General features: G+C 43.8%; 2 long non-coding RNA genes across 3 annotated transcripts; one reads left to right on the forward strand and one right to left on the reverse strand.

The window, feature by feature from the left end:
- Window positions 1-3,368: 3,368 nt before the first annotated feature.
- On the forward strand, window positions 3,369-5,712 carry LOC114486526 (uncharacterized). Of its 2 annotated transcripts, none has more exons than XR_003680385.1 (3): window positions 3,369-3,449; window positions 4,289-4,389; window positions 5,038-5,712. It is a non-coding gene; the product is annotated as an uncharacterized lncRNA (long non-coding RNA). The 2 variants fall into 2 exon arrangements; XR_003680384.1 differs by lacking the exon at window positions 3,369-3,449 and adding an exon at window positions 3,622-4,044.
- A 4,258-nt stretch (window positions 5,713-9,970) lies between these two features.
- LOC114486527 (uncharacterized) lies at window positions 9,971-27,609 on the reverse strand. The gene is made up of 3 exons (XR_003680386.1): window positions 27,535-27,609; window positions 26,086-26,258; window positions 9,971-10,420 (listed from the first exon to the last, which is right to left on the reverse strand). It is a non-coding gene; the product is annotated as an uncharacterized lncRNA (long non-coding RNA).
- Window positions 27,610-72,089: the final 44,480 nt, after the last annotated feature.

Consider the following 72,089-nt stretch of genomic DNA (forward strand, 5'->3'; position numbering starts at 1 on the left):
TCTAGGACAATTTTGAATATAAGTGGTGAGAATGGATATCCTTACCTTGTTCCCAAATTTTTGGGAAATTATTCAGTCACTTATCGAGTGTGATGTTAGCTGTATGCTTTTTGTAGATGCCATTTATCAGATTGAGGAGTCTATTCTTAGTTTTCTGAGAATAGATAGATAAATGATAGATAGATAGATAGATAGATAGATAGGTAGATAGATAGATAGATCATGAACAGACTTTGAATTTCGTCAGATGCTTTTTCTGTATCTGTTGAAGTAGTCATGTATTATAGTTTTTCTTCTTTAATCTGTTTATGTGGTAAATTACAGTGAACAGTTTTTAAAGTGTTGACGGTATCTGCATTCCTGGAATAAACCCCACTTGATCATAATGTATTATCCTTTTTATGTATTGCTGTGTTCAATTTTTCTAATATTCAGTTGACAAATTTACATTTATATTCATGAGGGATATTGGTTTGTAGTTTTCTTTGCATGCAGTATCTTTATCTGGTTTTGGTATCAGAGTAATGCTAGCCTCATAAATGAGCTAAGAAATGGTTGCTTCTCTCCTATTTTCTGAAAAAGCTTGTGTAATATTTGCACTATTTTTTGCCAAAATCATCTGGTGGGATTTTGCAGTAAAGCCATCTTAGGCTTGATTTTTCTTTATAGAAAGGCTTTTAACTATAAATTTCTTTAACAAGATATAAGATGATTCAGGTTATCTATGGCTTCTTAAGTATACCTTTTAAGAAATTTGCTCTTTCATCCAAGTTGTTGAATTTATGGACATAAAGTTTTTCATAGTATTCCCTTACTAGCCTTCTAATGTCTGTATGATTTGTAGTGATGTTCCCTATTTCATTCCTTATGTTGGTATTTGAGATTTTTTTTTCTTAATCAATCAGGGCAGAAGCTTATCAGCCTTATTGATCTTAAAGAACCAACTTTTTGTCTCCTTGCCTGTCTATATTGTTTTTCTGCTTGCAATGCTATTGATTTCTGCTCATATTTTTATTATTTCTTTCTCTGCTTATTTTAGGTTTAGTTTGTTCTTCTTTTCATCGTTTCTTAAAGTGAAAGTTTAGATTGATTTGATTGATTTTTAGACCTTCTTTTCTAATTAGATATTTATAGCTATGTATTCCTTTTAAGCACTGTTTCAACTCTACCTCACATATTTTGATATGCTGTGTTTTCATTCCATTCAAAAATTTTTCTAATTTTCCTTGTGACTTTGACCATAGCTTAAATAGAAATATATTATTTAATTTCTAAATATTTGTGACTTTTCCAGATAATCTTTTTGTGGTTGATTTCTAGTTTAGCTCTATTGAACTAGAAATCTGATCAAAGAACATACTTTGTATTATTTCAATTCATTGAAATTTGTTCAGATTTTTTTATAATCCAAAATATGATCTATCCTGTGAATGTTCCATGTGCACTTGAAAAGAGAATATATATTATGCTATTGCTAGGTGGAGTGTTCTATGAATGTCGGGTAAGTTAAGCTGGTTGATAGTGTTCAATCTTCTATCTCCTTACTGATTTTCTGTCCACTTGTTCTACCTAGGAAATAGGAAAGCTGAAATCTTCAATTATAATTTTGGATTTATGTCTTCTCTTATTATTTCTATCAGGTTTCACTTCATGTATTTTGAAGCACTGTTGCTAGGTACACATCTCTTTAGGACTGTCACGCTTTCTTGATGAATCAACCCCTTTATTATTATGTTACATCCTTTCATAATCTTGGTAATATTCCTTGTTCTAAAGTCTACTCTGTTTGATATTAATATAGTCACTTTAGCTTTCTCTTGATTAACGTTTACATGGTATGTCCTCTTCTGTCCTTTCACTTTTAACCTCCCTAAATCTTCATATTTAAAGTGGATTTCTTGTAAAAAGCGTCTAGTTTGGATACTGCTTTTTTATACAATTCAACAATTTCTGTCTTTAATTGATGTATTTAGTCATTTACATTTAATGCAATTATTAATATATTTGGACTTAAATCTATCATTTTGATACTTTTTAAAATTTGCTCCATATGTTGTCTCTTCATGGGAGGTAAGTGAATACAGTCACTGGGCTTAGAGAGTCTATTTTTGATTGGTTCCTAATTTAATTTGATTTCCTAGAACTAATTTGCAATAGCGACTGGCAGTCAGCCCTTGGAAAGGGTGCTTCTAAATTTAAAATTCAATTTTACTTCATTTCCAAAAATGCTCATTGGGCCCTTTCTAAGTGCCAGGTAATATGCTAGGGCCTGGGGATGGAGATGCAAACAAGAAATATGGTGGCCTTGCCTACAGTCCAGCAAAATGTCAGAATTAAGTTTATCTACTGATTTCCCTCATAATACATTGACTCTAAAGCACTTTCTGGGATTCCAACCCATGCCCTCCACTTGGCCAAACATCTGGGGCTACCTCATAGGTCTCTGGTAGTGGCAGGGTTTACAGAAAACTGGAGCTGCTGGGCTGGCAGTGCTCATGCTGGTGGTGTGGGTAGGACTGGCCACTTCATCTCAGGCTCAGCAGCATCAGTGCCCTGGCCAGGCAAGCTCTGCAGCCTGATTGGGGATATTGTTCCGAATGCACAGGCCCTGTAGTGCCTCAACAACTCTGTGAGCTCAACGTTATCCCTTTTATATGTTTCTCTTCTGCTTAAGTCAGCCAGAATCTGTTTCTGTTGCTTGCAACTCAGAATCCTGACTGAGACACATGGTTAGCCATCTGCCCTCTGAAAGTGTTCTGTTCTGTTTCAAATCACATGTAGAAAAATACTCGGAAAAAAATTGTATTATGTTCTATATGACTGACATATTTTATCGAATTAAGACAGTCCTCTTAACCAATGGTTCTCAGCTGCGGTACTGGATCATACGGTACCAGCATCAACTGTAGGTCATGCCTCTATGAGTCTGTTACAAATAAAGAAATGAAGTTTGGGGATTTTATTTTATTTTTTGTATCAAATTAGAACAGATTTAATGGCACCACTGTCACTCACTTGCATTCATATATGTTTTCTTGAGTTGGAGAAAAAGAGTAGGTGCCAGAAATATTTTCAGAAACTACGGTTCATTCTATTTGGGCTGCAGCTTGAGAAGTATCTTAGGTGTAGGTGACAGCCACATTAAACTACAAGTGTGGGGAAAACTGAACAGCCCCATCTCTCAGAGGCTGTATTTGCAGAACTGGGTCCACTCAGGATGCACATGCTCCAGCAGGTGCCCACTGCCAACTTTGGTGGCCACGGTATCAACCCATCCGTCAGCAGCCTTTCATATTAAGTTACAGAACACACATCACAAGGGCTGGATTTAACTCGAGGACAAGGAAATGTTTTAAATTCTAGAGCTGCTCCAAGCCATAGGAGACCGGTCATGTTGTGTAACCTTTTTTGACTCTTTCTAGGCGTGTTCCAGGCACAGCTGTTGCAAGGTACGCTATTATAATTTGCCCAGCCTTGGGCACCTGTTGTAGGCAATTTGAAATAAAAACAAGTCAGTGGGGAACATGATAAGATATCTGAGAACACATTTCATTCACTCGGAATACCCCCGCAGACTATTCCATTTCAGTAAACTCTGCAACCATTCTTCTTTGTCGTTATTTGCCAAGAGAAGAGGAAAAGAATAACACATCTCTTTTTATAAGAAACAAATCAGCGTTCCGCTGGTCCAGGGGCTACAGACAGAGACTCCTTTTGCTTATTCTCCTGCAGCCTTTCTCCCCTCTCTTGTCTGAGCTAGTATTTCCTCCACCCTTTCAATTTGTCACAGTTGCCTTTCCCAAAAGAGCTTTCGTTTTCTCTTGTATCCCTGGTCTGCACTTCCTGGCCCCTTGCTTTTTTATGAGAGGACATTGAGGCCCTGGCAGACCAGGGAAGGGAAACAAATGAATGTCACGGGCCCCTCAGGGCGGAACTGTCTGGCTCCATGAACAGAGAGGAGGCCTGGTATCAGCGTCCACCTAGGGAGCCCTGAGACCTGGAGCTCACCCCCGCTCCTCACACTTTGAAATTGTCTCCTTGATGGTAAGATTGCTTAGGACTGCTTTGAGAAAGCTTGGAGGTCAGCGACGTCTACCGGGATCGGGAAGGGAGATTTGGAAATCTCAAGAAAGTTCAGCCTTACTGTGTACTTCTGACCCCGCTAGAGTCTTCCTGATTCCAAAGTCGGTGCCCAGACTGCTTTTTGATATTTTTGTTTCTGTTCTGACAATGCGAGTGCTATACCTAAATTCTTTATCAGCTAACATCGTATTTTACAACCTGTTAGGAGACCGGGATGTAGGGGCAAACAAAACCCGGAGCAGGACACGGAAAGAAGAGATTCGAGACAAGCAGACAGCATCTAACAGAACGGGGCCCGGGGAAGGAGTGAGTAGTCTGTCAAGGAAGAAAGAGAACTGGGTTTTGATCTGGACACGCCAAGGTTCAGTCCCAGCGGCTCTGCTTGCTACGTACATGGTCTTGGGGGGGTCACTCTGGTCCTCTGAGCTTCGGTTTTCTCATCTGTAGAATGTGGATCATAATGACTTCCTTGCTGTGCAGGTGTATGGATTTAAATAAATAATGTGTACAAGGTGCCTAACACAATGCCTGACTATTCATAGCTGCTCTATAAATTATAGCAAATATGTTCAAGACATATAATTCTGGCCAATGGGAGGAGTGATTCTAACTGGAATTGTTCACCTCCTTGCGCACCAATGTCTGCCTACTGTTAAGGTATCATTTGATAAGCCTTTGCCCTAATCCTACAGTCTAAGTAGGTCAGCTCTGGGGCCTGCCTTGAGCAGATTGTTCCTGAGGATCTGCTCATCGTTATCACGACACCACAGCGACGTCTTTTAATGGAAAATGCAGACAAGCGAAGATGAGGAGGAGGAGGGGGCCCTTGGGACCTCACCGCCACAAACCCTGCATCCCGGGGGCCCACGACAGGCAGCGACGGCGCCTTCTCTCCACAGGCTGCCCTCGGTTTCACCTCTCCCTGCTCTGATTTTTCCCTCTGTTTCTCTTCAGGGAAGATGTTTGGCCTCTGAGCACCGCTTCTTCCCAAGGGAGGAAATCTCCTCCCAGCACCTGAACTCCTGCTCAGGATCTCAACGCGCACAGCTGCCACTCACTTCATCAGAGCTTCCAGAGCACGAAGGAGAGAAAGGACAGCTGGACAGTGGCCAGCCCAGGCACAGAGGGAGGCCCCCGCCTTCAGCGCAGGCTGAGAGCTGGAATCCTTGAAACGACCAGGAGCTGCAAATGGGACCGAGCGAAACAGAAAAGACAAATTTTATGTCTTCACCAACCTGTGTCTCTATAAGTCTCCTTATGCCCAAGCGTCTGGAAAATGGAAAGGATTTACTGACATGACTTGTGGGGTTAGTATGGAAACATAAACCTGCAAAAATAGCGGTAGAATTATAAAGAAAAAATTCCTTCAGGAATGATGATTAGTCATCTTGTTTGAAAATTTTCCGTTGAGAAGGTTCAGTCTCTCTTTTCTTCTTGTTGCTTTTTCTTTTCATAGCTTCATTTACATAGAATTGAGGCACAATAAATTGCACACATTTAAAGTGTAAATTTGATGAGATTTGACATATGTATACACTCGTAAAACTCTCACCACCGTCAAGATTCTCAATGGATCCATCACCCCTGGAAGTTTCCTTGTACACCTTGTACTTTGTCCTTCCCACGCATCATCTCTAGACAACCACCATATTTTTGGTCATAGATTCGTTTGCATTTTATAAAAATGGAATCATGTGTTATATACATCCATTTTTTTGGTCTGGCTTCTTTTACTCACCAAAATTATTTTGAAATTCATCCATTTATTTGCATGCATCAATACCATAGTTTTGGTGCTATTGTTGAGTAAAATTCTACTGGCTAGATATACCACTTTTTAAAAATTGACCATTTCAAAACTCTTTCTTTTTTAAAAATTTATTTTCTTGGAGTATAGTTGATTTACAATGTTGTGTTAATTTCTGCTGTACAGCAAAGCGATTCAGTTATACATACATATACACTCTTTTTCATATTCTTTCCCATTATGATTTATCACAGGATATTGAATATAGTTCCCTGTGCCGTACAGTAGGACCTTGTTGTTTATCCATTCTATATATAATAGTTTGCATCTGCTAATCCCAAACTCCCAATTTATCCCTCTCCCTTGGCAACCACAAGTCTGTTCTCTATGTCTGTGAGTCTGTTTCATAGATAAGTTCATTTGTATCATAGTTTAGATTCCACATATAAGTGATATCATACGGTATTTGTCTTTCTCTTTCTGACTCACTTCACTTAGTGTAATAATCTCTAGGTCCATCCGTGTTGCTGCAAATGTCATAATTTCATCAAACCTCTGTTTCTTTTTCAACATTGCTCCCACTTGCTCTTCAGTGAATGAGATGGTGGACTTTCATTCACAAGAGTTCTTCACCCCTTTCACCCTTTTATATATGAAATGACTCCCTTCAATGTGTTTTATTTCAGTGGCAAAGAAGTGGGCTTCCTGTGTTCATCCAGGATATGTCAGCAACTGAACCATGAGCCAGGTTTCCAGGAAGCAAAGCAATGAGTGGGGACTTGTAGGGACTTTCAAATGTGGAGGACGGGTACAGAGCCTGCCTCAGCCTAGAGATCTTGGAAAGAATAGAAGTGGTCAGATTGGGGATGGTGCTCATAAAATATTGCCTAAAGACAAACAAACAAACGAACAGGTAAATTTGTCAGAGCTTTTCCTGAGTGTTTTTTTTAAAAATGTTTCTTAAATTCCTACTATTCATGAAATTCAAGGATTTTCATTTTAACCTTTCTGCTGTTCATTCATACTTTCCATTAGGGTTTCAGAAAAACATTAAAATTTATTTTATTTAGAACGCAATGCAATAAAAAGGAATAAAGCAAGCAAGAATACAATCTGAGAATTCAAATATCTTCTGGTTTGGTCCAGGCTCCTTAGTACGCACTTTTCTTTGTTTTCTTCATTTAAACATTAACATTTTATTTAAATCAAATTAGCCCCACATGGCCCCTCTCCTTACTTAGATTGTATATGGATGTTTCCTCTCCAGCTGACATGAAATGGATTTGTTCCTTTTTCCTGCAGACAAAAACTATGACGTGTAAGTTCAGTGGAAGCCTAGTTTTTTATGACTGTTCTTTTGTGATGACAGAGGGTCAGGTGTGTGCAGAAGGGAGGGTTAGGAAACCATGAGCATAGACAATGCTGGAACATTCAGCTTTAGGAGAGACAGGGCGATTGGATAAAGAAGTTGTCTTCCTCAGCCAGAAAGCCAATGACAGAGAAGAGGGAGCTGTTGAGACAGAATCCTCCAAGCTAGACACCGGGAAGACACTTCAGGTCTTTCTTTTAATTCAATTAGAAGACAAGCCCTGGGAACCCTCCTACACTGTTGGTGGGAATGTAAGTTGGTGCAGCCACTATGGAAAAATGGAATTACCATATGATTCAGCAATCCTACTCCTGGGCATTTATCCAGACAAAACTATAATTTAAAAAGATACATGCACCCCTATGTTCAAGGCAGCACTATTCACAATAGCCAAGACATGGAAACAACCTAAATATCCATCAACAGATGAATGGATAAAGAAGATGTGGTATATATATATACAATGGAATACTACCTAGCCATAAAAAAAGAACAAAATAATGCCATTTGCAGCAACATGGATGCAACTAGAGATTATCATACTAAGTGAAGTAAGTCACAAAGAGAAAGACAAATACCATATGATATCATTTATATGTGGAATCTAAAATATGGCACAAATGAACCTATCTGTGAAATAGAAACAGACTCACGAACATAGAGAACAGACTTGTGGTTGCCAAGGGGAGGGTGTTGGGGGAGGGATGGACTGGGAGTTTGGGATTAGCAGTTGTAAGCTATTATATATAGAATAGATAAACAACAAGGTCCTACTGTATAGCACCAGGAACTATATTCAATATTCTATGATAAACTAGAGTGGAAAAGAATATTTATAAAAGAAAGTATATATATGTATAACTGAGACACGTTGTTGTACAACAGAAAATTAACACAACATTGTAAATCAACTATACTTCAATCTTTAAAAATTTTTAAAAAAAGAATCCAAGCCCTGTTGGCTTTGTATCCTTAGCCTCTTCCTGCCCTGTCTTGTTTTCTCTCTCCAATGCTGCTTTGACTTGACAGCCATCACCTGTCGGCCGTGTCCCACCTGATGGCAACAGCAGAGGTGCTCATCTGGTGTCCTACTGGACCAAGTCCAAGTCCTAAACTTGGAGTGCCAGCCTCACCTGACCGCTGCCTGTATCTGCAGCCTCTCATCCAGCTGCACCAACTCTCCAACCATGTCAAACCCCTTGCAGTTTTCTGTAAGAGCTTTCTGAGAAAAATGAATTCCCAGGCCACTGTTCTGATTCAGTGGGTCCAAGATGAGACCAACAACTGTAGTTCAAGGTGCTCCCCAGGTGATGGGGATGATGGGATGGTCAACTAGGTTTTGGAGCCCCTAGACTGCATCATCCTTTGGGGATTACCTAAGTCAATATATGTGAAACACCTTGTAAACTGTCACTCTCCATGCAGATGTCAGGCAGTGTGACTGAGGAGAGGAACCGTGCTGAAGAGTGGGCCGCAGCCCTGAGGTTACTGCAGGCAGGAGCTCTCCCTTCCCTCCCCAGCAAAACTGGGGCAGGATCAGCAAAACTAACTCTCCACATAAACAGCCCCAAGGCCGGCCCAGGAAAAGTTCTCAATACTCCTAGTTTGTCCAACAGATTTTTTTTTCAGTAGCAAAATTATGTTATCAAATGAGTCATATAAGAAACCCAAATCCTAGCAGACACTGCTAGTAAGAGTCTCAACAGCATTTCTGTCCTACGTTCATGCTGGCCGGGCCCCGGTTTGGTTCATGGTCCATGATTCAGGAAAGGCCAATGATGGTGGGCCTTCCCCTTGCCGTGACTGGTTTAGACAGGTTCTAGGCAATGAAATGCCAGGGGATACCTGTTCAGGGGCTTCTGGGGAAAATTACTCGCTCTTAAGAGGAGACTCTTTGCCCCTTCCACCCATTGGATATTTCCATGTGTACATGGGATGCTTAAAACTATGCCAACTATCTTGCCATTTTGAGGGGAGTTAGCCCAAAGTCAACACTCCGAGGAAGGCAGAACAGAAGATGAGAGGAACCTGGGTCCTCCACAATATTGCTGAGCCATGAAATCCACCAACCCTGGAATTTCTTTTTATGTAAGATGACAAATCCTCTTATTGTTTTAAGCCATTTTGAGTTGGGTTTTCTGTAATTTGCAACGGCAAGCATTCTGAAATACTAATGCGGAAAACAGATGAAAATGGTCAAATTATTATTAAACATTTATTTTACAGGCTTTAATTCATAACTTTTATTTATTAGAAGTCAATCAGGGAGATAATGGAGAACTGTTGCGACGCATAATTTAAAATGGGGAGTTAGGGTCATAAATCAAAGTCATACCAGTCTAAGCATCCAATTTATTTTAGCATTTTGTTTCGATTGTATAATCCTGAGGAAAGACTGATTCCCACAAATGAGGAGCTGCAAATGTTAACAGGTTTTGAAAAAAACTGTTTGCTTTGCAAACTCAAGACACTTTTCAGTTACCAGTGATAGCGGGAAAAGCTTTATTCCAATATCTGGGCTCAGACACATGAAGTTACGTTGGCAGGCACAAGGTTATGTGGTGATTGTTAAAAGCTGGTATAGAATATATTATTTGTTTACAATTTAAAACATACGGTATTTAAAATTTTTCAATAAAACATTTGCAAAATTCCTCAAAGACCTTCATAGAATCTTAAGTTCCTTAGAACACACTTTGAAAACTTCTGTCCTAAGAGTAATTAAATTATGCTAATTATGTATAATTAACTTAAAATCCAGGTTTCAAATGTGGTAGACAAGATCATTCCCTCCTGTTCTAATTCCAATTTCCAAGAGCTCAAGGCCAGACCCTGTATAATGTCATTCAAGTCTGGCAATAAGACAAACACTCCAAGAACATAATAGGAGATGCGCTCCCAGGAGATTATGATTCACTGAGGAAAAGGGCTGCGTGTGGGGCCAGACCACAGAGAGGGCCTCTTTTCACTGACCTCCTCCTACCCTCATGACCATCCCCAGCAGCAGAACCACACTGAGAAGAGACTGACAATCCACACTGAGGCCAGACAAGAGAAAGCAGAAGCTGGACAGAGTAACTGTGGGGTTGCTGGGGCAAATGAGTCAAGGACCAGAATGAAAGAGAGAAGAAGTAAGGAAGCTGGACCAGGGAATATTGTCTTTGATGGCTGTGCATTTGGCTTCATGATGTATCTCTGGAACCCAGGATGAAGGCCTCCATCTGGGAAAAAAGATGAACAAAATGAGGAAAACCACTAATCTCCAATACCCACTGTGATGGTTTTAAAATATGTCCATGAATTCTTTGTTCTCTCTCCCTTTAAAAGGTGGAATCTAATTCCCCTTGTCCTTCACTGTGGGCTGTATTTAGTGACTTACTTCTAACAAACAGAATGTGGTGGAAGTGATGGTATAAGACAACTAAGATTAAGACATAAAAGGCATGGTGGCTTTCTCCTTGTTCTAGCTCTTGGGTCACCCACTCCAGAGGAAGCCAGCTGCCATGTCAAGAGGACGCTCAAGCAGCCTTGTGGGAGGTCCACGTGGTGAGGAACTGAGGCCTCCTGCCTATAGCCATGCAAGGGAGTCATCTTGCCAGGGGATCCTGCAGCCTCAGCCAACATCTTGGCTACAACCTCAAGAAAGACTGTAAGCCAGACCACCCGTCTAAGCTGCTTCCACATTCCTGACCCACAGGAACTATGAGATAATAAATGCTGGTTGTTTTAAGTCACTAAGTACGGGGTAATTTGTTATGCAGTAACAGGTAAGTAACACACCATGAATATCAGATGTGACTGAAAGTTCAACTAAAGGACTCATGGAACCCACGCTGGGGGTTCATGTGTGAGCTGGCTGGCAGGACCATTTTCTTATAGAAGCCAACCCCCCGCCTCCATAATAAGTTGTGGTGTGGCAATCAGAAGCCTACAGTGGAATCACACGAGAGCCTTTAAAAGCTGTACTGTTGGGGTCCCTCCCCCAGAGATTCTGCTTTAATAGTTCAGGGAGTGGCCTGGGCTTTGGGAGGCTTAAAATGTCTCAGGCGTGCAAGGTGGTGCCAAGGTAAGAGTCTCAGGTGTGGTGTGAACTGTTCCCTCAGCCAGTGCCCCGCCACCTCTGGTTTGCACCCCCCTACCCACCCTTCGTTCAAGTTCCCCCGCCCCCTTCGTTCAACTTCAGACATCTCATCTCTCACGTGGTCATGTTTCCCTTGACAGGGTTTGGACAAAGTTTGATGAGTTCTTCTTTGAAAGGTGCCTAGGACATTAAAAGAACTAACCATTAAGGTTGTTTTTGTAGTGGAATGTTTTCTTCAATAAAGTAAGAACACAGGCAATAAAGAAAATAGGGAGGGAGAGAGCAGATTGAAAGACCCAGCATTCCTTTTAGCACTGGGCATTTTTCAGTGTCAGACGAATCAATAATCAGCAGATACTCGGTATGCAAAATGAGAAGTCGATCTTGGGTGACAGAGCCCGGAGCTTATGGGACAAGGCGAGAAGGAATCGTGTTTTTTAGGAGTGGAAGCATAACTCCTGCTGAGGTGCTAGTACAGGGTTCCCACCACCAGCACCACCCCCAGAGGGATGATAAATCTGAAGACCCTCTCTTTTCCCTACTCAGTAAGAACTTATGTCATTTTAGAGCCCTGGAGACAAGTTGAAGAGGGACAGAAAAGGTACTGAGATGATCCTTTTCCCAAGCCCTAAGCTCCCCATCTTTCCAGCCTGATGTTAAGGATCCAGAACTGAGTCACAGCATACAGATGTGCAGTGCACAGCATATACAATTGTACAGGGCGGCCTGCCAGCACTCTTTCCATAGTGCCACCTCAAGGTGCCATTGTTCTCATTCAGCAAACCCCTTTTAAGTGTCTGCTATGTGCCAGGCACTGCGCTAGGCATAGGACAAATCCAGAGAAACAAAATTTGCCCTTCAGAGTCCACAGTCTAGTGGAGAAGACAGGGACCTGGAGATAAACATCCAGTGCTAATAAAGTTATATACAAAGTACTAGAGAGGCAAAGAAAGAAGATTTAATGTTACCAAAAAACGTTAGAAAACTTCAAAGAGGAGGTGACAGTTGGGGCAGAATCTTGAAGGAAGAAGAGTAGTAACTCACTAGGCCAACAAGAACATTCTAGACATAAAGCACCGTCGAGGCCAAGATATGGAGACATGAGGCAGGGTGACGTTTGCACAGCAGTTTGGCTTCACTTCTACCCTAGATCACCCCACCACACCTAGAGTCCCCGTAGTTCCTCTTCCCCTAGATCTCCCCACCACACCTAGAGTCCCCGTAGTTCCTCTTCCCCTAGATCTCCCCACCACACCTAGAGTCCCTGTAGTTCCTCTTCACTCACTGCCTTTCGGGCAACTCAGCCTCCCAGGCTTTCCTTCTCAAGGTCTTTTCTCTCCAAATCTGTGAAGTCAAAGAAGTGATTCCTTAAGTACATGCAAAGCTGGGAGCAGGGGGTGGGGAGGGAGTCCCAGAAGAGAAAGGCTGTTTGCTTGCCTGAATATATCCAATGGTGTGGAGGAGCAGTAAGCTCTCAACTTCTACTTCAGACTTCCTCTGACTACATTCACTCATTCCATTAACAAATATCAGGTATCTTTTACCTCCCAGGGGCTGTGGGAAGAGATACATGGATAAACCAGGCCCACAGGAAGCTTCTTGGCATGTTCCCTGGCATGTTTTACATCTGCTCCATCTTCCTGGACCCAGAACAGTGACTGGCTCTGCTGAGTCTGCAAAGTGGAAAAACCATTCCTTCCCAATCCAGGAGCAAACCCCACCTTCTCTACCAGCTCTAAAACTTCAAGAGCACTTCCCAGAACTCCTTAATGTGGATTAGAGACACTTATGCGTTTGGGGGGAGTCCTGATGGGACATCAGAGATAAAAGGAAGGAAGGAGAGATGGGAGAGAAGGAAGAATAATCACCTTTTTGCATAATTCTGCCCAGCGTCTGTTAAGAAGACAAAATAGGACTGAATTTGCAGCCATAGGCCCGTCTTCAACCACCACAGACTAATTCGTGTCTATTGGCACTGACTTTTTGTACATTTCTCCTTATTATGCTTTTTCTCTTTGACTTTAAAAATAGCCTTTTCTCTTAGGAGAGAAAAATATGTCCTTAATTCTTACAAATCATATTTGACACATAGCTTTCCAAAGTTTGTATTTTATTCAAATAAGAGATATCAATAAGTTCTAGGTCAATAAAAAGGGAAGATACGATTTATTAAAATCAAATATTTTTAGACTATGCAGGATTTCCCTAGATGGTATCATGGGCTGGCATTCCACAGGCCTATGGCAAATTAAATAAGGGTTCAAGCCAGTCCCAAGTGAAACAGTATTTAAAAGTATTCATTTTTAGAAGGAAGAAGAAGAAGGAGTGGGGAGGAAGAGAAGGAGGAGGAGAAGAAAAAGGAGAAGCAGCAGCAATTGCCAGGAGACAGTTGTTCAATCCAATAAAGTAATGATCTGTGTGAACTCTAATTATTGTATCTGCAAAACAGTACATGTATAATTTGTGGACATTCCCTCCCCAAAATAATAAGAGACTCATTTCATGAAAACATTTTGTGTTTTCTTTAGAAGATTTGGGCAAAAACAATACATCTTTAACTCTGAAAGCAGAATAATGGATCCTTGAAAGATTTATCTGGAATCCAGCGCAGTTATCTTTCTATATTGATTATCTTTGCTATTCATTATCATACTCCGCCCATCATTTATATACAGATGCCACTATCATTTATGGTAGTAGATTACGCTGGGAGAAAGCTTAATATTATCTTCAAGCTGATTTAAATGAACTTTAAGATCATCTGGCACAATCTAAATTACTCTTAAATATTAATGAAACAAAAATCATGTTATTTGGCTCAAAACAAAAAGTTGGGAGAACGGAAAAACTGATACGTAGCATGACCTTGGAAAGAGTAGACGGTTGTTTTCCATCTCTCCAACGTTGCAATTATGTTCCTTGGGTTTGGTTGGTTTTATTTATCTGAATGCAGCTCAACATTTGTTAGCCAAGTTAAAGATGCTTTATCTTCTCTATCTGGACAGATGTGCCTTGAATTGTATAGCTCATAAACATTACCATCTGTTGTCTTTTAAACAATTGGCTAAAAATTAGAAGACTCTCAACATTTTGTTGGCATAATAGCTTCCCTCACACTCTATTCCCCAAAATCAGACCGCTGAATTCTTCTTTCTCAGTCATCCACATTTTCTCAGCAAAATTTAGTGAATGGAGAGAAAAAGCGATAGCCGAGAGAAGCAATCCTCTGACAACCCCTAGTATTCCGGCTCTGTGTGTGCATGCGCGGATGTGTGCCCATGCATGCACGTAAAGAGAAAAATGTCTTAAATTATGTAGATGACCTTTCTGGACCCCTTTTACTCTCAGATGTCTCACTAATGGATGGGAAATCTCTCAGCTGCCAACCCAAGGTATGATGGGGCTCATGAGACACCACAGTTGAAGCGGAACGTGGCCATATCCTTGGCTGGTTTCCCTGGAGAGGATGTAGATGAGCCCCAGGCCTGGCTGGCAGAGACAGCTCAGCCCCTGACCAGTGATGGGATAGAGCCATCTTCAAGGTAGGAGCTGGGGGTACTCAAGATGAAAATGATGAGAGTTGGGGCAGACCTCCATCTTTGCTATTATTATTGTTAATGGTTTTCCTTTACTACAACCTGCCTGACTGTTGAAAACTTCATCCAGTCATCAGTGTCATTGAGATACATCTCTACGGCCTCATCACACCCACTAGCAGCTATGGCTGCCTTTGGTGGGAAGAGATTTCATTTACTGGGGGCCTCCTGAAGGGGTGTGTATGTGTGTCTCATGCTTATTCTTTACGTTGCCTCTCATTTGCCAAATTGCCTCCATCTCTGATCTTCCAAGAGAAGGAAGTTGAATCAAAGAAGGACTGAGTGCTGTGGGGAGGTAGATAAATGGATGGATAGATGGTGACCACATGGCGCAAGAAATTAGGGATGTGTTTTGCTACTGGCTCAGGAGACCCCCCTCTCCATCTCCTTAGAGAAAAAAGAAATGAAAGAGGAGAAGAAGAATAGCCTGAGAAAGCCACAGGATGATGCCGTCATTTATCTGAAGAAATTTACATGTAGAGAAGTATGGACCACCCCCTCACCTAGTGGCAGAGCTTAGCTAGTCCATGCTTGTGTCAAGTGACTATTTTTAATCTCATTTTCCAAGGCTCAGTTCAAAAGTGATCTTTTCTAAATCTGGGAAGACTTTACCACTCCCTCCTTTGTATTCCCAGACCACTTTATTCATAGGTCATTTAGACCCTTTATTGTTTGTGTGTGTTAGAATTGCGTACATGTTGAAATCTATGCTGGGCCAACACTTGCAATTTTCTACCCAACCCGTGTTCAGTGTCAGCAGCCCAGCCATGTGCCTCTGAAGTGAACCCTGCTGCCTCCATCCAGTGATGGCCATTCAGTCATGTATCCATCTTAGAACCAACATGTGATAAATCTCATCAGTGAGACCAGAGGCGAAATGCTGGGGCAGTGGCAGCGGGGACTTCTAAGAAGTGTTTATTCTTAGCAAGAGAAACACAGGAAGAAAACTCTCACACCGATGCTGTTGTGGGCAGAGATGTGGCAACTGTCTTGTGGCCATGAGGGAACAAATTGAGGACAAAGTCAACATGCTGAAGAAGGCAGAAAGGAAAGATGAAGAAATCTGAATCTTTGATGTTGTCTGTATTGAATCAATCTGAGGACCACCCCATCTCTAGACTTGCTGTCCATTCCGATCTGTTTCTTCTGTGATTCACAGCCAAAAGCATTCTAATTGATTTCTCCCCTAAACCTGCTCTGTCCAATACAGTAGCCACTCATGTGTGGCTACTTAAATTTAAATTTGAATCAAAAAAAATTTAAAAATCAGTACCTCCGTTGCATTAGCCATATATCAAGTGCTCAATAGCCATGTGGTGAGTGGCTACCATATTGGATAGTGCAGAGTTAGTGCACATTTCCAGCACCTCAGGTAGGTGCATTGGACAGCACTGCTCTGAACTGCAAACTCCTTGAAGGCAGAAACCAGACTGTATTTGTCTCCATTCCTAGTTCCTGATGGATAATCATGCAAAATAAATAAAATTGCTGAATAAAAGAATGAATGGTCTAAGTATCATCTTTTCTGAAGGAACTGGCACTACTGAGTTCTGACTAACGTTTGCCCCAGTGATTCTTGAGTTCACACAGGTGGCAACATCTGTGGTCCAGTCAGCATCCCCATCCACTCCTCCCCCGAACAGCAGCTCCCTTCAAGCTGCTTCCTTTGCGCCTTTTGCTGCAGGAATCCGACTTTCTCCAGATTCCCTTAAACCTCCTCCTCTGAAAGATGCAGCTGCAAATAAAACAGTCATTGGGCCCAGGCTTGCTCCACTCTTAAGTGTAGTGTAGACGCTAGAAGTGTGCCAATGTAGACAGAAGCTGCCCACACACTGGCCAGAAAGGAGGATGTTCCAGCCAAGCCTGTTAAGAGCCGGAGGCTCCACAGGGGTGGCGCTCCCCACCCCACCCCAGCCTGGTTGGTATTCATTCTGTTGTCAGATGCTTCCTCACCAAAGCCCAAGACATTCTCCGGCCTCTTGGGCAAGAGTGCCCTTGGAATAAAGCCCGGGTGAAGGTCAAGTTCACAGGTAACACGGAAGCATCTGCAGAGGTGTCCTGCTGCCCCTTTAGAATCCCACAGTGGCCCTTGGCACAGTGGCCTGAATGAATGGCCGCCTTCTCCTTTACACTCACCTTCAGGGAAGGGGCTCTGCCCTTCTCCCCTGGAGAAGTCCACCTTCTCTTGTTCGAATGGCCCTGGGAAGAGTCTCACCTGAGCCTGATCTGCCACAAATTAGAGTTTCTCCTGCCCTGTACACTCCCACGACCTCCCACCCAAATGAGGTGCTACAATGCTGCACCCAATTTCAGCGCGTGTGTTTTTAACACACTGAGCAATGCTCTGGACACCAGTTAGATGTCCTACAATTCAACTCAATTCTGACACTATCTCCCCGGAGATGGCACCAGATCCCACAGGTTAAGTAAGCGCTCAGTCCTACAACACTGCCCCCTCCCCCACTTCAGATACCAATCACGAGTCCAGGTGGTCCCCTGGGCTTCTGACCAGTCAGCTACAGGTCAGAGGTTCCCATGCTTGGGTTCGATTAATTTGCTAGAGCAGCTCGCAGAACTCAGAGAAACATTTTACTTACTGATCAGCGGTTTATTATGAAAGGATATAACTCCGGAACAGACAGATGGAAGAGATATTTAGGGTAAGGTAAGGTGTGGGGAAAGGGTGAGGAGCGTTCATGCTTCTCTAGGCTCACCACTCTCTCTCCCTGAATCTGCACGTGTTCATCAACCCAGAAACTCTCCGAACCTCATCTTTCTGGGTTTGTATGGAGGTTTCATTACGTAGGCTTGATTGATTAAATCATTGTCCATAGGCGATTGATTCAACCTCCAGTCCCTCTTCCCTTCCCAGTCTTTGGGGAGAGACTAAAAGGTCCAACCATCTAATTACATGGTTGGGTCCCCTGGCACCCAGCCCCCATCCTCAGGTTACCTGGGTGCTTTCCAAAGGTCACCTTATTAACATGACAAAAGATATCTTAATTGTTCTCCCTACTTAGGAAATTCCAGTGGTTTTAGGAACTCTGTGCCAGCAATGGGAACAAAGACCAAATATGTATATCTTATTATAAACCACAATATCACAGGTGCAGAAGCCCTTTAAACGTAATGAAGCTTTTGCTCTCATAATTGCTTAAAAGTCTTGGGTCACAGAGTTGCCCATCAGAAGAGGCTGCAAAATGTAGCCCTTGGAGTTTGTCCCAGCTCCTCACCACACCTTCCTCAGCACAACTGCTTTTTTTAATTCCCAACCCTTCGCATCAACTCTCCCAGCCCTTACTTAAACACTCACCTCACAGGCACACACAAATGGCTCTCTATGCGCCAAGCATCACTCAGTAGACCATGTTTTAGATTCTGACCAGTTTAAGCCACTTGGAGAAGGATGCTGGGATACTATGAGAATCTGAGGGGTACCCAGAGACTTATGATCTGCCCTTCTTTCTGGAGTGCTAAGGAGGTCTCCCTCCCAAGCTGGGTCAGTCAGATAGGAAGAGGGTGGGGGAGGGTGTCATATGTGTTCCTCAGGGGCCTATTGACCCATAAGTTTCAAGAGGCATTTTATTAAGCAATGTTCACATGCTTGGCTTCAATCAGTGCCTTTGTGGTGAATCGACTTCATGGGCTTGGGCTTATGAGTATGAAATTTGAACTACAATGGGTCACATCTGAAAGAGAAAGATTTAAATTCAGCCAAGTAGGGGTGAAATGTCCTTCATGCAAAAACAGCACAAAGGGAACTGAGGTTGGGTCACATTTTCACTTCCGGCATTGTGCTCTTCAGAATATGACCAACAAGGTGGCCAGAGGGGGCGTGGAAGTCTAATGGGTTCGACTCATAGTGAGTCCATCCACAGCCTCCCCAAGGCACAAGGAGGTGGTCACGGGTTCTAGCTTCAGAGTCAGGAAGGCTGGGGTTAAACCAGCCCCCTTGACTTCTTAGCTAAGGCCATGTTTCTTAGTTCTCTAGTCTGTTTCCTCACTTCTTAAAGTTTAGATTATAATAATAGAATCTTTCCCTAAAAGTTGCCATGAAGATTGGAAGAATAGTGCATGTAGAGTGTTTAGCATAATTCCTGGCACCATCCAAAGTGATCAATAAATTAAAAGTGTGGTTCTCTCAAAATATAAGTCAGATGACGTCATTTGTCTGTTCAAAAGCTGGCCATGGGTCCCCATCTCACTCAGAGTAAATGACAAAGTTCTTATAAAGCTTACCACCCCCATGACCTGGGACACTCCATGACCCGGGACTCTCCATGACCCGGGACACCCGCCCATCCCTTTCTGATTAATCTCCCCTCACGTAATCTGCTGCAACCATTGGCTTCCTTGCTATCCTTGAATGCCCAGGGCCTTTGCACTGGCCCCTCTAGAACCATCTGCCTAGAGCACCTGCCCCAATATCTGCATGAATTCTCCCCTCACTTCCCTTAAGACTTTGCTCAAATGTCACTTCTCATTGAGGCCTTTACTGAACGCTCTTTCTAAGAGCCTAGCTTGCAGGCTCCCCATGGTGCCTTAATGCCCTTTCCTGCCCTCCTAATTCTCATTAGCACCTACCATCTTCCATCTGCTAATTAATTTGCTAATTTATTATGTTTAGTACCAGTCTCCCCCTCCCAGTAGAATGGAAGCCCCATGAGGATGGAGATTTTCCTCTGTTTAATCTGCTGATATATCCCTAGGGCCTAGAAGTCATGGTACACAGCACATTGTTGGTTCTCAATAAATATTTATTTAGTGGAAGAAATGTTTTTTGTTATAGTTATGAATAGGGTCACATAACCTCAAAGAGCCTGTTGTTTTGCCTTTGCACAGTCCTTCCACCTTTTCTTCCTTTTCTAACTTATTTTAATTTGTTTTTTTTTTTTGCTGGAGTGATGATGTTTGTTTACTATACAAAGGACTTAGCAAATAGCTTCTAATAACATGGTTTCTGCCCAGCATCCCTTCTAGACCTTCAAGAGTTTAAGGCTCTGTTCAGCAGTGTCCTGGGAGCCTGGATCGGAGCTTGGGGACAATTTTATACAGCAGGGTCATCCAGAGTGTCAAGGTTACAGGCCAGAGTTAGACAAGCCAGGGTTGGGTTGTCATGTCCAAGAGAATCAGAGAGAAGGCCTACAAAGAGGCAAAACTAAAGGGTCGGAGACAAATGGGAGCTGGTGGGCAGGAAACAGTTTTGGAAGCAGATGAAGCCCAGAGGATCCTATGGTTTGGGGCCACAGGAAGGGGTGTGGCCCTAAGTCAGGGTGCAGACTGAATGGAATAGTTACTTTCCAATGCAATATCTGAGTGCAGCGTTCATTTGCCTTGGCCCCATCCAAAGAGGGAGAAGTGACTGACAAATGGGCCCCATAATGAGGCTGTTTTTTAAATCAGTAATGTAGCTGGGGGTGGAGGGGAGGGCTAGAGGCACTTGTGGGAGGGGGGCTTCACCGTCATCCGTAAACAACTCATCCCTCATGGACTGAAAGGTCTAGATTGAGCATGGCCATGGTGGCTGCAGCCCAGAGCTTTGAAGTCAACCGTTCTTAGGTTTTCTCCTTTTTCTTTCCCTTTCTTTCTTTTTCTTCTTCCTTCCTTTTTTTCCTTCCTTCTTTCCTTTCCTTTCTTTTTTTTGTTTCACTTTTTTTGTTTCTGGTTCACGTGTATATGTGTGTTAGTGGGTCTTTTTGTGTTGTTTTTTTCTTTCTTGGTGCATTTTCCTTTTGATTTCCCTTATTTTTGAAGTCAATTTCCCTTTGAGAATCCCAGTTTGTCTGGCTTGAGTGAAAGCACACAAGGCAAAAGAATTGTGGCTTTGTCAGTGTTGGACCCTAAAGAGTGGTCCTCTGGGGCTAGGGGTGGTGATGTCAGGGCCTCCCTCAGGGAATCAGCCTCCAAGGGTGGGAAATAGCAGGCTCACTCATACAACAGCTTTCTGCTACCAGCAGATCCTTCTTCAGGGCCTGTACATGCCCAAACCTCAGAGGGCTTCTGTGTCCTCCAAAAGTACAGCCAATTCCCTGGACCAAGCCGTATTTTTAAATATAAGAGTTTATTATTCAGGTATGGTGAGACCAACATATCAGGAAAGAACTGCCATTGAAAGGAGAGTTTGTTACACTCACAGATCCCAAGAGGAGGGGGCCACATGGGGAAGCACCAGGGTCACTAGGCAGAAGGGGGGAGGGAATCTGGGGCTGGAGCTTTTAATGTGGTTTCCATGGGAAAGAATGGGTGAGGCAGGTAAGCAAGCTTAAGAATGACTGTTTGAATAATTTCAGCAGGCTCTGGGGTACAGGGGCATCCCTAGTTTGCCTGGGACCTGGCTCTGGGGTATTAGGAATGTGGATAGTATCCTGGAGTATGAGAGTCTGACCTAGGATGTGGTTGGGCTGTGAGCTCTGGATTGGTTGGTTTACGAGGCATGTTTGCAAGACAGGTGAGTTGTTTGCTATCTCTCGGAATTAGCTAGCCCCGGGAGAGGCAGTCTCTCTGGGTTAGCAAGGCCCCAAATGTCAAAGCATTAAAAATACAGAATAAAAAGTCCTGATTAGTAAGTCCTGGGGGCAACTTAGTTCAAGGAGAAAAAGCACTGGCCTGGGAGTCAGGAGCCACGAACATGTCATTCACCCCTCTTCTTTCTCCTGAATTACGAAGCAACTATGGATCAGTACGAGGACCCCTTGCATCACAAATATTCTATTAGCTTCAACTAAACCATATCAGTGACCAGCCAAACTGACCTGAGAAAGAAGGGGATGAGGAAGGGGAGACCAGGCAGAAAGCCAGAGAAGCCCACCCTTGCCCATACTGGGTGGGCTGGAGGACACAACAGATGGAGAGAAAAGTCAGAATTTTGGTAATTGAGGAAACACAATAAGGAATAAATTGGAAGCTCGGTGAGGTGAGGTGGTTCAGGAGCCAGGTCTCCCCCATCAGTCCCTTCCAATCACCTCTTTCATGCCACGTGCCAGGCCAAGCCCAGGCAGATGGTCAGGATGCGATGGAAAGGAGGAGACAGCTCTGAGGGTCTTTGGGCAGCAAAAACCCAGAGTGCTTGGAAACTAATTGGACTAATTCTCCCTAAAGTGATCATGACTTGATATATATTTCCTTCCAGAAGTACTTCTTTTTTTTTTCACTGAAGTACAGTTGACTTACAATGTTGTGTTAATTTCTGCTGTACAGCAAAGTGATTCACTTATACATATATATATTCCTTTTCACACTCTTTTCCATGATGGTTTATCACAGGATATTGAATATAGTTCCCTGTGCTATACAGTAGGACCTTGCTGTTTATCCATCCTATATATAATAGTCTGCATCTGCTAATCCCAAGCTCCTAATCTGTCCCCCTCCCTCCCTCCCTCTCCCTTGGCAACCACACGTCTGCTCTCTATGTCTGTGAGTCTGTCTCTGTTTCATAGAGTAGGACCTTGATGTTTATCCATCCTATATATAATAGTCTGCATCTGCTAATCCCAAGCTCCTAATCTGTCCCCCTCCCTCCCTCCCTCTCCCTTGGCAACCACACGTCTGCTCTCTATGTCTGTGAATCTGTCTCTGTTTCATAGACAGGTTCATTTGTGTCATAGTTTACATTCCACATATAAGTGATACCATATGGTATTTTTATTTAGAAAGAAGACACCTAGAAAGAGAAAGAGAGACAGAGACAGAGATCACAAGAAAAAGTCAATCCCTAACCCAGCAATACGTTCCAGTCCCAAGCGGTACACCTCAAAAAAATGAGTTGGGGCTTCCCTGGTGGCTCAGTGGTTGCGCGTCCGCCTGCCGATGCAGGGGAACCGGGTTCGCGCCCCGGTCTGGGAGGATCCCACATGCCGCGGAGCGGCTGGGCCCGTGAGCCATGGCCGCTGGGCCTGCGCTCCCAGAGCCTGTGCTCCGCAACGGGAGAGGCCACAGCAGAGGGAGGCCCGAATACCACACACACACAAAAAAATAATAATAATGAAAACAGGGCTTCCCCGGTGGCGCAGTGGTTGAGAGTCCGCCTGCCGATGCAGGGCACAAAAAAAAAAAAAAAAAAAAAAGAGTTGATGATTACATAATATTGGAAAACTGCTTCACACTTTCGTTCTTGGAGGTTCACAGTTAACTTCAACACCTTAACAGCTCAGAGAAGATTTGGGGTGAAGGGAACCTGTCTAACCATGGTTAGCCAAGTGTTTCCCAAATGATTTCATCATGAAACTCTTTCCCCGTCTCCAAGTAAAAACTAGTACCATCCCAAGCTCTATAACTTGGGCTAAAGCAATGTATCTTTAATGGCAAGATGTTAGTTATCTTCAAATAAACAAGGCAGATCATCTCCATCTGGGTACCTTCCCAGGTACATACTCACATTAACTGGCCCAAGCAGAGCTACTGCACAGAGCCAGAATCCAGGAGAGCATGGTCAGGGATGAGAGCATCAAATCTAGGTCAAAGCAGCAGGTAACATGAGGGAGGTGCCAACTGTTCAGGCCGAGGATAAAACTTGAAGTCCAAGGACAGCAGCTGGGTATGGGAGACAGGCACGGGCCATAAGACCAAGAGCAGGAGATAAATTTGGACTGTTTGCCCACAGTCTGCAGTGGATTTTATTGTTCCGGTCCGGTGGGTGGCATCCCTGGACTTGGGGTGCCTTAAAAACACCACATGGCCTTGGAGACAGGTGCCTCCCAAGGGGAACCATAAAGCCAGCCCACGTATAATCACATATTTGGTTAGATGCCCACAGTTGCCAAGAGCAGTAATAAGGTACTCAGTAATGATTGGTCCAGCATCACTGCTCATAAACACGGGACAATGGCACTAATTCTAACCATATAGAAAATTGAGCTCCCAGATACCAGGGGAGCTGATTTTGCCACATGGGCAGAGCCACACTGTTTATTAGAGTAGGAGACAACCCGCCAGGATGAAATGACCCTGTGTGGACCCATTCTCCCCACTAGCTTTGCAAGGGAGGATGAAGTCTCTAACTGACCAGTAGAGATCAAAGTGTATCCAATGCGGAATCTGGTTATCACAGACCTGTCCGGATGAGGAAATGAGTCATCACGTGTGTGTCCAGTCTTCACGGTCATCGGGACAGTGGATGAAGGAGTTTCACAAATTCTCCGATAAGAGAGACCAACACTTATTGAACGCTCACCCTGCGACTAGCACTGAGCTAAGCACTTTACCCGGATTATCTCATTTAATCCTCACGGCAGCTCGGCGAACCTCAGGAAGGTTAAGAAGCTTGCCCCAGGTCAGGGGAGCTTTCAGGGCTGGAACCTGCCTTTAGTTCTGGCAGTCAAACATGTTCAAACACTGTGTTCTTTCTGTCCCCTCATTGGGCCCTGTGACACTTCCTCATCTCACGGCGTTTGCCAAGTCCCCCTCCCTTCCCCACGCAGCATCCTCTCCCCAGAACACCGGCTCGTCTGTTTTTGCTGACAGTTATGCCCTTAAACCAGAACTCCCCGATGGATCTAACAGCCAATGGGCTATACATATGCTGAGATTTGATCCCCCCGCCCAGACGGACAGGAGGGTGGGACGTGGGGTAGCCAGACACCTTGGGCTACCAGACCTGGGAGCCCTGGATGTCTCCAGATTCCAAAGCCACCCTCCGTACTCTGCCCCATGACGCTGGTGCTGGGGAGCTGCAAATGTGTGTCTCCTTTTACTGGTGACTGCCCGGAAGGTTCTAACCCCAAGGAGCCTGAGAGGGAGACCCGAAGGCAGGGGGAGGAAGGGGACTTGCTCCTGCCTGTTTGCTGGCTGTTTGGCCAGTGATGACCTAGCATTAGCTTCTGACCTCCACTGCCCAGACCGCGTCTTCCTGCCCCCTCAGAAGGACCAGAGGCAGCAGCCAGGCAGGGCCCCTCCAGGAAGCAGATTCCCAGCACCCTGGCCTCCCTCCTCCGAGCTCCTCGGCTGTCGGCACCCGCTGATCAGCAGCCCCCTCCTCTGAGAACTGCTCCCAGCGCTCGGGGACTCTCTTCCAAGTCTGATCATCGCAGCATCTCTCCTTTCCCCAGCCTGGAGGTGGCAGCAGCAATTCCCCCATGTGGGTTCCCTTCTCAGTCCTAATTCCTGTTTCGCCAATTCCCTATATTGTAACAGAGTAACTCTCTCTCTGTTACAGTAACTAGAGCAGTTTCTGATTTCCTGAACTGGACCCTGATTTACATACCTGGTTATCCCAGGGTACCCTACAAGCATCATTCTCTCTATGTGTCCTGACAGTGAAAAGGTGTTGAAAGCACGACCCAACCCTCCACCCCCTGACCCATATGGGCCCAGGGGAAAGTGGCCAACGGACAGCACAGAGTTCATCCACTCATAGACACACCCAAGAAAATAATTTCAAAGTCAAGAGTCGAAAGGGGTGCTCGTGAGCATTGAACTGTTCTAGACACATGCGTGAGTCCTCCTAGGACTGGACGTACAGACTAACCACGATGGGCATTAACTCTAAGTCCACAGGCTTTCCTGAGTGCCAGGGGGTGTCTTCCCTTTCCTGCTCTAAAATCAAGCTATTATGACACAGGAAGGTTTAGGTTCAGACTTCTTTAAATGTGAAAAGCCAAAAGTCTCGGTTTGCAGCCCCATATCCAGCTTATCTTTTTCTTTTTTGTTTTTTTTTGTGGTATGCGGGCCTCCCTCTGTTGTGGCCTCTCCCGTTGCAGAGCACAGGCTCCGGACGCGCAGGCTCAGCGGCCATGGCTCACGGGCCCAGCCGCTCCGCGGCATGTGGGATCCTCCCAGACCGGGGCGCGAACCCGGTTCCCCTGCATCGGCAGGCGGACGCGCAACCACTGCGCCACCAGGGAAGCCCCAGCTTATCTTTTTCTATTAATCAGTCACCCGGCATTTATCAAACACGGTAGGTGCCAGCCCCAGGCCCCAGGAAGCCATGCACTTGCAGATGCAAGCAGAAGGTAGCCTCTCGATATACATTTATTTCCCTTCACAGTCCCACTGGCTTTCAGTAAGGACTCAGTAGACACTTCTCATAATTTCCCATTGTTGTTGGGATATTTTTATCCTTCTTGTATGAATCAAAGTGTGATGTACTGTCCCACTGTTCAAATCCTGACTCTAGCAAAGCCGTTATTACTTATTTGATATCTTCCAAAAAAATTTTATGACTTGTTCCCCCACTTCAAAATCAAATTTAAATGATCTCATCACGAAATACCTTATGCTGGATGGACAGGGGTATGACATCAGTGCATGGAGAATTTACAAAACCAGCAACTTGCAAAGCCGGGTCATCATACTCTCGTGACCTGGACTCCTCTTGCAAGGGAGGTGCTGACATGCTCTCCACTCCAGGCTTGGGCCAGAATTGGCTGGTTCTGTTCTGGAAACCTAGAGATCAGCATTCCAGATGGCCAGATTAGAAATTAATCATTTAGGACAAAATGCATCCTAATAATGGCAACCTTATAATAGTAATAATAACAATAATAATGTTTAGTAGTTCTTCAGTATAACTCAAAGTTCTGTACTCATATTAACCCATTGTTATGGGCTGAATTGTGTCACCCTGAAATTCAGGTGTTGAAGCCCTAACACCCAGTACCTCTGAATGTAACTATATTTGGAGCAGGGTCCTTAAAGAACTAATTAAGTTAGTACAGGGTCATTAGATTGTGCCCTAATCCAATCTGACTGATGTCATTATAAGAAGTGGAGTTTGGGACACAGAGAGAGAGAGACCTCATTGGAACACAGTGGGAGAAAGGCCATCTGCAAGCCAAGGAGAGGGGTTCTAGGAAAAAACAACCATACCTATGCCTTGATCTTTGTCCTCTTGCCTCCAGAACAATGAGAAAGTAAATTTCTGTTCTTTAAGCCACTCAATGTGTGGTCCTTTGTTATGGCAGCCCTAGCAGACTAACACACCCATGAACTTTCAAAAACAAAAAAAACTCCCTATGGAGAAAACCATAATTCAAAAAGATACATGCAGCCCCAATGTTCATTGCAGCACTATTTACAATAGCCAGGACATGGAAGCAACCTAAATGTCCATCAACAGATGAATAGATAAAGAAGATGTGGTACATACAATGGAATATTACTCAGCCATAAAAAAGAACAAAATAATGGCATTTGCAGCAACATGGATGGACCTAGAGATTGTCATACTGAGTGAAGTAAGTCAGACAAAGATAAATATCATATGATATGCTTATATGTGGAATCTAAAGAAATGGTACAAATGAACTTATTTACAAAACAGAAATAGAGTCACAGATGTAGAAAATAAACTTATGGTTACCAGGGGAGCAAGAGGGGGAAGGAATAAATTGGGAGACTGGGATTGACATATGCACACTACTGTATATAAAATAGATAACTAATAAGGATCTACTGTATAGCACAGGGAACTCTACTCAGTACTCTGTAATGGCCTATATGGGAAAAGAACCTTAAAAAGAGTGGATATATGTCTATATATAACTGATTCACTTTGCTGTACAGCAGAAACTAATACAACATTGTACTCCAATAAAAATTAAAAAAAAAAAAAAAGTCCCTAGCACGAAGGAAGGAAGCTGCAAATAGTTTCCCTATTTTTCAGTTGGTAAAAGTGAGGCAGGAAAAGACTGGTGGACTTTGCCTTGGTCTCTCAATTCACCTGTGGACAGACGGGATCTGGCCCAACTCTGTCTCTTGTCTGCTGGCCACGGCTCTGTTCTTCAGCCAGAGTGACTGGGGAAACAAGCATTAAGCAGATATTTTCAAAAAGCAATCAACTCCAGATTGTCCATTATTAATGTGGAATATAGCCTATGTAGAAAATGAAAATACACATATATTTCAAAACCCATAGCCACTAATGTCAACCCGTACAAACATTCCAGATTTCATCAGCCCCTGCTGTTTTCCTTTGAGGAAAATCCTAGCAGTGTTATGGATTCATCTATTACCTTTAACTATTCATAAAATATCCTGGGCTTGGAAAAGCCCAGACTTCTCTTTGATAGAAACATTCTAAAGTTTATCCGTATTCTTTTGGGAGAAATGGAACTTCTAGATGCTTGGCTTGTTTTTAAACTGCAAATGTTAAATTAACATTTTGTAAGATGGATCTGATGTGCAAAGTGGCTGGTGTAGTTTTTCCTAATCCTCTGTTTTAAAGAGAAGAAGACGTATTTTCCTAGGTCAACCAACTGGAACCCAGTAAAACATTTCCTTAAGATCACAGCGCAAGAAGGGATCTTATAGATTATCTAGTCTAATAGTTTGCTTTTATCTTTTTTTTTTTAAGCAGCAGACCTCTTTTTTCAAAAACAACTTTTCTGTGGAAGTGTGATGTATAAAAAGATGAAAGCTGAGCTTCTCTGGTGGAAGAGAAGTTCTTGAACCTTGACCACTCAGGCTCCTTCTTGCCCCTTGATTTTCCTTGACTCTGAGGAAAATAGTATGAAAACCACAGACCTACTCCAATCCTTTCATTTTATAGATTTGGAAACTGAGGGCCCGATGGAAAACACGGCTGTGGCCAAGATTGAGCATCTGATGACAACACAGCCAGACTGGGAACCCACATCTCCCGATTCCTGGTCCATGATTTTTGCTTGCATCACATTGTATTGGTAATACTGTTGCAGGAAGCGGGAGGACCCCTTCCAGGGCCTGAGAGTGGGCTCTAACACTTGTAAATGAATTGTCCGAGGAGGCACATGTACTGACAAAGTAAAAAGATTTTATTGGGAAGGGGCACCTGGGCGGAGGGCAGTAGGGTAAGGGAACGCAGCCACTCTGCCACGTGGCTCACAGTCTCAGGTTTTATGGTGATGGGGTTAGTTTTCAGGTTGTCTCTGGCCAGTCATCTTACCTGGCCCATGTTTGGTCTGACTCAGGGTCCTTCCTGGTCATGCGCTCATGTCTCAGTGAGAAAGATTCTGGGAGGTTGGTAGCACAATATTATGGGCTGGCACCTCTTCCTTTTGGCCCCTCCTGAATTCTCCCAGTTAGTTTTCGGCAGCAGAACGATGTCCCTTTTCGGGACCTCCTGGTTGTGAGACAACTCCTGCAAGTGGTTATCCTCCCGCCTGGCCGAGGTTTCAGTCAATTGTTCCGTAACAATGCTGAATTTGTTTGACAGGCTGGGTCCCAGGACAGCTTCAATGCTTCAACCAGATGCAGCTCTCACTGCCAAGAACACACGTGTGTGGTGAGACACGTATGTCAGCATCAGTTACATTAAGCAAGTCTCTTAAGTTCCCAAAATCTGTAGGTAGATTTCCAGACTTAGGGTCCCAAACCCTTTGGTTAGGGTTCTTTGCTTGACGAAATACTCCTATACTCTAATTCAGTGGTTCTCCAACTTTAGTGTGCCTTTAGAATAACCTGGGGGTGGGGGGAGGGTGTTAAAAAATACACATGCCAGAAATTCTGACTCAGTAGTTTCAGGGTTAGGACCTCAGAATCTGTATTTAACAACGATCCCAGGTGGCGCTGATGAAGTCGTCCACAGACCGTGCTTTGAGATATGTGAGCTTGTCTTTGGTCTTTGTCTTTCAAGCCTTCGCCGGATAACTAAAATTTGCTCAAATTGCAGGAACCACAAAATTGTCAACACATTTTCAACGTGACAAGAGCATTATCCTCCCTCCCCAGATTCAGAACATCGAACCCCAGGAGGTGACTTGCTTCCACTGTGGCATCCTGGTGAATTCCACAGCAACTGGACATCAGCTCAGGTGGTCACGTTGGGAGAAGAAACAGGAGGTGATGTAAGAAGCAAAGCTCTGTTTTCATGCAAACGGTTTCCACAGAAAATTAAACGAGCAGTAAAGCCCTACCACAAGGTATCATGCATAACTGCAACAACCACAAAAAAGTCATCCTTTAAGGGATAGCTCATCTAAATTTGAAAGTAGCATTAACTCTCAAAGGCCCTGTGCTCAAGTAGTATGGGGGTCAATCTAAGGGGCTGAGAAACCAAGCAAAGGTTAAGAATTCATGGTAGAGATCAAACCTTGCCCTGAGAAATCCCTGTGTTGGGCTGTTCCCAAACCAGATGTTTTTACTGGTGATTATTATGATGATAATTCATTTAACTGGGAATAAAATAGGGCATGATTGTTTACTTCTGCCTGTTTCTCCAGACAAGCAGAGAAATGAGAAGAAACATCTCAGAGGTTTTACTCTTGGCTAAATGAACTAATTTTCTCAGATAACCAGGAATAAACATAGCAAGAAAGTAATTTGCCTTTACATTATACAATAGTTGTAAATAGACTTCTTACACCTCCTTGCATGGGAAAGTCAAGGTGGAGACAGCCTGCCAAAGAATTAGAAACATCCTGAGTTTGGTTTCCATCTGAAAAGACACAGTCCTTAGAAACCTACTCACGTTGTCAGCCTTGTCATGAGACTTCCAAAAGCTATTCTTGGTTTCTCTCCTCCGTACTGAGCCCATTCCAAGGCCAAGAGATTGCAGGTTGAATTGTGGTAAGATAAAAGATGACTCTGAGCACTCAGGGAGAAAGCTTGCAGAGACACAAGGAAGAGCAGAGTGCAGATCTGAGAGGAGGTAGACAGTTTGGCTGGGTTTTCCGGATAATCCTTAATATAAACTAAGAATTGCTGGTGGTCCGTGAACATTCTCATGACCACGGCAAACCACACCCTCAGTAAGGGAGTTACTGTCACTGTGTCAGGCTGCTGGGGTCCAGGACCGGAGCATAGCAGGGTGTGACACATCACACACAACCCAGAGAAAAAACAATTTGCAGCTGTCAAATTTACATGAAATCACCCAGATATTATACAACATAAACCACCCTGTAAAGCATAAAGTACAGCTATGTTTCTTCAATAGCAGGACAAAAACTGATTTTTTTTCCCTTAAAGAGGATATTTTTTTAAAGAAATTACCATCACTTTTGTTCAGATAAAATCTTTTTCTATCACTATAAGTAAAAATCCTTCTTCCCACCCCATAGTTAAACCTCGTTGATGCCCTCTCTCATTCTGTGCTACCACTGCCTCATTAGCATCTCCAGGTTATGAAATGTGACCATGCCCAAACGTGGCATGAAGCTCGTGTTCAGGACCAAGGACAGTGGTCCATGCGCGGTAGCTACCACTGCTCCTAGCCCCCCTTCCTCTCCCCAGCCCAGTATCTTAGTCACATCACACCTGTGAGCGGAGGAATGTCAACCACATGGTTAAGATTAGAAACCAAAATAGGGTTGAATTGCCATATAAGAAAAGGTGCTTTCTCCACCCAAGTTCCATTTTTATCGGTCAACAAACACATCCAAGTTCAAGGATGGAAGCTGTAAAATTCAAAGTGTTTATTCACTGCTTCCTTGGGTAAGTCTCCCCTGATGGCTTAGTTCTGAAGATGGCAGCTGCTGTGTTGGGACAAGTGGTGGCCGAGAACCTTTGTTTGAGCCCCAAAGCCACAGTGGCTGCTGCGTACTCCCTTTAGGTTCTCATCCACCGCTGGGCCAGCTCTGCCCTGCCTCAGTGTGGCTCTGAGATCATGGCCTATGAGAGAAGCTCAGTAATATGGACCCAACGAACAACCCCATTGGCCAAATCTGGTGCTACCAGTATCTTGGACTGAGAGGTTCAATTCTCAAGAAGTCATAAGTGGTAAGAAATTTGCTTCTTTTTGCACCTTCTGGAGTAATGTCAGAACACAGGCTACTCTGGGACTAATGTGCTTTTGCAAAATAGAACAGAAGGTGCAGAGGATATAACTACCCTACAATTCTGTTAAATACCTTTATTTATAGAGATGAAAGTTAGAAAGCAGGATTAATTGCTGCAATATGAAGAAAGTAGAAACTAATTTAAAAAGAACATTTTAGCATGCTAGCAAAGGGCTGGGGTTCTCTTTGAAGGTGCCCTTTACAAACCAAAAGAGGTTACAGCCTGGAGGAATTATTCTGATTTGGTTACAGAGTCTCTCTCTCTCTCACACACACACATACACACACACCCCATACACCTCAATATACTTAGAATATTGAGGTCAGAGGAGAAAGATAAAAAGATGGCAGATCCTAGCTAACCCCAGCTTGCTACATCCATTTTCCCTATTTTAAGGGTGAAACGAAACATGAGGGAGTTCAAGTGAGTCCCAGAACCTACATCAAACCTAACAGGGCTTCCAGGTGCCAAGGGTCATGTTCCAGGTCTTGACAGGGTCAGACAAAGACAACAGCAAATAGTCACTGCCCAGCAGATCGTCGGGGAAAGGGGCCCATTTGGCGGGGCTGAGGGAAGGGAGAGACAGTCATGGCAGCCCAGGGAGCTACCCCAGCTGGCTGAACACAGCCTTCCTTCCCCCTGGACATATCCATGGTTACCATTTGCTCCTTGGAAATCCTCCCAGTGAAGAATAGAGCATTTATTCTGCACTGCCCATGTATTATGTACCCTTGACACCCAGGTTATAGTGATACATAAGAATGGAAATAATAGGAAAGGAGCCAGACCCTAACCCTAACCCTAACCTGCATACCAGGATCTTTTTATTATTATTTTAATAAAGAAAACATTGATTTGATTAACAAAGATAAAAACATTTTTAGAAATAAAGCCCACATATGGCTATTTTCATCACTGATAATAAAAATTGACCCATTATTTTGTGCCACCTAATTGCTCTTAAACTTACTTCTCTGTATTCCCAGGCAACTTTATTCTCTGCTCCCTTGGGTCTGCTTTAATGGATAATTTGGTCTCTTGGGCTGGGAAACATTGACATTCATTTTCCTCCCAAACAGAAAACATCTGTCACATTTTTCTTATCCCCGTTGCCCCAAATCTTTCACAAGTCCTACATCTCTCTCCCCAACTTTGGTTCTTCCTGAAAAGATTACCCTCTAGCTAAACAAGACACTACACGGTCTGCTTGGGGGAAGTTGTCAGTTCTCTGCTTTTTTCCAAACTTATTAACTTGGGCAGGACCTTAGGAAAAGGGAGAAGGGAGTGGGCCCAGGAATGAATATGCTCTGAGTGTGGTGGGTCTAGAGAGGGGACCTGGCACTTGGTTTGTTTAAACCCCTGCTATTTCCGTCCCTCGGAGGGTCCGTCTACTCTGGCCAAATCAACCACGCTAAACAGAGTTTCAGCAGCGCAATTCTTGCCTCTACGGTATCTTTCTGCATGAAAGGAATTTTGCTATCAATTCCCCCACGTACTGGGTGCATAACGTTAGTTGGATTTCAATATTGTCATGAAAAGCTGTGGTCTTCTGGAAATCCTTATGTATTGACAGATACCCTTGCCTAATGGCTCTTGGTCACTCCCACAGAGGAGACTGATTTCCTCCCCTAGGATTTGCTCTGAGGAATTTCTCTCCAGCTCTCTCCTTAGGAACTCAGCTCCTAGGGATGGGTTGAATCAAAGCCCAATCATAATTACTGATCCCTTCCAAGGGAAGATGTCCCCCCTTGGGTCTCAGAGGCACAATTAACAGGGATATCTTACAGGTATATCGGTTTCAGATGGTCATTTTTTTTCTCAGAGATGCAAAGCTGTTTTCAGCCTCTCAGAGTGTTTATAAATAGATATATATAGACAGACACACATATATATGCATGTATGTGTATGAAGTTTAAAAAGCAGGTCAGGAGGGGGCCTCTGACATCCGCTAACATAGCACAATGATGGTGCTGAGGGGAGAAATCACAGAGAAGCACAACGGCCCTTCCCCTCAGACAAAGCCCCAATCTGACCACTCACAAAATCCATTGCCCTAAAGCCCCAGAATTCCCATGGCTGCCTTCTTCTCTGTCCTTGGAGGCACTCTCCCCACCACTGTCACACTCCCTTCACGTGGAGTTGGAGATAAATCATCATCTTGGAGAAATGACTTTCAGTGGGGCTGGCTAAGCGCACAGAGGCTCTCAGTTGGGTGGCAGCCCCTCCCAGCCCCAGAGGGAATTATATGAGGACCTGTGGAAAAATTAAAATCCTGGATGGCATCTATGGGGGCTGAAATGAACCAGCCTATTATCCAGCACCTCTCTGACAGTGAGGGTTAATTTATCACACGGAATCCAATCACTTCTTATAAAACCAGTGCAGGTTTCATTTAGTTTGATGAGGTGTATTGCAAGATTTAAGAAAATCAATTTTACTGAGAGCCACATTAAGCCCCAGGGAATATAGCACGACATGTAACTCACATAAGTTTTTGTTATTACTCAGAGGATCGCTGGGGAAATTATATACTTAGCCCGATGAAGGGTAATGGCTACCTTCATTGTCTTGGGGATTCCCACCCTGCTTACCTCTGTGAAATAACAAATAAAAATGGTAGGGTTCCAAACTGGTACTTACCTAAGCTCTGCAGAGCCAGATGCATGGTAAGAGTGAGCAAAAGTGACTCGATTTCCCAGAGATGCTAACTCCTTGTAGTATGGGGTGTTACTAACCCACACTCAGGCATTATGGGTACTGTCTATTTTGACCAAAGCCCTATTCTGATATGAGTTTCCAGAGCACTATTTGCAAAGGAAGCCACAATGGGCTTAAAATTGCTTTCAACTGATCTGCCAGGTTAATATTTCCAGAGAAGTATATTTCTTAGTGAGAATCTGTCCAACAGTGGCTAAGGAACATTGCTATCTACAGTCACCTGGTCTCTTGGAGACTTTTGTTTGCAAAACAATAAACCAAGCTAGCTTTTTATGGGGTGCCCATCTTGAAGCTGGTGTCAGGGAGTGAATACCCCAGCTGAATTTGGCAATAACTCCTTTCTGCAAAGGCCATTAGAATTGATAGCAAAGGGTATGGGGGGTGTGTGTGTTGTTGAGATGAGGTGGTGGCTTGCGATGCTTCAATCCAACTGCATCCCACAAACACCAGAGCTGCTCTTATTTATCCGTGTTGTCCAGTATGGCAGGGATTATACCCACGTCGCTATTTAAATTAGTTTACTTAAAACTAAGTAAAACTAAAAATTCAATTCCTCAGCTGCAATCGCCACATTTCAAATGCTTAGTAGTCATGGTGGTTAGTAGCTACTATAGTGGACAGCACAGTTAGAGAACATTTCCACCACTGCAGAAAGTTCCACTGGATGTTGCCAGGTAGCCCTTCAGTTCTCAGGGCTTAGTAACTATTACTTGGATCTGAGAGTTTAGTTCAGACTGAAATCATTGCCCATATACCACAAGTGTCCTCCTTTTCCAGATCCTCTTTCACCAGCATAAATTGGGGCCATAAGCGACCTCTTGATGGTCTTTGAGTCAGAGAAACTCTCTTCCGTCATACCAGAAACAGCCTCAGGAAAAACTCAGAACTCGTTTTGGAAGTTAAGAAATGAGGATGAAAAATGTAAGCTGTAGGACAAAGCCGGTATTTAGGAATCTGGAGAAAGGTTTTTATCAGCTGAATGGATGCCCTGTACCAGGAACAAAATTTCCCACCGTCCCTTTGGGTCGTATTTGAGGTTCCACATATAAGTGATATCATATGGTATTTGTCTTTCTCTTTCTGACTTGCTTCACTTTGTATGATAATCTCTAGGTCCATCCATGTTGCTGCAAATGGCATTATTTCATTCTTTTTTATGGCTGAGTAATATTCCATTGTATATATGTACCACATCTTCTTTAGCCATGCATCTGTCAATGGGCATTTAGGTTGTTTCCACATCTTGGTTACTGTAAATAGTGCTGCTATGAACGTTGGGGTACATGCATCTTCTCGAATTATAGTTTTGACTGGATATATGCCCAGGAGTGGGACTGCTGGATCATATGGCAACTCTATTTTTAGTTTTTTGAGGAACCTATCTACGAAACAGAAACAGACTCACAGATATAGAGGACAGACTCTTTCTGGTTGTGGGGGGAATGGGACAGGGAAGGACTGGGAGTCTGGGGTGAACAGATGCAAACTAGTATATAGGATGGATAAGCAACAAGGCCCTACTGTACAGCACAGAGGACTATGTTCAATATCCTGTGACAAACCATCATGGATTATGAAAAAGAAAAAAAATATATATATATATATATATATATAACTGAATCACTTTGCTGTACACCAGAAACTAACACAACATTGTAAATCAACTCTACTTCAATAAATTTTTTTTTTTAAATCTCCACTGTCACGAGAGGAACTACATTCCTCTTAAATTCATATGTTGAAGTCCTAACCCCCAGCATCTCAGAATGTGACAGTATTTGGAGACAGGATGTTTAAAGAGATAATTAAAGTTAAATGAGACCATTAGGGTGAACCCTAATCCGATGTGACTGGTGCCCTTACAAGAAGAGATAAATAGGACACCAACACACACAGAAGGGAGACCATGGTGAAGACGCAGACAGATGACGGCCATCAACAAGCCAACGAGAGGGGCCTTGGAAGAAACCCACCCTGCTGACACCTTGATCTCAGGCTGCTGGCCTCCACAACTCCGAGGAAACACATCTCTGGTGTTCAGATGCCTCAGTCTGCGGTCCTTAGTTGTGGCAAGCTCAGCGAACGAATGCAGCTACCATGCAGAGTCTTCTAGAGCAGACCAGAGGCCTAGGCAACAGAGACCATCAAGATCTCTTCAAACCACTGGGAGCTCCCTAGTGGTCCAGTGGCTAGGATGCGGCACTTTCACTGCAGGGGCCTGGGTTCGATCCCTGGCCGGGGAACCAAGATGCTGCTAGCTGCATGGTACGGCCAAAAAAAAAAAGTTTTTTTTAAAGATTTCTTCAAACCAAGCTGGAGATATTTTGAGGATACATTGCCTATCATCACCATTTTTACCTCAAGCGTAACAAAGCAGCTGTTTGAACAGAGGATTATTGTGCCTTTACCTGTAGGGAAATTCAGGCTTTGACGCTGCTCACAGAGCCAGTGGGGAACTGGAACTCAGGAGGTGACAGACAAATTACCCACAAAAAAGGGCAGACCATTTCAGAAGAGTGCTTAAAAAATCATTTTGCCTTCACTGATATTAGGCTGTGACATCCATTATTGATTTCCACATGTCAACTCTAAATTAGATCTGTACGTGTGTTTATACACATCAGGTAGAGTTAAACACATCCACAATATATAGATTTAGCAACTGTTCATACTGTCACTCATTTTCAAGGTGTTTAACAAAAATTAATCCATGCTACATGCAACCTACCATATGTTCAACATAACACGCAACAGCCCACAGGGAATACGTTGCAAACTTTAAAACCCAGTGAAGTTCTGATGCTAATACTTTTTGTTTGGTAGGATGGCTGGGGGGAAAGGCCCAGTCATCAACTCCTGGATGGAGATTGGAATACCTAGTTAACAGGAGGGCTTAATATTATCCAACTAGTTAGCGGTATATCTTAGCTTTTATCTGTAATAGAAATTTTCCTCTTAATCTCTTTTGCCTATTTTTTTTCTGGCAGTATTGCAATTTTGCATTTAAAAAAAAAATTTCTGCCAGATTGAGCAAAAGAAACATCATTCAAATCACAGTTTGAGACAAAACATTTGCATGACATTTGAGAATTACAAAATGCTTTTGGAGTCAAATTTTTCATTTGATGCCCACCATACTTCTTAAGGTTAGGTTATTGTTCCCATTTTACAGATAAGGAGACTAAAGATCAGAAAGGTTAAGTGACCTTCCAAAACTTTCACAGCTAGTTCCATAGGGAGCCAAGCCAAAATTTTTAACTTGGGACTTTAACCAATCTCTCACGTGCCTCCAGGTACCCTGCTCCTTCCACCACGACACGCTGCAAACTCTAGCAGAGCCATCCCAGAAAAATGTCCCAGTGGTGCTTCCTCCATGAGCCTGCTCTCGCCCTTCATCGGTGCTGTAGATAGTGTGCTTCTCTTGGCTGAGAAGGTGGTTCTAAAAACAGATGGGTAATCCCAGGGGGCACACAGGGTGAGACCCAAGTCATCTCGGCTGAGACCAGAGCCTGCCCACAGCGAATCGCTCGCCTCAATTCTCCCGCCTCATCCCGCTGACTTTCTCCTATTGAATGAGGTGGGGTCAGGAACAAGGAATCTAGAGTGGAGAGTGGGCTTCCAGAATCCATAGGTGGGAACAAAGAGGCCCAGGTGAGAAAAAGCTGGGATGAACTTCCTTCCCCTGCATCACCTGCGGTCTTTGCCACCTGCCCCACCCATCTGGAGTTAGCCATGAGGTGTCTTTCACAAAGCTCACCCACCCTGCACCAGGGAAAATCGCAGAGCTCTTCTGGAGCTGGTCTATAATATAGTAAGGGCCTGCCCTGCCCTCAGCCCCCTTCTGAAGAATGCTCTTCTAGCACAACATTCCTGTGTCCCCAGCTTGGTACTTTCATTTAGTGGACCAGTCATGCTACCTGAACCACATCTGATGCTACCCAGCATTGGTGTCCCAACCAATGCAGGCTGGTAACCAGGATGATCATTCACCTCTGAGGAGGCTTGAAACAGACTCAGCCCAACAGAGCTGTTCTGTATTAGACAGTGACAGGCGGACCCAATCTTGCCGAATATGAATGCTGGGTGTGTGCTCAAACGATAACACAGATAACTCTCGGCTTCTCTACTCTCTAGTCCTGACAGAGCTGAGGCCCTGAGCATCTGTGGCTAATGAGGAAAAGGTGTCCTATTCTGTTCCTTTCCCTTGTATCCTAGAATCAGTCCCCATCACCCAAGGAGGCCTGTTAAATAACGGTAACGTTAAATAACCCACCTGATGGAGAATGACCCTGGTCTCTTAGAAGTAAGTCCCAGGGGCCCACACAGAAATGTGAGACGCACAAGAATAACATCACCAGCTCACCATAGGGGCAAGGGCCCAAGATGCCGATTTTTAAGTTATTCTTTCTCACGTTTTGATTTTCTGCTTCCTTGCATCATTGGGCTAAGAAAAAAAGGTACTGAATATACTCCCCAAAAGACTCCCGTGGAAAGTAGCAAAACTGTAAAAACAGATAAAGCAGAGATTATTGGTTTCTTTCAGGTCTGTTGCCTGATTTCCCTTGGGGCCCCTGCTGTGGACAGAAGGGATCGGCCTGGAAACCAGGCGTGTGTTAATTTGCATGACCGTGTTCGCTAACCACTCCATCCCAGCCCCAGTATAACCTAAATTAATTCAACAGGAGCAGGTGGTTTAATTTGTACATTATTCATATTTGCTAATAAACAAGTAATTTGGGTTTTACCTCAGATTTTCTCTTGGGGACAGAGCCAAATCTCTGCTGAGGATCTGGCCTGGGGAAATTCATACTGTGGGTTCCTCTCATCCCAGATACCAACTTTGACCCACCCTTCAAGCTTTTCATACTGAGAAAGCCTGGTTGAACTTATCTCCAGCAACTCCACACCCTTATTCCTCAGGCTCAGTCCTGACTGTAGAGGTAAACAGCCCTGTTTAACCCAGATTACCGTTCGGGCTCACCTTTGCTAGCAGGGGGCCCTGGCTGCACCTGACCTGTAAGATCTGGGCTTCCGCTGAGCTGAGACACAGAGCGCTGGGGTCCCAGTTCTCAGATGGGGCTTCCGCCTGGGTCTAATTCTTCTTGGTTTCTTTCTGGCTACCTGCCTGGTGGGTCATTTTTTTTCCCAAAATAGGGCCCATCCACTCTGGCCCTGATAGCCCCTCTTTCTGAGACTGACATCTCATCATGAACTTATCCCAGGAGCTACCAGATGTTGTCACCCCTAAATGGACCCCAAAAAAAGGATCCTTGGAGTCTCCACCACTGCATTTTTCCCACCTATTAAGTGTGACCACAATAACAATAGTAGTGATAATAGGCAGAGTTTATTTGCTGTTTCGATGTGTCAGGAATTTTGCAGAAGTTAATGTTCAGATAATTGGATAGTTGAGGAGACAGGCTCAGAAAAGTTAAGCGTCTTGCCCAAAGTCACACAGCAAGTCATGAAGAGCTGGAATTTAGCCCGCATCTGTCCTGAATCAGGGCCCACATCAAACCATGCTCATGTTACTCACCTCCCATACCCATCTGATTGTTGTCCAGTGCCGCCTCCTGAGCTCACTTCAGGGCGGGGAGAGCTGGCACAGCTGACTGGTTTAGTTTCGGTGTTAAGGACCAGGGCTGGGAGGCAGGAGACTCCCAGATGTAACTACAACTGTGCAGAGCCCGAGAGAGAATACCAAGTCCAGTCAGATAGAAGCCTGAGAGCCAAACCCAGAGAAGTGTGTTGATCGACCAAAATACCTTACAAGACATTCGCCACCCTTATGTGAAAAGAGTATAAAAATCCAGTGAGCTCTGTAGCTATCCTCTTAGACACGGCACCCAAGGTACATCCCCCTAAGTGGCCAGGACTGCCATTGAGTTGGGGGATCTGGTTGTCTAATGCCAACTAGAAAGACAGTAGCATCCTGCTTTCAGGTTATTCTCCCATTGCCTCAAATGAACTATCGTCAAAGGTGACGGTTGAAGCACTTAAGGGGATGATTTCTGGACTATCACTCAGCTTTCAGAAAAGGTTGTATGGTCTGTTTCACACCAGTTGCTAATAAATGCAGTGAGGTCATGTGGCATTATAAGACTTACCCACCTCAAACCTCTTAATTCTACCAAAAGGAACCTAAGAGTTGTGCGTGACCAGTTTCGTTTGGGTCGCTTCTCTGAGTGCCTCCTTTGCAGCACCTTAGGTTGGTCCCTGGGCTATAACACCTTTCCTTGGGCATATCATACCATAGGAGAAAAGAGACCAGCTCCATCCACACAGCTCCATGAGCTGACCTTCTTTCCCTAATACCTCTTCTCTAAAAGGTCGTGGAGCCTCCACTGTGCACTCCCAGCCCTGCCCTTCACCCCAGTTCCTGGGGCTGGCAGTGGGCTCTTGACCTTGAGGAAAAGTCAGTGACAAGGAGAAAGAAGGGAGTTGTTAAGGACTGAATGTTTGTATCCTCTGAAAATTCATGTGTTGAAACCCTAACCCCCAAGGTGATGGTAATTGGAGACGGGGCTTTGGGGAGATAATTAGATCATGAGGCTGGGCCCTGGTCTGTTGGGATTAGTGCCCTTATAAGAAGAGACACAGAGAGTTCTCTCTTTTTCTTTCTCTCTCTCTCTCTGCCATGTCAGGACACAGAGGGAAGGCAGCCATCTGAAAGGTAGGAAGAGAGTCCTCACTAGAAACCGAATTGGCCAACAACTTGATCTTGGACTTCCCAGCATTCAGAACCATGAGAAAATAAATTTCTGTTATTTCAGCCTCCCAGTCTATGATATTTTGTTATGGCAGCCTGAGCAGACACAAGCCATAGAAGGAGAGAAAACCCAGTAGGCAGGTTTAGTCCAAGTGGCCAGCCTACTCATGAGAAGGCAAAGCTCTGCTTTTCATGCCAGACTTCTTCAGGCCATTTCTTCCATGTTTACAGACAGAAGAAGCAGCTGCCTTCATTGGGTGACTTGAAGGACTCTGAGAGTTCCACCTGCCACATACGTCTCTGTGCCACAGTGCTGGGGCTACCTTCCCCTTGCCTGGCTGAGAAGTCTCCCCACCAAATGTGCTAATGGGTTTGGAGAAAAGAAGGCCCTGGGGTACTGACCTTCTTAGTTGTTACAGGGATTCTCACTGTGCTTCTCTGTGGCTTCAAGGATTTTTCTTTGGAGTAAGTCAAGCGAGGCAGGAGCTCATTGGCTGGCACCTTGACAAGATCACCAAGGTCTTCAGATCTTAGGGTTCAGGAGCTCAATTTTGTGAGTTCAGTGAAGTTCTGGATGATTGGTTCAGGCTAATCAAACTCATGAGACTGGCTGACAGCTGCTGGGTACATTTTTTTCTAAAGTAGGAAGTATTTTTGAAAAACGAAATTACTAACTCAAGGCAAGGTCACAGAGGAGGGCATGGGAAGATTTTTAATGGTTGATGTCATCAAGCTCTAATGAGCCTCTGCCCTAATGAGTGGCACCCCCCCAGTGGGCCAGAAGACCCCTGGAGCCAATCAAGGCACCCACCTCTCTGGCCAGGGCCAGAGACAAATGGTAACTCTTCAACTCATTGTTTATTTTTATGCTTTTAAGTATCCCAAGCAGGGCAACTACTCATTTCTATCATTAATATGGTACTGTTTCCATGATTACTATTTATCTCAGATCAATGACATTCAGATGCATCTGGTGAGGCTCTCTCAGCTAATCTGAGCACACTTCAAGTCATCTCTCCAGCAGATGACTAGTCTCATCCATGGCATGGTAGGTTTTGGGGGCTTTTTTCAGATGGTGCCATTTCCCGATCCTGTCCCCATTCCGTTCACTTTGGGTTACAGGATTGAAATAATGCAAAGTTTAATGAATATGAGATTGACCAGAAAGAAAACAATTGGAGAGATTCTGGTTGGACTTGAGGTAGGCTGGCCCAACTTCCTCTTGTCCCAGTTTGGAACTGGGCGCCAAGGTCTCTCATTGGTCAGGGTTGGGTCTTATGGCTGATCTGTCCTGCAAAACTACAGTAGTTTCCCCCCGCTGGCAGAGAGAAATGAAGCAGATACACAGAGATGAAGAAGCAAGAAACTCTGCACATTCCTTGCAGACAGACGGCCACCCCCATTGGTGCTGCTACATGAACAGTCCCTGGGGGCGGGGAGGATGAGAAGGTGACTTCTCTTGCAGGTCGTCCTGTTCTGGTTGCAGGGCCATGCAAGGCCCAGCTGTGCTGCCTGCTCTTGGGGACTATGAAATTGTCTATCTCTCTCCACTTAGTTTCCCTCTTTTCTTTAACTAGTTTTGATGGATTTCTTTTTCCTGAAATCAAAGGGCTTGACTGGGATGCTTTGGGATTCCTCCGGGCCTCTCCTGTGACCAAGAAAACATCAGATTTGTTTGATGACACATTAAATAAGCATAAGATCCAGGTAGAGTGACTTACAAGGAAGTAAAATCATCTAAGGACCATGCAGGAATTGGGGGCCAGTGAGAAAGGATCTGGAGTGAAGGAGTCCACGGGAAGAGACCTGTGAGGTTCACAAACAACACTCAGGTTCTCCTTTATGTAATTCATAACACACCTGGGTACCAGTCAGGTCTATAGGAAATGACCTATAAGGTCGTTAAGGGCATCGAAAGAACTGACTATTTTACCCTCAAAGATTGGCAATTCCAGAGAAGTTTGACATTTTGGAGGCTGATCTACCCGGGCCCTTAGCACTGTTCACGACCTCTGTATCCCTGCTCATGCCCCTGCTTCACTGTACCTTTTGCATATTTTGCTTAAAGAGATGCTCAAATCTCCATCCTTCTGCCACACTCCTGTATTGAATGAGAGCCGAAGTGATTTCTTTTTCACTCCAGTCCTCTTTTCCTGTAAATGCCTGTCTATTCTCTGAAAGTATAAGTGGATTCAGGGATTTTTTTGACCCACCATAGCTCTGAGAAAAACTCAGTATTTGTTATTCTCAGTCTTATTGCCTGCTCATGGTGATTTTAATGCTGCGTTTTAAAACTACTGTGGTATTTTAATAATACAACATTCTTTCTGGTATTGTTGAAACACTACATTATTCAATGTATCCAATTGCAGTGCATTTTTCTTTGCCCTTGTGGTGCATTATTACTGTGTACTCTTCACAGAAGTATAATTTGGGGAGCAATTTTCTAGCAAACATTGAAGGTGTTGCATTACAAATGCAAGGTGATATGCTGCTCTGCTCCTGGAACCACATTGCAAGGCCAAGAGCCTTTTTTTCAGGGTAAACTCTGTTGTAGTGCAGTCATCCCAGGGGGTCCCCACCTCCCACCTTGCTCTCCTCAGTCACCCCCACTCCACCTCAGGGGTCTGACTTACAAATTCAGTTTCTGGTGCCCAAGATGCGTGGCCACGTACAGGGACCTGGCTGACTAACGCATTCACATTCTTCCTGAAGCTATTTTGCCTCTTGAGTGGGGTTTCTCCTTAGCAAGGTCAAGTTTGTTATTTCCTGAAACTGGGTTTGGCTTTCTCAAATACAGAATTCACACACATGGTCAACAGATTGCCTTTGACCGACAGCTGTGGGTTGTTTTCTTTTTCTAATTATGAAATTTTAAAACCATTTTAAAAATGATGGTCCAAATTCAAAACTCAGACGTTTTCACATGAAAACCAGGACTTCCAGATGATCTTAGCAGTCATTGTGGCACGAAGTCAAGGTTTTCCTCTTTGAGGAAGCTGTGTCCTCCCCAGTTCCCCATAGGCCCCCTAGTCCCTCCTAACAAACCCCAGGAGCTTCGTAGGTTATCATGCCTGACTATCTTTGTAGGGACTTGAGACTGCAACCTTGGCTTGAGTAGCTGTGATAGGCAGGATTCTAAGATGACCCCCGAATTCTTGCTCCTTTTCATACCCACCCATCCCCTTGCAGAAAACTCTCTTCTAGAGTGTGGGCAGCACCTGTGAGAACAATGGTATATCCCTCTCTGATTGATGGCAAAGCAATTTTGCAGATGTAATTAAGGTCCCTAATCAGTTGACTTTGAGGTAATTAAAAGGGAGATTATTCTAGGTGAGCCTGTCCTAATCAGGTGAGCCCTTTGAGAGAAAGAAATGTCAGCAGATGCTCTCGTACTGGCCTTGAAGAAGTAGGCTTCTGTGCTAGCACTTGAGGGCAGCCTTTAGGGGAGTGACCCCCCAGCTGAGAGCCAGCCAGAAAATGGGACCACAGTCTTACAACCACAAAGGACTAAATACTGACAGCAGCCTGAATTAGTTTAGAAGAGGACCCCGAGCTTCAGATAAGATCATCACCCCAGCTGACAGATTGACTTCAGCTGGAGAGACCCCAAGCAGAGGATCCAGCAGAACTGTCCTAGACTCCCAGCCCACAAAAACTGCCAGATTCATGTACTTTTTGTTGCTGTAAACCACTAACTTTGTGGCAATTGGTTATGTAGCAGTAAAAAACTAATACAATCGCTTATATGTTAGATAATTTGCTTTCATACCTGTACTCATATCCCTAACCAAGCCAGAATTATAGGAACTGCTTTCACCTAAGACCAGGAAACACATTATAGAGAATACTCTGTTGCCTCAACAGGAAAGCAGAGGAGTTGCAAACTCAAATGTCTGAGAAAATGCCTGGAGGACAAGCTTGATCTAAGAGAGACTCAGGGAATATCAGTGCTATAAAATGTTCTTAGCTACCACCTGGTCTAGCTCTCATCCCATTTTCAGATGAGGAAACTGAGGCCCAGAGAAGTTAAATGACTTATCCAAGGTCCCATGCCTTGATAAATCATACTCACATTTTCTATATTTGGCATAAACCTTGTAAATTCTTGATTTATCAGAACTTGTGCACCTGGTGGTGGGTAAATATGGGGAGGTTGGTTAAAGAAGGTCACCCTTTTCTTGAGGAATCGATATGTAAATGGTTGACGCTGCATTACATCCAAATGGTTATTAATTTAACAAATATCTATTTCCCAAGCATTGTCAGGACCAGCTGAGAAAGCAACAAAGAAGGATGCGTGATCACTGTGTTTAAGGCCTTTCTAATCTTCTCCAAGAGAAAGCTCACAATTTAGACAACATAGGGGCTGAACAGCAATGCAAGACAAGCAACACACGTCTGGCATACCTTCTGACTGCTTTGCTAAAGGCTGGGACCTCTCAGTTACCCCCACTCCCAAACTCCCTCAGCCACTGCAGTGCCTAACAACCAAAGACACTTCTTGATCTGCGTTCTGCCGCCATGGTTTCAAACGCAGGATACAGCTCAGTAGTGGTCACGAAGTGCGTTGTGCCAGAGGTCTGAGAAGCACGGATCCAGCAAAGGGCAAGCTGTGGGTGGTGCTAAAGAAGAGGTGGTGATAAGCCCGCGATGGACCCTCTGCAGGTGCCCACGACCCGTGGAGGGAACTGAAACGTGGACATCAAGCCGGGAGCCTTGATGGTGAGAGATTCTCAGCACTCTCAGCCACCAGCTCCTGCTTTGTTTTACGTTTGAAACGCTCAACCGTCTGTTTAAGGAAAAGCTGTTTCACTTCGCTCCCTGGTTTCAGGCAGAGCCACACCCTAAACAACAGTGACAGCTGCCTCTATTATTAACCATCTCTAAGGATAGAGACTCTAAGTCTCCCTTGGCCACCTCTTCTGCCCACCCCGCCCCAGCACACCAGCTGTCCTGGTTTCCCCATTTCCATCCCCGCTTCACTGTTTGCTGACCTACCATCTCCAACCACTTGTAACCAATAACCAATTGCAATTCTCTATAGCTCTGTCCCTAGGTCCAAACAGTGACACAGTTGGGTCAGTTCTGTCCCTAAATGACTGAGTCACGGCCGTCATGGATCCTGGGTCCCCATGACGACCCCGGGGTGGAGGCGCCCCAACTCTTTCCAGCATCATTCTCCCACTGTACTCGGATAGACCCCCATTCTCTGGAATTTCAGCTGGTCACATGGCTTTTCAGCTCAGATCTGTAGTTCTCAATCTTTTCCATCACTTTGTGACCCAGTCTGGGCCTGTGGCATATGACTAGAAGTGATGTGTCCAATTCAAGTCAGCTTCCAACTAAAGATGAGCCACTTGCCTTGGGTTTCCTCCACCCTCATCCCTACGCAGCAGAGATGGAGTTACATGTTCACAATAGCCGACTGGCCACGAAGCAGAACTGAACTACCCACCTCTGGACTATTATAGTAAAGAGAAATGAAGGTCTATTTGTTGTTAACTGAGGTATAATTAATGCCCCCCAAGGCACAGATCTTAGGGACTCTCTTCACTACGTTTTGGCATTTGTATGTCCCCATGTAACCATCACACCAAACAGGATATAAGATACCACATCTGGGTTGTTTAAGCCACTGTGTTTTGGGGTTTCATTGTTACAGCAGCTAACCTGTAGCCTAACTAACACATCTCATAAATGGTCTCTCTGCCTCCAGTCCTCCAATGTGTCTTCAAGAAGATCTTCCTTAACAGCCAAGTTAGGTGTTCTGATTCCTGCTCCAAAGCCCAGAGTCTTCCTCAATGCCACTCTCATAAAATCAATCCACCTGATCTTTAATAGAATTGGCCCTTTTTTCTCTTAGCTGGGAACTGTCCTTTCTTAGGCTGGATGGTATGGTTTCTAGCTTGATCCCATCGCAGCCAGATTTTGATAGCATTCCATTTGGTCAGTTATTCAGTGTGGTCTGATGCCCCTTTGATACCATACATTTTTTTTTTGCTGTTGTTGTTGTTGTTTTGTGTGTGGTACACGGGCCTCTCACTGTTGTGGCCTCTCCTGTTGCAGAGCACAGGCGCTGGACGCGCAGGCTCAGCGGCCATGGCTCACGGGCCCAGCCGCTCCGCGGTATGTGGGATCTTCCCAGACCAGTGCACGAATCCGTGTCCCCTGCATCCGCAGGTGGATTCTCAACCACTGCGCCACCAGGGTAGCCCGATACCATACGTTTTAATTCCCTCTTGGGAAAAGATGGAAAGTGATGTAAGTAACTGACCGAAACTTTTAACTACTATTTTAGAGTCACACCAAAATTTGTGTGCGCTATCTCTGAAGGCTAAACTTTATTTTACTGCAATAAATGGTCTATATGGTGCTTACAAATTTAATGTGAGAAATCACAGTTGGAAAATTGCTTACTGTTTAATGTCGTTACAGAAGAACAGGGAGTGACCTGCCCAGGAAACCCTTCATCGACGTAATGGGTTGTGAGCAAATGCCACACCCACCAATTATTTCTGCCCTAAAGATGATAAAAGGAGTCAGATACTCTGAAATCAACGTCCCATTGTGACCACAGCCTATGTGTCCACCTCCCAAACAGAAGGGGAGGGGTTAAAGCTTGCTGAGACCTATGAAAAAACTTTAACTCCAAAGTAGAAGGCAGAAACAAATAAGCTAAATAATTGTACATTTTGTTTTGCCTAGAGAATAAAGGAGAGGAAGGGCTGTTCCATATAAATCTCCTGGAGTCATGAAATTTTTAAATCATGGTTTATTACAAAAAGAATCAGCTACTAGGCCTGATGCAGAGGAGCGAGTCACCCCTGATTTTAGCAAGCGCCTCATCCAGTAGGGCTACAGGCCACCCAGAGGATGAAAGTGTTCTGTCTCTCTGGTCCTGCCAGGCTCCCGGCTTGGGGATTTATCCCACACCTGCCTCTGTTTGCCTAAAGCAAACCCCATGCCTCCACTGTGACCAGAGTTGGTGACAGTTACATTGTTCCTGGATCCCATCTACCCCAGCCTCACTTCTCTGCCAGGCTGGTGCTCAGAGGAGGGCAGAAAGCTCGCTCCTGGCCTAGAAGGAGAAATGGAGCTACTGTTTGCCCAAATGTCCATAGGGACCAGCCAGGTCTGCTGTCGGCCACTCCCAGGGCAGAACTAGGGCATCTGCATGGATGGTCCCCCAAACACATTTCAGCTTAATATGGAAGAATTTCCCATCATTCTGAGTGATGAGTGAGCCCCTCATCCCCAGATGTGTCCAAGGAGAGTCTGCATGATCTTCTGCCAAGAGATTTACAGAAGGGATCCCCACACTGCATGGGAAGGTGGATTATAATTTCTAACACCCCTTCTTGCTGAGAGTGGACTGCCTCTCTGCTCTGGAAGCCCTCCTCCCCTCAGTCCTGCAGTGCTTTGACTCTCACCGAGGGGCCCACCCCAAGCTCAGTCCTGGCCCAGGCTCAGGACAAACTGTGACCTCAGCCCCGTGATCATCCAGGAGCTGGAACCCACCACACAGAGACTTGGAGCGAAGAAGCAGAGCTGCTGGTCCAGGCTAGACAACACAGTTGTGAAATCTGGGATGTGCCCTTGTTTCCGAAATCAGTCCACCCTTGTGAACTCTGGTCTTGAGCATGGAGTCCTGGTCTCGTCTCTATCCGATCACTGGGGGGACCAGGAGGGGAGCCTGTGCAGGGAAGTGGGTGGGGGTGGTACCTTCAACCTACTCCCATGATACAGGCCAGGAGAGGACAAGAACTAACACTGAGTCCATGCGCCCACTTGTACACACACACACACACACACACACACACACACACACACAGAATCCATCCGTCAAGTCCAGGCCCTGGGTCATCACAACCTAGAAGAGGTTCTATGAACCCACCAAGATCATACTAGTACCCAACTCAAAAGTCCAACAGATAGAGAGAGTAGATATGGGGATATATGTAAACGTATAGCTGATTCACTTTGTCATAAAGCAGAAACTAACACACCACTGTAAAGCAATTATACTCCAATAAAGATGTTAAAAAAAAAAAAGAAAAGAAAGTCCAACAGTTGAGCCCACTGGCCAGAAGGTCAAGGCTGAGAGAGGCAGACAAAGCAAGCTGAGTTCCAACGGGCCTGGCTGTAGAAGTGGTGTCATCTCAGGATCCACAGCAGGACACCAGCCAGGGGCTACCAGGAAATAGTTCTACGTTGACAGTGACCATGGCCTCTCCCAGCAGGGAGATACCTGTCCCCAGCCACTAAAGGCCCAGCAGGGAGCAGACTTTTCTCTAACTGCTCTCAGGCTCCAGTTGTAATAACCTGTCTGCAATCCCAGACCCCTATGAAGCAAAACTAAACACAGGATGAGGGGTTTGGACCAGGCTATTCCTGACAACAAAGGGATAAAGATGCAAAATTTTATATTCGCTAATGTACATGTGCACAGGCAAAAAAAAAAAAAAAAAAAAAAAAAACCAACCTAGAGGCATAACTACATCTATGTAGTTATTCTGGGTTGTGGGATTATGGGTAATTTTTATTTTTTGTCTGCTTTTCTGCACATCTCAAAATCACTGCAATGAATATGTATTACTGGTATAATCTGTAAAAGGTTAGTTTTAAAATTCATATGGAATTACAATTTTATGGTAGTCATTTTGCAATCAAAGCTATTTTGCTTACATGTAGAATTCTCGTTTTTACTGTTCTTCCTTTGTGCTTTTCCCCATCTCTATTTTTACTGCCCCTCATTCAGTGCTCTAATAGACCCGCTATCTTCTCCAGTCAGGCACTCTGGGTGTACGGGTTTAAGTGACGTGTGCATAGAAAACGATTCGAACAGCACAAGACATGCAGGTGCCGTTTCCTGCCCCCACGCACACTCTGCTCCTTGGCCCCTTCATGCTGTTCCCACGGGCAGGTTCCCCATTTTCCTCTGACAAACCCAATCCTACATTTTCTTCCACTCTCTGTCAAAAATTCTGTTCCTGTAAGAAGCCTTACGCAACTCAGTGCATCCATTCATTAATAAAATAATTATTAAGCATCGAGCCCATCCCAGGAGCTGCCATGCTCAGAACCAGAGACACAGCCACAAACCAGCCTGGCCCCTGCCCTTCCCCTTTAGAAGAGAGTCCCCCAAACGGCAGGCCGTGAGGGGTACGGGCAAGCTGGGTGTTTATCGTCAGCCCTTGGGAGTGGTTGCTGCAGCTTGCTCAATGGGGGCGCAGGAGTTTACAGTGCTGAGAGAGATACAAACCAGTAAGTGTCACAGTAATAGCTAAGATCGTTTAGCTATAACACTACATTCTATGTTATAGACATGTATGTGTACATATATGCATGTCTGTACATATATGTATACATATCGCAAATCATTGCAATTGCCTTAATAAGCAAGCATTATCCTAAAACAGCTAACGTTTATAGAGGACTGAGTACGTGCCAGGCCCCAGTCTAAGTACTTTCACATGTACAATCTCATCTGTACATCACAGTAGCCCCTCACTGTAGATACCATAATTATCCCCATTTTACAGATGAAAGAATGGTGACACGGGGAACATAAGCAAATTACCTTAAGATTACAAAGCTAGTCACAGGGAATACAGCCAATATTTTATGATGACTTTAACTGGAGTATAATCTGTAAAAATATCGAATCACAACGGTGCACACCTGAAACGAACATAATATTGTAAATCAACTATATTGCAACAACAACAAAAAAGATTACAGAACGAGGCAATGATGGGTCTTGGTTTCAAACCCAGATGTCTGGCTTCAGAGCTCTTCTCACTTTGTTGATTCCCAGTTACTGACTCTGAGGATGGTCTGTACAGAGTGTAGCTGTGGGGGAGGGGGGGAGTTCCAGAGCCTGGGGGCAGTAGGGAGCATAGCCCAGTCCCAGGGAGTTAGAAGAGCCTTCCTAGAAGGGGGAAAGCCTTTGCTGAAATGGAAGAGGAATTGGAGGTTGGGGAGGAAGGGGGTGAGGACAGGGCAAGTGGAGAGAAGATCAGCTCTGAGCGGGGAGGAAGCAAGGCTGCTTTTTTGAGGCAAAGGCAGGCCCTTCTGCCAGGGAGGTTGGACTTTGTACACCAAGCTACAGGGCTTTTTCTCGAGTTCAAGGGAAACAGCGTAGTCAGATTTGCCTTTAGAGAGACACTCTACTCTTTCAATATGGAGAATGGGTTGGAAGGGGCCAGACTGCAAACACGGAGATGGGGGGCCCACGTCACAGCGCGGGATCTGGGAGGAGGGGACAGGAGCGCGACCTGGGCAGGGCAATAAGGGTACAGAGAACAATCATCTTCTCTTCTTGCATTTCTTCTGCATCTCGGGTGTGAGGGCTCTGCCGCACCAGCCTGTAAAACTGGAAAACCAGCATGTGCCTTAAACAATGCCTCTGAGCTGGTTGTTCTCTGGATTTTCCTGTTTATGTATCTTGTCTCAACTGAGCCGTGAGATGCCCCGGGGACAGGGACCACTTCTGACAGATACACCCATCGGTGCTCGCACAGCACTGGACACAGAGATCAGTTATTAGTGCTCTGAATAAATCAGTGATCGTGTTTGTTTTTGCGTCGGCCTTATGATCAAGGGATTTTATAATCTAAATGCACCTTGCTGAAATCGAAGACTAGTTCTGTAGCTCTTTCCTTTGGGTTCATAAGCAATAACACGCAGAATGGAACTAGGTGACTATCTATGTAAAATGCCTGATAAAACAGCGCTAAGGATCAGTAGGAAGAATCATATAGGCAGATGGGGTGTGTGTGTGTGTGTGTGTGTGTGTGTGTGTGTGTGTGTGTATTGAGAACACAGGGCACTGCAGGATGCGTTCATCTTATCTGTCTTTGCATCAAAGCTGGAGTTAGTTTCTTAAAGTCCGTTTTTCTCTTCTTTAGGCCTTCTGAAGGATTCATGCACCAAATAACTAAATTATGTCTTGGTAGCTAAACAAATTATGCAAAATTATACACCATGAATATTTTATCATTCTAAACCCCGAAGCCAGGCTCCAGACAGTTTTATGTCTGCAGCAACCCGTGTCATACCCAGATGAATTCGGCGAAAGACAAATGACTTCTTTCAAAAACTTAACTTTCTTTTTCTTGTTGCATTTCCCCTTAAGGATGTCTCAAAGGTATTACAGTACATAGGTCTTGAGAGTAAATGAACTTCACCCTCCTCTTAGCTGGCTAAAGCCCGAGATTGTGCCTAGCATAACTTAACTCTTGAAATATGCACAAAATTGATCAAGGTTAGCAGTGGTCTACCTCAGGCGTGCATTGAACAGCTATAATATGAATAAACAGCTGACAGTGGTCCAAGGTTCAACTGGTTCCACACACTTGCTTTTGTCTTAGAACGTTGAGATTGCCTACGAAACACATTTTTCTAAATAATGAGGTTTTAGTCACCCAGGAATAAAAGCTGCAGCTGGGCATGATGTCGGTGTGAAGGAAAGTCAGAATTGCTTGGCACTTTCCTTCTCCTTTCTCAATTACCTTTGCTAGTTTTGAGCTGCCTTTTCTGGTTTTAAAAGAAAGAGCTACCTTACGAAGATTCTTGGCTGCATTCTCAAAGAGGCCAGCAGAAGAAAACGAGGAAGCTGTAAGTTATTAAGGCTCTGCTGGTCCCTCTCCTTGGCTGCTGGGATGCAGAGTCTTACAGGTTAATGCTTCAGGTTGAGCAACTTGGCCGGGCATCGGAGGAGGAGGAGGAGGGCACATCTGTCTCTCCTCACGCCTTCCAACTGTTCCGTAGGCTCAGAGAGGAACCGAACAGAACTGGAAAACCAGCATGTGCCTCCAGCCAGGGGCTGACAAGGAACGCCGAAAAAAGGTGACTGCTGATTTTGTGATGGAATTCTGGGAGACTGCCTTTTTAAAAAAAACAATTGTCAGTCTTACAATTTCATTCATGCAATAAACAAATACAATTGATTTTTCAAAATATGGCTGACTCATGGGAGCACCACGGAAGTCATAAGCATCTTTTCTGTCTAATCAGCAGGCTGGGTTTCCAGAGATAGCATTCCCATCTTCTTTCCCAGGAAAGGGTGGAAAAAAAAAAAAAAAAAAAAGGAAGCAAAACAGTCTTGTTACTCAGAGGCCACGGGGCAGATCCCCGACTGCCCTCTGAGATGACCCAGCTCTGGGCACGACCCCCGGAATGCAACCAGGAACAGGCCACACCGGAGATGGGAAAGCACCCATGTTTGGTGGGCCACCTCTTATCTCCCCTGTCAAGCCAGCCCAAAGCTGGAAGCAATGAAGGCTGGGGGCGGTGGCAGCTCTGGGTTAGTGGAAGGAGCACAGGGGCCAGGGATGTGGGCAGGAATCCTCGGTGCTGCCTTTATGAGCCACTTGACTTTAACCAGTTACTTAAGCCTGGCTGAGCCTCAGTGTTTTTATCTTTAAAATGGCTATAAATTCTACTCACTTCCCCGAGTTCTTATAAGATTGAAACAAAATAATTGCTTGAAAGCACTGAATAGGGTGTCCATAGCCCAGTAAAGACTTCATAGCTGAGGCTGAGCCCCATTGGAACTGACTGTGTCCCAAGAGTGATACCACTGTCCCCTGGATATGAAATGCACACCACTGCCCATGGATTCTTCTCACCCACATCACTCTCTCCTCCCTCATGTCCAGAAACTGGCTCAGAAAAGGACTTCATAAAAGCATTCGTACTCAAGAATAAAAATCTCATTAAGTTTTCCCTTTTCTAGGAGTATTGCCTTTTAATTGGGAATTAAAACAAAATCATTTCTAGCAGCACAATTTTAGGTCTCAGCAAGCTAATAGGAGAGGCATATTGTTTTGTTGGTTTGGTTTTGTTGGTTTGCAGAACGGGTAATACAGAATTTTTCAGTGAGCTCTTAAAATTTTGCAGAGATGTATTTTTTAAAGATTTATTATTTATTTTAATTTATTTTATTTATTTTTGGTTGCATCGGGTCTTAGCTGAGGCGGGGGGGGATCTTCGTTGGGGCGCGTGGGCTTCTCTCTAGTTGTGGCACAAGGGCTTCTCTCTAGTTGGGGCGTGCAGGTTTTCTCTCTCTAGTTGTGGTGTGCAGACTCCAGGGCGCATGGGATCTGTAGTTTGCAGCATGCAGGCTCTCTAGTTGAGGCGTGCGAGCTCAGCATTTGTGCCGCGCGGGCTTAGTTGCCCCGCAGCATGTGGAATCTTTGTTTCCTGACCATGGATCGAACCCGCGTCCCCTGCATTGGAAGGCAGATTCTCTACCACTGGACCACCAGGGAAGTCCCAAGATGTCTCTTTAAATGGCTGGTTGAGCCTCTAAATGTAACTACCAGCTTACAAAAAACACAGAGGATAAAAGAACATAATGAATGACACTGAGAGAATGCCACCAGCAAAATCCAGACTGTGAGAGCTTCCATAGGACAAATAATTTTTTTTTAATTAATTGCAAGGAAGAAAGAGAAATATTAGGTGAACCTGTCAATTAAGAGATGTAAAACACATACTTAACCAATCACAAGGCGTAGACCTTAGTTGGATCCTAACTAAAATAAATTGTAAAAATAAAAAGTACGACCTTTATGAGACAACTGGAAAGTTAAACATTCATTTAATTGAATGATTATTGATGATTGTAAGATAATGATTAATTTTATCTTGTGTGATAATATTACGGTTGTTTAAAAAAAGAGTTCTTATTTTTGATATACGTACTGAAATAATTACTAATAAAATAGTTCGTGATAGTAAATTTTATGCATCAACTTTGCTAGGCTATGGTGCCCAGCAGTTTGGTTAAACACCTTATGGATGTCACTGTGAAGATGATTCTTTAGATGTGATTAACATTTCAATTAGTAGATTTTGAGTAATACTGATTGCCCTCCATAATATAGGTGGGCCTCATCTAAGCAGTTGAAGCCCTTAAAACCAAATACTGAGATTTCCAGAAGAAGCAATTCTGCCTCAAGCCTCCAATATAGAAGAAACCCTGCTTGAATTTCCACCCTGCAGACTTTAGGTTCAAGATTGCAATGTCAGCTCTAGCTCTCACATTGTACAAGCCCATTTCTTAAAATATATCCAGATAGATAGGTAGATAGAAGACAGATAGATAGATAGATATAGAAAGATATTAGATACAGATATCCTATTGGTTCTGTTTCTCTGGAGAACTCTGCCTATTACCTGGTCTTTTGTCTGAGATTTGTTTCAAAATGATATGAGAAGTCCTGGTGGGTGGGTCAGTAGATAGTCGGGGCAAGACTGACCATAAGTTTATGGTTTTGGGTGCTGGCTGATGGGTACTTTAAAAAATAGGGGTAGTAGAATCTAATTTTATGTATGCTTAAAATTCTCCAAAACAAAAGCAAAAAACAAAATAAAACAAACAAATACCCTCTCTTGATCCATGTAATTATTCTCCAGGGTCATTTGCAAGGCACAGAGGGTTATGTAAGCAAATTATTAACTCAACTCTGTCCAGTATTTATAAGCCCACTCCGCCCAACCCCACCCTGTATCTCGAGCAGCCAACACCAGTGGGACTGACTCCCCACAAGGCTGCCTCACAGGACCTCCTGGAATGGCTTCCAACAACCAAAGACAGCTAGAATTGGCAAGATCCATTCCAAAGGAGGGACCTGGGAAAGGCAAGGGCTCATTGCCCATCTCTCAGATCCTGAGAGAGCCAGAACTGGTTCTAGAATCTTGTTCTCTGCACTTCCATCCAGAGCTACCCAGAAGCACTCTTGTTTTCCTAAAAGGGTACTTGACTACAGCTCAGTGAGGAGAGAAGCCATAGGCTCTCCTCTCCTGAGATGTTTCCTGTCACTCCACCCCATCCCCAACAAACAGAGGCCCCAACTCTCCTTTGAGACCCCAACTCTCCTTTGAGACCCCCTGCATTTTTAATGAATGATTCCAGGCACACAAAAAAGTATAGCTAATAATACCATGGGAACTCCCCATGAATTTACCACCCAGCTGAAAAAAAACAAACACTACAGAGTCAACAGAAGACTGTGAGCCCTGCCCAGACTGACTCTTTGTCCCCTCCCCAGAGGTGACCGCTCTCCTGAACTTAATATGTGGCATTATCATGCATTTTCTTTCTTTCATTTAAAAAGAAAAAAAAATGGATCTGTTGGGGTTTTTTTAAAATTTGATTTACTATGAATTTTTAAAATGCTGGTACTTTGTATAGGCTATTCATAAATAATACACAGTATAATTACCATTGATGTTTTAAATTTTTACTAATGTTTTCATATAGCAGGTATCCTTGTGCAAGTTGCTTTTTGCACTCAGCAATATGTTTTTGAGATTTACCCACATCCACATGCATAACTCTAGTGCATTCATTTTCACACAGCTGAATTGTATTCCCTTGTATGAATGAATGTACCACAATAGATAGACCCATTTCTCCTGTGATACACGCTCAGGTTATTTTCGATTTTTCTCTTTTACAAACAAGAGTGGAATGAACATTCTTGCAGTTTCCTGGTGCACAGCTGAGAACATCTAGGCCCCTTCTTCACTCCGTCATTTCCTCTCTGTCCTCCATCTGCCAAGTTCACGGGTGAGACCCGGACAGAGCTGGCCTGTATCCCTCCGTGGGTGAAGGGTTTGCTCTCTGCTTCCTTGGGCAAAGTGAAGGAAGGCGCGGAGCAGTTAACTAATGAATTCAACGAGGAATCACTGGATAACGGAACTGTTCCTTAGAGTGTCTTACTTTAAGAATAAGGTTTGGAGAACTTAGTTATCTGAATAATTGCCCTGTCTAGACTCAGCGGCCACCTCCCTCAAGTTCTTGGCAGTATCCAAAAGGGGTCAGCGCTAACAGAGCACAGTTAAATATAGACATCTAGGAATAAAAGCCCTAATTAAGAACCAGGAAGTTGCTCTTGGGAAATTTTAAAAGTTTGCCAAGGCACCCTTAGCTGTGCCAAAGCCTAATTTGGCAGGAAAATGCTGACGAGAGCCCCATGTTGAGGCGGGGGGAGGAAGCAGATTTATCCCCCAGATCACCAGGACTTGCAGGCTAGCTGCTGCTTGCGTTGCCTCCCCTTCTCCCAAGTCACACTTTCCAGGACGGGGAGGAAGGAAAACCACCACAGGGCAACTGAATCAGATTCCCAACCGTGTGGGAGATGCTCTTTCTAATGCTCTAAACTACTAATTTACCAGAAGGAAGAATTCTGGACCCTCAGAAGTCTTTCTAATTCAAAATGCATTTCTGACCCTTCAGACTTGGGAAGGACGTTTACCTTTATGCTGTGTATGAGGGCAAAATTCAGCTCTCCGTGTGAGGTCTCAGAGCAGAAACACATTTTTCATCCTGATCTAAGGGAGCAGGTGAAGAACAGTTCTCTAGCTTGTCAGCTTTTAATGAACTCTTGTGACGTTTTATTAATATAGTTGGACAGACTGTACATGCTCATCTGGGTATGTAGCCATGTTTCTAGTAGATTCTCAGGGGTTAAAAACAAGCATGAGTCAGGAATATTTATTCTTCATACAAATAGAAATGAGATTCTTGGGGCTTCCCTGATGGCGCAGTGGTTGAGAGTCTGCCTGCCAATGCAGGGGACACGGGTTCGAGCCCTGGTCTGGGAGGATCCCACATGCCGCTGGGCAACTGCGCCCGTGTGCCAGAACTACTGAGCCTGCGCGTCTGGAGCCTGCGCGTCTGGAGCCTGTGCTCCGCAACGGGAGAGGCCGTGACAGTGAGAGGCCCGCGCACCGCGATGAAGAGTGGCCTCCGCTCGCCGCAACTAGAGAAAGCCCTTGCACAGAAACGAAGACCCAACGCAGCCAAAAATAAATTAATTAATTAATTTAAAAAGAAATGAGATTCTTAAGACTCTGTAACATACCCTCGATACAAAATGTAAAGTTGTCATTTCTATGTCTCCAGCAGCAGCCGACGCAGGCTATACGGAACAACACGGACTTGGTTCTGAGCCATCTCAGACGGAGCGCTATCTGACCTCGCCTGTAAAATGGGGTTGTCTGTCTCCTAGGGTTCCTAGGTGGATCAATGGAGATAATGTACTGGAAAGCACTTTGAAAAACACAAAGCGCAATTCAAATGGATTATTGACAGCCCTTTGTTAAGTGTTCGTTTGATTGCTGAATGTCTTTGAACGCAATGAGGCATCATTCCTTATAAACCATTTTATAACTCAGACCTTTCCACTAATTCAGAATGACCTTCCCTCCAATCAGTTCGGCTCCTGTGGTTTTACTTCAAAGCCCTGGAAGCTGCTGCGTGGAATCTCATAGAGAAGAGGAAAGGGCTTTTAGAGGTCATCTCGCGTCACACCTCCTGCCCTGGTCCCCCAGCGGGGGTCTCCTCTATATCCTCCCGGAAAATCCCCAGACCTCTGCTTGGAAATCTCCCATGAGAGCAGCTAGGACATGAGTAGCCCCTCCTGTTGAGGGTGATGAGGCCGACATGAACTCCATGGAATCGAAACTCACTTCTACCATGGGGTCCGGGCCTCTGTCCAGAGCACGGGTTGGCGAACTATGGCCCGAAGGCCAAATTCACCCCAATGCCTGGTTTTTACAGTCTGTGGCCTAAGAATGGTTTTCACATTTTTAAATCTTTTTTTTTTAATTTTATTTTTTTTAATTTTAAATAGTATTTTATGACACGTGAAAATTATACAAAATTCAAACATCAATATCCACAAATAAAGTTTTATTGAGATACATGCATTCATTTTCATATTTTCTGTGGCTGCTTCCACACTATACGCCAGAGTTGAGTGGTTGCTACAGAAACCTCACAGCCTGCAAAGACTACTACAATATTTACTCTCTGTCTCTTTATAGAGAAATTTTGCTGACCCCATACTTTTGGGTTACGTCAGCAATCCCAACCCTTCTTAAAACTTGTGAACAATGTTTTCATATCATTGACTCACCCTAGCCAACCTTTCTAAGGACTTCTGATGGTCCAGCAGCTGTGCTGGGCCCTGGGAAGGTTTTTTGTTTTTTTTTTTAAATAAGAGACTGGATCTCGAATGTTCTCACCACCAAGCAACAACAACAAATACACAAAGACATGGTAGAAATTCAGAGGCAGGGAAGGGAGCATTTCAGAAAGATTTCACAAAAGGAAATTTGAACTTGAACTTAAAGAATGGGATAGGTTTGGGAGAGTGGGAGAGAATTAAGAGGGTTTTTTTTTCTTTTCTTTAGCATTTTTTTAGCATGACTCCTGTTTAAAGCCCTGGGGTCAGGAAAGCTCAGCGAATGTTCAGAAAACAGTGGCTCATCCAATACTTAAGAGCGTAGATGATGCAGCAGGCTGATTTCAGGTATCGGGATACATCAGTGGACAAAACAAGGATCCCTGCCCTGATGTAGATTACATTCCAGTGCCCACGTGCCTGCAGGAAAAGGTTCAGAGAGGAGAAGAAGGGAGCCCAGGTTGAGGGCAGGTTACAGGCAGAGTGCAACACCCACCTGAGGAGGCCTCTCTGTGCCGCTCTCTCAAGGGCACTGGAATCGTGATTAGAAACAGGTGACACCTGGTCCTGCCCTTCAGCCTCGCACATACTCCAGCCTTGGGCATTTCACCTTTCAGGAGGTGCCTCAACTCCTCATCTTTAAAACTAGGGGGTAGGACCAGATCTAACTCACGAATTCTATGATAGTAGTTACACATTGATTTTCAAACAAAATTTGGGGGATTTGTAGGGGGGAAAAGAGATCTAGATAACTGCTCATTTTGTTTTGTTTATAAGTTGCAATTGTGTTTATTTTTCTTATTTTGTTAATTAAAGCTCTCAAAATATGTTTCTTTAAAAAAGAAAAAGTACTTTGATGTGATTCCGAACTTCAAGGATCTACAATCCAGTGAAAAACAGTGGATGCACACAGAGGTTAAGAGCATGGACCCAGGAGCCAGATTGCCTGGGCTCTTGGATCCCAGCTCTATCCGGACAAGCAGTGACCCGTTTGCTGGGGAAGTTACCAGACCTGCCTGTGCCTCAGTTTCCCAGTGAACTGGGAAATGGCGTTGACGGTAAAGGTTGCCGTGAGGACTAAATGAGACAGTAGCTGTAAAGGGGGTAGAGCACTGCCTGGCTGGCAGACTGCTCACGAGTACTCTTATTATGACAGGCAAACACGTAAGTGTGGTTGAGGCAGTGATCAAAGTTTGCAAGGGACGAAATTGGGCTACAGAGTGGGGAGTGCGTCTCTCTGGCAAAGAGGAGGGTTAAGACAGGCTTTGTGGGTGTTGGAGGAGAAGCAGGTGTTTTCCCAGCAGACGAGTGGCATGGTGGTATTTTAAGGAGACGAAGCTACATGAGCAAAGATGCCCCCAACTGACCTCGTCTTCTCCCAGCCACGGCTCCGTCTCCTCTGCTCCCCAACTCCGTGAATAAGACTTCTTCCCTCCCCCACCCCACCATCACCACCAGCTGCTCAAGACGGAAACACAGGGGTCTTCCTTGTCTCCTCCTTCCAGCCCATCCTCACACCTGGTCGTGCTGATTCTACATCCCACACATCTCTCAAATCCATTGTCTCTCTCTCTCTATTCCTCCATCTCTCCATCTCTCTTTATATCTCTAGATCTCTCTGTATCTCTGTGTCCCTCTGTAGCTCCATACCACTCTCATGGCTTCCCTTTGCTCCCAAGACCAAATCCCACTTCTTGACCTTGTGGGGTCAGTTCCCCCCTGCATCCCGGCAGCCTAGATTTCTTTCATATCCAAGATGCTTGCTGTTCCCTTCCCAATCGCCCGTCCCACTCTCCTTGTAACTAGCAATACTCACCATTCAGGTGGCAGTTCTAATGTCACTTCTTCAGGGATACATCCCTGAGTCTTGTGCTTAGGTAGCACCCTTTCTGGCTTCTCTGTACTTAACCACAATCAGAATCGATTGATTATTTGTGTGCTTGTTGTGTATAATCTGTAAATTCCATGAGGGAAGGGATTTTTAAAATATATTTGCACTGATGCCCTGACACATCCCCAGCCCCTAAAGCAGTGACTGTCAGATAGTTAGGCACTCAGAAAATAGATATTGAATGATCACCTCTTCCTCACTAGACAGTGAGCTCCATTAGACCTGGGCTGTGTCAATCTTATATTCCCAGAGCCCAGTTCGGTGCTTGGCCTGTACTAGACACACCATAAATATTTGTTGGACAAATGGACAAATGAGTGAATAACTTCAAAAGTATATCTCCAAGTGAGATCCCAGACTGGTTCTGATACTCCAATGTGCAGTTTTAATAGCAGGAAGCAGTGCTTCCTTCACCTCCCGAGAAACGTACACCGTGCTTCTGTTAATGTGGCCTGAAACGGCAGGAACTTTTTAGCAGCCAATCACAGCTACGGCAACTACGGCACTCGCCAATCCAACCACGGCATCTCAGACACAGAAAGGATCTGGGGGATGATTTAATTCAGTCCCCATTTGATGTTTGAGTCCTTTCTGCACTGCTCTCATCATGCCTTCATTCAGCCTAAGTTCGAATATTGTGAGATGACAAAACGTCATCTTTTGTCACCTCCGCCTGATAGAAGTTCTTTGTGATCCTGAAGCAATAACTAGCACCTTGTAGCATCCATCTGTGGGTCCCAGCTCTAGTCCCTAAGACATGGACTTTTAAGCTATGAATTTCAACCCATTAATAAGTCAGGAAATCAATTTATAGGCTCAACAAACATTTTTTTTACAAAAAGGAATAGACTAGACAAGACCAGACTAGAATAGAAAACATCGAAATAAGTTGAACATAGTAAGAGTACTAATGTTTTCTGGAATGATTATTTCAGTTACATATGTGGGTTGTGATATAAAATGTAATTCTTACTATAGGTAACAGCCAGGCAAGTTGAAAAGTGAGTGAGGCCCGGAGAGTGAGTAGACAGGTGCTCTTACCTGCCGGGGCCTTTCCAGTGTGGAGACCAATCAAGGTGGCCTCTAATGTTTCATCTTGCCAGCCAAACATTCCCTGCTTTTTTCTTCCCTTGTTCCCCGTATGATGTGGTAGTTGGCTGTGTGCCCTTGGAATTTTGTCTGCATCCCAGGGAGTGACAGCTACCGACATACTCTGTTGCCACGTTTCTCTTGCACCAGTTGATTTTTCAGGACTTGGCCCAAGAATGCCAAAGGGAAATGGGGAAAGAGGAGGAGGAGGTTGGGGGAGGGGGAAGCTCCTTGTCCGTCCCCCACCCCCCACCATGGTCCAGTGATCACCACACTCTCTTCAAGGTGCTCACAAATTAACCCTTCCATAACCAAGTCCAAGATGGACAACATGCTGACCTGTCCATAGTCTGTAAAATCAACTTCCTCTCCATTTCGAAAAATGAATGCTTGTAGCTGGCCAGCATTTTTTTTCCTGACACATCGTCCTTTCTCTAAGATTCTTCTAATTTCAACCAGTCACAACTTCAGAGTCTTATCTGCAATTTGCCTCAGTCATTTGCAGCATAATTCATTTATTCCTGAGATCTGAATTCAGAGTAGCTGCACGTTTCTTAAAAGCTCATCAGCTTCCACTGTCACTTAGCAGTGCTCATTCTTCCTCTGCATTGTTCCACCCTCCTCCTTGTCAGAGGAAGCAGACAGAAGTAGGTCTCTCCCATCTCTGCCTTCACTAGGCCGTCGAGCTTTGATATCACCATCTACTCCAAGCTCTGGGTCTCTCTCTCCCTCCCTGATCTTGCCTGAGACAGCCGTAAGCCCTTTTCGTGGCTTTTGAAGTGTTTTGCACACCTCAGCTCCCCTCCCCGACACGCCTCTTGTAGTCACTCTGGGTGGTGCTTTTCCTCAATTTTCTGCAAGTCTTTTTTTTTTTTTTTTCTTTTTTAGGCTGTGTTGGGTCTTCGTTGCTGCTTTCTCTAGTTGCAGCAAATGGGGGTTACTCTTTGTTGCCGTGCGCCGCCCTCTCATTGCGATGGCTTCTCTTATTACCGAGCACAGGCCCTAGGGTGCACAGGCTTCAGTAGTTGTGGCATGCGTACTCAGTAGTTGTGGCGCACGGGCTTAGCTGCTCCGCGGCATGTGGGATCTTCCCAGACCAGGGCTCGAACCCGTGTGCCCTGCATTGGCAGGCGGATTCTTAACCACTGCGCCACCAGGGAAGTCCCTGCAAGAGTCTTTTTAAAGCCTGAGCTCATTTAGTCCACAGCTACCTTGGAGTCTTTAAATATTCCCCCACTCCCTCCCTCCTTGGAACCTGTTGTGATGGCAGGGAGGAGTTTGTTTTGGAGAGCCTCTCACTGTCAGGAGTGGTCCTCCCTGGAAAGGTCACATGTCACAGAAACACAGTGGGCTGTTTTCTATCCAGGTTTCCTAACATGTGCCTTCCTCACAGTATGTGTCCAATCAGATCCAGGTTTTCATTTCTTGCTGATCAAGAACTCTGGGATAACACAACCCCTTTCTGTTTTGGACAGAATATCAGCTCTAAAAGTAATGATTTACCTTGTTGCCTCTTATTCCCCTGCGAGAGCAGTATGCAATCTAGTGAGCTTATCAGAAAATCGCTGAATACAGCTGAGCAAGCTATAAAAGTTTGAGATCTTTCTTTTTTGCTTTTTCTAAAAGAACGCTTTTTGAGTAATAATAATAGTTGTTAAATCCTACTGAGTGCTGATTTTTTGCCAGGCAAGTCTCTAAGCTCTTGAAATGTACGATTTCATTTAATCCTCCAACAACCTTTTCAGACAGGACCCATTATTACTTCCATTTTACGGAAGAGGACACTGAAGCAGAGAGGTGAAATCTGTCCACGATCATAGAAGAAGCAAATGGCAAAGGCATGGTTGGAACACAGGCCATTCAACTCATGGTCTGTGCTCTAGCCCACCATGTCATATCAACAGATACCCTTGATCTTGAAGTTATTCCATCAGTCCTTTTAAAACTATTCTGGACCATATATTTATTTCCATTCAATATTATGCCTGCTGGTTTCATCTAGGACTTGGAGCATATAAATGTCTTTTGAGTTTTGATTATCTCTAAACTCATGAACACTTCTACTTTTATGCCAGAAATATCTGCTTTCTCTATCTACCTCTATTATGCTTCTTATGACCCCCTTGCACTGCAGTCATTTGTTGCAATCACAAGTCTGTGAGCTCCTGGGTTTTAAGGCCCATTACTTAATTCATTTCTGAGTCTGTTGAATGAATGAATGAGCAAATGAATTCTGTGTATTCATTCACATTAGCAACTTTAAACATGTTGAGTAAGTTGACTCTAAGGGGGAAAGAACAGCACCTGTGTTTTTCTAACATGCTGCGATCTTTTCCTGACGGGGTTGACCTTTCCAAGTAGGCTGCCTGGTGGAATGTTGTAAAATCCCCTCTTACCACAAATTCTCACACATGCCTGTAATTCCACAATTAGAGATTCATTCCTTGACCTATGTCTTACCAGCCATTTGTATCTTAGTGACCCCTCCTGCAAAGGAGAAAGATTTCATAGAGCCTGGAGGAGAGCACATGAAGGCCATGAAATCTAAGCAAAGAAACACAGGGGGCCTCTGAGAAGGGCTGGGGACTGGGCGGTGTACTGGGAGTGGAGACCCTGAGTTCCACAAGCAGAAGACCCTTGAATAATAAAAGAAAGGACCCAGAAGTGTACTGTTAGGTGACTCTCAAAACGCTTTTCGATAAGATGTTGGCTCATAATTTTAAAGCAGAGAAGAAACTTAAACCAAATCAGCGTCTTTAAAAATGAAAGTCTTTATCAAAGCAGTTCTTTAAGAAAGTGGCCTCAAAGGTCTCAGTTAAAGATCTGAGGAATCAGACCAAATGAGGTCAATTTCATATGTGCTGTGTGTGTCTATAAAGATGTGGACCAAATTGCTGAGTCGGCAGAAGAGGCCAGCTACACCCCAAGTGCCCACTTCTGAGAGCCCGTCCCGGCTTTATCTCGGCCCAGTACCCACCCCTCCTCTCAGCACATTTCTGACTTTCCTGCCATTCACACCCAGTGCTGGTTTAGAAATAAAAGTTTGCTGTTATCCTGAGTGAGTGATTTAGCCCTTCTTTCTGCATTTCCTTAAAAAAGAAGAACGGTTCCATTAGCTTGCTGGGTGGCAGCCTTCCATCCCCCCCCCCCGCACACCACCTCCGCCCGCTTTTGCTGCCAACTCTCTCTGGGCATCTTGGGCCAGCAATTTCCTCTCCCTTTGCCTCAGTTTCTGCATCTGGGCTTGGGGATTGGGGGTGGGGCGAAGGAAGTGATTATTTCATTAGCAAAGTGCATTTCATTACCATTAGCATCTTCTTTCCCTTCTTCCTCCCTGGGATATTTTGAGAACTAATGAGATAATGGTCTGCAAGTGGTTGGAGCCCCTCAGAGGGAGTTAGATTGTACCCAGGACACTGGCCCCACTTCCTCCTAAGTACTTCTGGTCCTTAACAATGCTCCTGAGTTTAGATCCAAGGAGTGATGTCAGCCGCAGCCGCAAGGCGCACACATTGCCTCCTGGCCAATTACCACAAGAAACATCCATGTTATTCACCGGTTTCATTCTGACCGTCCAAGCAAATGAATAATGTAAATCTATAGCAATCCTGCTTGAGACCAAGAATTTCGTATTTCAAAATGACAAGTAGTAAATAAATAAGAAACAAAAACCTACTCAATTCTGACCCGGAAGAAAGAGGTGGCACAGTGTACTTGCAGTTAAGTGTGCTAAAAAAAAAAAAAAAAAAAAAAAGTCCAAACTCACATTGAATAAAATCCATTTGTGTAAGGGATGCTCTTCTTCCTGGATGCCTCTGAGAAGCACACCACAGTAAAGGGAGGTCACTGGGGCCACGGAACATGAAAGGAAAAGACATGGTTCTCTAACAAGCACACAGAGATCAACCTAATTAACTGATCAATTTGGAGTGGGGGCAGATTAGGAAATCTGTTCCAGTGTCTCTTTGATGAAATTGATTGGCAAGTTTGGTGTAAATAGGTGGGGAGAAAGAGGGGGAGAGAGGGAGAGAGAGAGAGAGGAATGAATCTCAAGCAAGCAATTCCTTCCATGTCGCTGGTTGGAAGAGTTTGAGGACAGCCCCCTCTCCAGTTTCACAGCTTTGCAAAATTTAACTGTTTCTCTGTGTTCCGCCGAAATACTTCATTTTAGAATCCCACAAAATGCTTTTGTCTCCTGTTCATTTGTATTTGGAATTTAGAGTCTGACATCCATCCGAGCGGCGCAGGCTGTGGGAATTAGGGAAATAATGTTAGAGAGCTAGTTAGATGTCTGCTTCCCATTCTACAAATATAAGGGGGAGATTTTAAATATTAGATGGAGGAAGTAAAATATGGATAAAGAAGTATTCACACTCGGTCTTTATAGAATAATCATGGCAAACCTTTTCCAAATCTTTCTCCTAATTTTGCTTCAAATATTGTAGTAGCCTCTCTTTAGTTTTTATGGCTACATTCACCCTGTAGGATTATGTTGGGCAAAGAATTTGAACACAGACAGCTCCCACTATGGCTTTCAGCCCTGGGATCATGACAGCTGGGAAGTGCGTGGCAAGTAATCTATTACAAATAATGAAGAATTGAAGTTTATCAATGATTTATTATATGGTATATAAGCAGAATGTTTCAAGATTATTACCATAAGGGTATCTCTCTCTCACCCAAATTCCAATTTGATTTTACTTCCTTTTCTTCTCTTTCGGATCACAGAGTTGAATTAATTCTACTCAAGTTCTGATGCAATCATCAATCCCCAAACGGCCCCTCTTTTATCTTATAATGGTTTTCTCTCCTACTTCCTGATCCCCACTCCAGACCCCCTGACTCCTATTTTTATTTAGACATATGCATATACCTACTTGAATAATACATGGTATTGCTTTGTGTGTGTGTGTGTGTGTGTGTGTGTATTTAATTACAAAAGACAATGTGCTAAAAATCTGATTCTCTTTCTTACTTTTATCCAACTTTATGCTTTTGCAATCCATCCTTGTTGTTGTATGTAAATCTAAGTATTACAGCTGACAGCTTACATATAACTACATCTGCCCTTGTCCTAGCGATGGACTCCTGGTTGACTCTAGTTCTTTGCTGCTAGGAACACTCTCAGAGCTGTCCCCTCATAGATTATCCTCCCTCCAGTAGTTCAGGAGGGTTCCCATTTCCCTGCATCCCGTTCAGCACTTGATATTAATAAGATTTCCAATTTTTGACAATCTGATGATTTTAAAGTGGATCGCATTGTAATTGAAATTTGTATTTCTCTGATTACTAGTGAAGTGAGTATCTCTTCGTAAGCTTATTAGCAATTTGGATTTCTCCTCTGAATGGCCTAAATCCTTTGCCCACATTTTCCCTATGTGGGTTTCCTCTATTTTTCTGCCAACCTGCAGGACTTTCTTGGGGCATTAATTTCTTATTGATTTTTGGACATTGCAAACATCTTTCCCCAGTGCTATCTGTCATGTAGGTTAACTGTTTTGAGCTGAAGTCTTTACTTCTGATGTAGTCATACCCATCAATTCTCCTCTTATGGTTTATGTTGTTTGGGTCTTGCTTAAGAAATTTTCTTCAGACCCCAGAGCCACAAAAATATTCTTCTACATACTCTTGATAAAATATGTATCTCTTCCCTTCATTCTTAGGTCTTTAATCCATTTGGATTTTATTTTTGTATATGTTGTAAGATGGGAATCCAACTGTTTTTCCCCATGGTGAGTCAGTTCTCCCAACACCATCCACTAAACGATCCATCTTCTCCTCACTGGTTTGGGAAGAAGTTTTATTATATACAAGTTTCCCATGGAAACACGGGTCAGTGGATAAGCTCTCTATATAATTTCTTCGGCCAGTTTGCATGTTCTTGCACCTCTACTCCACAGTTTTATTATGGTAGTTTTGAAATATGTTTTAGTCAATATGTTTTCTTCAATGGGAGAGAAGGCTAAGGCAGCAGTTAATAGACTGGGAATTTTATATAATCCCACAATCTCTCTTATCCTTGTCCTAACCCATTATTCCCACACTAGGTCACCCATGGGAGGGTATCCTACAGGTGAACGTCATCTGCAATGTTCGTCAAAAGGGGGGAAAAAAGACTAAAACATCTAAGCAATCACCTGTTTGCCCTGCACAATTCTTTGGAATTCAAATCATATGTCCTTCTAAGATAAGAGAGTCAATACTTTTACTCTTAATCGTGAAAGTTATTACTTCAAAAACCTATAAAACAATTCTTCCATGGAAATGAAAGATCTTCAGGGATGATTTCACTGTGTCTTCAAAATTTACGAAGAGGGTAATATGTATGAAGCTACTGAGGGACAAAGTGGCTAGTAATTTGTTCTTTCCAACAGCCAATCTGTAGTAGAACTGAAACTACAACCCAGATTTCCTGAGACTTCCTTGTCAACTTTACAAATTGGTATCCAGTGTCTCCTGTGTGCTCAACACCACTGCATGGAGTAGAAAAATGAATAAACAAACATGGTCTCTGCCAACATATTAATCAATCAGTGACTTGTCTGGAACGTGGGCTGTAACCTCACTCATAAAAGGATGGGCCTATTATGAAGCTGGACAGTTTTTAGTCCATCCTATCAGCCAGAGGCCAATTCAAATACATTTACAGATCAGCTGACAATCAGCTAAAAATTCTAAATAGATCTTGCCATGCTGGATTTACTGGCCAAATATAGACCTTGTCTCTAACTCAGATGAGACAAAATGGCATGCCAAGAATATCCTTCCAGAACAGGAATGAGATTGAAACTGCATTAAAGTTTCTGGATACTTGTAGATGAAAAATTTCCAGATGAAGGAAAGCACAGAATATTCAGGCACAGAGGGGAAAGAAGGAAAGAAAGAGGGAAGGAAGGAAAGAAGGAAGGAAGGAAGGAAGGAAGGGAAAAAGGGAGGGAAAAGAAAAGAAGAAAGAAAAAAAAACAAAAAGAAAAAGCTGGTGCTCAGTCAGGAATAACTAGGAAAGGAAGACAGAATATAGCAGGAAGAGACACCACAAAAGAGCCTTGTCCCTTCAATGTCCCTGACTTCACCGGAACCTGAATTACGTGGAATAAATATCAGCACTTAAACAGGAAAAATAGGGGGCGGCTGACACATAGAAAGTGTTCAATAATTATGAGTATTTTTTAAAGTAGATAATTATCACTTAGAAATAATGGAACCAAGGAGTGAGTCAAACTATCACTTACAATCATGAAATAAACTGAATATTGTTCACATTATTTGTTATTTTTTGTCTTCCCTTAAGTCATATTCCTGAAGGAATTATCCCATTTAAAAATAATCCATGTGTTGTCGATCAGAGCAAAAAATAAACCTAAAGCTAGGGAAGGGAAAACCAGTTTATTGTTTGATTTTTAAAATCTCAGCATATTCATATTTTGAATTCTAATTCAGTCTTCATAATTATTCAAAATTGTCTGGTGGACTAAGAGTAACATGAAAGGATATTGATAATTTATTAAAAGTTAAAAGCAGGTTAGATAACAGAATAGTGTATCACTCAAGAGTTCAGAGCCTAGAGCCAGACTGCTTGGTTCAAATCCCACCTCTTCCACTGAAATAGCTATGTAGCTTTGGGCAATATTTTTAGCCTCTCCATGCTTAACTTTCCTCATCTGTAAAACGAGAATAGAAATTAAACCTACCACATAGGATTCTTGAAATTATTCAATGAATTAACACATGGAAAATCAATCTGAATAGTGTCTGTTACATAATAATAAGTCAAGAAATATTAGTTATTATTAACATCATAACAGTATCATCCCATATCTATCTGTCTGCATAGAAAAATCAGTAAAGGTAGACCATCAAATTTTAACAGTGTTTATCTGTGGAAGGTGAGATTATGGATTTTTCTTCTTCTTTCTATTTATCGGCATTTCTCTAATTTTTCCAACCATGAAAATACATTGATTTTATAATAAGGAGAAACAAGTTCTTTTTAATTTTTGACAAAAGATCTGTGAGATGGGGAGAATGGTACATCCATATAATCAAGAGTTACCTGCAAATAAACAGTCTAGCAAGGAGGTAAAGTTTTGAGTTCTATTCCAAAACAATCAGGGGGTTAGGGGGCTGATGAGGTTAAAAAAAAACAAAGTGGAGGAGAGTGACATTCTTCTCCAAATTTTTGTTTAGTGCTCAAGGTTAAGGTTCAATACAGCGTAAAATGAACACAGAAATGAAGTACTGTGAAGGGTCACAGGGACAAACAAGGGCTGGCTCTGGAGTTTTGAAAGGCATTGGATAATTTCATGGCAATTAATAACATCTGCAGTCCTGCTGGGCAGGCTAATGGCAGGGGTAATTAGAGCCTGTGCTCCAAGACAGATGACTGCTTGTCAGAGGGAAGAGTAATTCCACCTGGGGCCACATTGCCCAGGCGTAGGCAGGGCCAAGAAGGGCTGGGGCCAAGGGGCGGGGCCTTGCCTGGAAGAACCCTACCTGATCACAGCAAAGGAATGACCTCCTCTGGCCTTTGTGGGCAGATTCTCATCTCACAAAGGAAACAGTGGATGCAGGTGCTGCTCAAGGCTTGGATCTGGATGTAAAACCAGCCCACCCTGATATCCTGCAGTGAAATATTTCACACTACACATACCCAGGATTTAGGCTTAAAAAATACATTCAGTTCAAAGAAGTTGTGAAATCCACAAAGTCTATTATTAACCCAGAAGTTACCCAGCAATGATTATGCACTGGGGGGATGATGTTCCAGTTACCAAATTAAGAAGTGATCATTTCAAGACATAATCTTTCTTCAAGGACAAAGAGAACAATGGGTTTCCTGTGAATATTTTGGTCTCTCCTTGTCTCTAAACCAGCTTACATTGTTCAGTTCTTTAATCAGGATGACTGATATATCTTTTCTAAAAGCTTTATTATAAAATGAAAACATGTATTTTCAAAGTGATGGTTTCCATCTAGATAAGTCTCAGAATGAATCCCTCCATCCACAAGATGGTTCACCATAAAGAATGTTAAAAGAGAACACTTGTAATGCCACTTAGGAGTTTGTCCCAATAATTTTACCTAAGCAAAAACTAAATTAAACAACTACATCAGTAGACTTCTTTTCTTTCTCAGAGAATGTTAGACCTCCTAGAGTAATGGAAATTAAAAAAAAAAAAAAAAGGAACCTAATTAAACTTACAAGCTTTTGCACGGCAAAGGAAACCATAAACAAAACGAAAAGACAACCTACAGAATGGGAGAAAATAATTTGCAAATGATGCGACTGACAAGGGATTAATCTCCAAAATATACAAACAGCTCACACAGCTTAATATCACACACACACACAAACCAAACAACTCAATCAAAAAATGGGCAGAAGATCTAAAAGAACATTGCTCCAGAGAAGACATACAGATGGTCAACATCACAAATTATTAAAGAAATATAAAAGAAAAGTACAATGAGATATCACCTCACACCAGTCAGAATGGCCATCATCAAAAAATCTACAAATAATAAATTCTGGAGAGGGTGTGGAGAAAAGGGAACACTCCTACACTATTGGTGGGATGTAAATTGGTACATTCACTATGGAAAACAGTATGGAGGTTTTTAAAGAAAAAAAAAAAACTAAAAATAGAGCTACCACATGGTCCTGCAATCCCACTCCTGGGCATATATCCAGAGAAAAACATAATTTGAAAAGATACATGCACCCCAGTGTTCTAGCAGCACTATTTACAATAGCCAAGACATAGAAGCAACCTAAGTGTCCAACAACAGATGAATGGATAAAGAAGATGTAGTGTATATATATATATATATATATATACAATGGAATATTACTCAGCCATTTAAAAAATGCAATAATGCCATTTGCAGCAACATGGATGGACCTAGAGATTATCATACTAAGTGAAGTGAGCCAGACTGAGAAAGACAGGTATCATATGATATCGCTTATATGTGGAACCTAAAAAAAAAAAAAAAAAAATACAAATGAACTTATTTACAAAACAGAAACAGACTCACAGACATAGAAAACAAACTTATGGTTACCAAAGGGGAGGGAGGGAGGGATAAATTAGGAGCTTGGGATTAAAATATACACTACTATATAT

The sequence above is a fragment of the Physeter macrocephalus genome, chromosome 7, assembly GCF_002837175.3.
Source record: "Physeter macrocephalus isolate SW-GA chromosome 7, ASM283717v5, whole genome shotgun sequence".
In the NCBI taxonomy this organism is placed as follows: Eukaryota; Metazoa; Chordata; class Mammalia; order Artiodactyla; family Physeteridae; genus Physeter; species Physeter macrocephalus.